General features: G+C 51.6%; 1 non-coding gene and 4 pseudogenes across 1 annotated transcript; all 5 read right to left on the reverse strand.

Annotated features, from left to right (window-relative positions):
* Positions 1-21,665: 21,665 nt before the first annotated feature.
* On the reverse strand, positions 21,666-21,818 carry LOC139000894 (5.8S ribosomal RNA). Its single transcript, XR_011469736.1, has one exon. It is a non-coding gene; the product is annotated as a 5.8S ribosomal RNA (ribosomal RNA).
* Positions 21,819-31,118: 9,300 nt separating this feature from the next.
* Positions 31,119-31,941, reverse strand: LOC139000879 (THO complex subunit 4 pseudogene; annotated as a pseudogene).
* A 1,530-nt stretch (positions 31,942-33,471) lies between these two features.
* Positions 33,472-35,220, reverse strand: LOC139000880 (general transcription factor IIE subunit 2 pseudogene; annotated as a pseudogene).
* Positions 35,221-58,826: 23,606 nt separating this feature from the next.
* On the reverse strand, positions 58,827-58,979 carry LOC139000895 (5.8S ribosomal RNA; annotated as a pseudogene).
* An 8,553-nt stretch (positions 58,980-67,532) lies between these two features.
* LOC139000881 (E3 ubiquitin-protein ligase RBBP6 pseudogene) overlaps positions 67,533-71,417 on the reverse strand; it is a 4,940-nt pseudogene continuing 1,055 nt past the window's right edge.

Consider the following 71,417-nt stretch of genomic DNA (forward strand, 5'->3'; position numbering starts at 1 on the left):
CGCCCAGGCCTCACAACCACACTGCACTTCAGCATTTCACCCGCCAACCAATTCTACGGAGGACCCCTGGGGTTCCGGGGCCAGTAATGTCAACACCCATCACAGATGGGCAGAGGCCAGAACGAGAGGCCATGAGGAGGAAGGCTCAACGAGAGCGTGACAACGCTGCCAGATTGGGGAGAAGTCGTCAGCACTTCACTGAGAGGGAAAAAGACATGGCGATTGCTCGGTACTATGGCTATGCAATGTAGGAGATGATGGGAGTGCTGGCGCCCCTTTCTTTCGGCACCGGCTGTTTTTCCATAGACAGGGAGCTCCACAGATAGATAATAGTTTGGCACATAGACATGACTTTCAGAATCTTGATAGATTTTATCACTCAACAAAACTGAACAAATGTGGGAAATGGGTCGTCCGACCTGGGTATAGGGGCAAAAGACCAATGGAACGGTCTAGCAGCTGGTTCCCTCCGCAGATTCCCTGGGGATAGCTGGCGCTCTCGCAGACGCACAAAAGACGCCCTTTTATCCATCCGGTAAAGCGAATCATTAGAGGTCTTGGGGCAGAAAGGACCTCAACCTCGTCTCCAACTTTCTTTCAGTGGGTCAGAAGCCCGGCTCGCTGGCGTGGAGCCGGGCGTGGAATGCGAGTGTCTAGCGGTCCACTTTTGGTAAGCAGAACTGGCGCTGCGGGGTGAACCCAACGCCTGCTGAAGGCGCCCCTTGCCGACGCTCATCAGACCCCAGAAAAGGTGTTGGTTGATAGCGACAGCAGGACGGGGGTCATGGAAGTCAGAATCCGCTAAGGAGTGTGCAACAACTCACCTGCGGAATCAACTAGCCCTGGAAACGGATGGCGCGGTGCCGCGGGCCCATACCCGGCTGTAATTCTTCCAAGGAGAACCTGGAAGGCCAAAGTGGAGAAGGCTTCCATGAGAACAGCAGTTGAACCTGGGTCAGTGGGTCCCGAGAGATGGGCGAGCGCCGTTCCCAGGGTACGGCAATGGCCTCCGTTGCCCTCAGCCGATCCGAAGGGAGTCGGGTTCAGATCCCCGAATCCAGAGTGGCGGAGACGGGCACCGCGAGGCGTCCAGCGGGGTAACGCGACCGACCTGGGAGAAGCAGGCCGAGGACCCAGGGAGAGTTTTTTTTTTTTTTTTTTTTTTTTTTTTTTTTTTTTTTTTTGTGAAGGGCAGGGCGCCAAGGAATGGGTTCGCCCCGAGAGAGGGTCCGGTGCCTTGGAAAGCATTGCGGTTCCGGCGACGTCCGGTGAGCGCCCGCTGGCCCTTGGACAAAAATACCCAGGGAGAGTGTGTGAATCTCGCGCCGGACCATACCCATATCCTCCGGGGGTGGGGTGGTGTGGGGAGGGGTGGGATGGGGGTTCCAGGCGGCGCCACGTGGTGGAGGCGAGGCCTTGATGGCACAGCGTGCCCCCGGGAAACGGGAGGGGTCTCCAGCGGGGCCCTAGGGCAAGGACACTGGCGTGGGGTGCGTGGGGAGAGTGGGAGGACTGGGTGCGTGGCTGGGGGTGAGGGGGAGAGTCGCCCAGATGGCCGAAGAGCCTGTCCCGCCCTCTGCTGGCCGAGAAGCGCCAATGCAAGCCACCCTCCTGCAGCCAGAGCCAGGTGCCTCAACTTGACCAGAGCAGGGAAGGACAAGCAGGGGCCACGCTGTCTGCAAGAAGGCAGGGCCTAAAGGGTGCTCATGGATGCCGACGGACCATTCAGATCAAGAAGTGTCCGCGGGTGACTGCGGATTTACACACACCGACGCGCACACGTGATCTGGCGCGCGCCCGCGCGCGCGCGCGCGCGCACACACACACACACACACACACACACACACAAACACACACCAACAACAACACAAAGATATTAATCCATCTTTGTGTAGTAAAATGTATACTTGTACAATGTTATGTAGTTGTATTTTGTGCTGATAAAACGGGGAAGTTAAAACGCTGGATTTCGGGTGGCGGGGAGAGGGTAATAGAGAGGGGTTAACCTTTGGGGTTTCAAAGTGGCGGTTAAGTGGTTTGGCTCCATGGTCAGAGCATCAGCCTGCGGCCTAACAGTCCCAGGTTCGATTCCGGTCAAGGGCATATCCCTCTGTTGTGGGCATATGCCCAGTAGAAGGGCTGGGTGCAGGAGGCAGCTGATTGAGATTTCTCTATCTTTGAGGTTTTTAATTCTCTATCCTTCTCCCTTCCACTCTTTAAAAAACAATCAATAAAAGATATTTAAAAACAAAATGGAGGCTGCCAAGTGACTGGAGCCAAAATGGCGGGAAGTATGCCAGGGTCACCCACATCACGGGCCAGTGCATGAACACTAAGTTAGAGATCCACCTCGTGCGCGCCGCATCCACCTGCCAGATGGCGGGCTCTTCCGCACCTTCAAAGAGCTCTCCCGTGTGGTCCAGGACATTGACAAGCAAGTGATGCGGGAGCAGCAGCAGCACCAAGAACATGGGACTGAGGAAAGCCAGGGCCACGGCTGGCATATTGGGTTGACTAGGGCAGGGGCCTGGGCCAAAGGGCTAAAATACAAAGCCATACACATTTTACTCACATCCACCTCAGCCTCTGCCTCCCATGACCTGCAAGGGCCGCTACGTTCGGTGTGCTTGCGTCTCCGGTCTTCCCCTCCCCGCTCCCTCACACCACTCCCCCTCCCTTCCAATGCAAATGGGACCGAGGTTTGCAAGGTTTCATTGCCGAGAGATAGAATCGATTGCAATGAATGAAGAGAATTGAGCACACAAAGCAGAAAAAACAAAGCAAAACAACACCAACCAACCAACAAACAAACAAGAAATAGCATAAAGTAAAATAAAAACCCCCGAGCACACTTCACGGGTCTCGGGGCGGAGGAGCCTGCCCAAGAGGCGGCGCCGGTCAAGCACCCCAGGCATCGATCTCAGCCAGGTTCAGGAGAACCTTTCCTTGAGATGCGCCAACCTGCCCCACCCTACAGTCGGCGCCGCCCAAACGGTGAGGCGTCATTCCTCGGAGCGGCTGATTGGTGGGTCTGTCTCTCTGGCTCCTCCCACTTTTACACGCTGGGGCTATAAAAGAAAACAGGGTTCCTCTTGGCAGAGCTTTGTCAGCCCTAGGCTTGTGGTCGCGGTCGTCGTCGTCGTCGTCGTCGTCGCCGTCGTCGTCGTCGTCGTCCATCCTCGTTCTCCCAGGGAGCTTTCAGGGAGAGATCTCGCGGAGACCCGGCTTGGACCCCACCGGAGGCAGAAGAGAAGCTGGCCCTTCCCAAGATCATGAAGAGAAAGAAACGGCCTCCCGAGCCCCCGCAGGAGGCCTTCAAAAGGCCTCGCAGCGGCCTGCGTGCGCACTTGGCGGAGGGTCTGCAAGAGTTCTATGCACTGGGCAAGAGGAGCGGAGAGCAACCTGACCCGTCTTCCTCGCGGGCCCTGGCAAGCTCAAGCAACCCCAAAGGCCCCCAGGCACGCCCCGTTTTCAAACCATGGCTGGATACGCGCCCCCGCCCCCGTGAGGGCCAAGGTCCAGTGAAAAGTCAAGTCACACCCCCAAAACCAGATGGAAGTTCATGCCAAGGGCCTCCACCTCCATCCCAGGACAAGCTGCCTTCTCCCGGGAAGGTCAAGTTGGTGCCATCGGGTGTTCCACCCATGGACCGCAAGCCGCCGCCGGCTCGACGCCGGCCTCGCAGGCCACAGTCTCAGGCATCAGGTCGGGCTGCCGAAGCCACTGCAACCCTGCCAACCGCCGTATGTTTGGCAGGTCCTGGCAGCTCAGCTCAGCCAATGTCCACCAACTCAGCCGGACCAGGTTTCAACAACCCTGCCCGGCCCAGTGTCCCTCGGCCTCCTGCGTCTAGGCCTGAGGCGCACACAACACCATCCTGTGCTTCCCGGAAGCGGGAGCCTGTTCACTCTGCTGTGAGCCAGCCCCGGGCCCCGCCCAGGCCTCACAACCACACTGCACTTCAGCATTTCACCCGCCAACCAATTCTACGGAGGACCCCTGGGGTTCCGGGGCCAGTAATGTCAACACCCATCACAGATGGGCAGAGGCCAGAACGAGAGGCCATGAGGAGGAAGGCTCAACGAGAGCGTGACAACGCTGCCAGATTGGGGAGAAGTCGTCAGCACTTCACTGAGAGGGAAAAAGACATGGCGATTGCTCGGTACTATGGCTATGCAATGTAGGAGATGATGGGAGTGCTGGCGCCCCTTTCTTTCGGCACCGGCTGTTTTTCCATAGACAGGGAGCTCCACAGATAGATAATAGTTTGGCACATAGACATGACTTTCAGAATCTTGATAGATTTTATCACTCAACAAAACTGAACAAATGTGGGAAATGGGTCGTCCGACCTGGGTATAGGGGCAAAAGACCAATGGAACGGTCTAGCAGCTGGTTCCCTCCGCAGATTCCCTGGGGATAGCTGGCGCTCTCGCAGACGCACAAAAGACGCCCTTTTATCCATCCGGTAAAGCGAATCATTAGAGGTCTTGGGGCAGAAAGGACCTCAACCTCGTCTCCAACTTTCTTTCAGTGGGTCAGAAGCCCGGCTCGCTGGCGTGGAGCCGGGCGTGGAATGCGAGTGTCTAGCGGTCCACTTTTGGTAAGCAGAACTGGCGCTGCGGGGTGAACCCAACGCCTGCTGAAGGCGCCCCTTGCCGACGCTCATCAGACCCCAGAAAAGGTGTTGGTTGATAGCGACAGCAGGACGGGGGTCATGGAAGTCAGAATCCGCTAAGGAGTGTGCAACAACTCACCTGCGGAATCAACTAGCCCTGGAAACGGATGGCGCGGTGCCGCGGGCCCATACCCGGCTGTAGTTCTTCCAAGGAGAACCTGGAAGGCCAAAGTGGAGAAGGCTTCCATGAGAACAGCAGTTGAACCTGGGTCAGTGGGTCCCGAGAGATGGGCGAGCGCCGTTCCCAGGGTACGGCAATGGCCTCCGTTGCCCTCAGCCGATCTGAAGGGAGTCGGGTTCAGATCCCCGAATCCAGAGTGGCGGAGACGGGCACCGCGAGGCGTCCAGCGGGGTAACGCGACCGACCTGGGAGAAGCAGGCCGAGGACCCAGGGAGAGTTTTTTTTTTTTTTTTTTTTTTTTTTTTTTTTTTTTTTTTGTGAAGGGCAGGGCGCCAAGGAATGGGTTCGCCCCGAGAGAGGGTCCGGTGCCTTGGAAAGCATTGAGGTTCCGGCGACATCTGGTGAGCGCCTGCTGGCCCTTGGACAAAAAAACTCAGGGAGAGTGTGTGAATCTGGAGTGGGTGCCGTTCCCGAGTGGTACTTTTATGAGAATCCACGTGAGAGACGATGACCTGCGTGATGGAATGCCATGGGAAACCACACTGTGAGATCTCCTTGCTGGATTCAGCCTGCCATCTGACCTGCCTCTTCCGTGTCATGGTGTCTTCTCCCCTAACTGGACATGATTTCTGCTTCCTGGGAGCACGTTGGTCTCCACGACAGTTGATGGCCCTGACGTCCTCCAGGGATAACCCAACTGATTCCCTGGTTTACAAATTGGAGCTGGAGGCCCTCTGCTCCATGATGTCTAAAAGAAAAACAGGGTTTGTATCGAATAAAAAAAAAGTGTCTAGAACTCTGTCTCCTGGCCCACCTTAGCAGAGCCATAGAATGATGTCCCCCCAAGTCTTTTCTGTGAGAGCCCTTCATAGTCCCGAATGAACTTGCCTGAGCAGGTCGGGTCATGCAGGGGCTTCTAGCACCTGAGGCAGAAGATCATGGCTTTGTCTTTAGCAGATCTTGTTGAAGAAAACATAGACGGAGGGAGCTGCCACGTTTCCAAGCAGCCATTGGGGAAAGGGCTGTGTGAACCTGAATGTATGTGTTCAAAACCGCATAAGGAAAACTAACACACCAACATTTTGTTTCTTTTGCAACAGATTTTCTTGTTCAAATATGGGCAAGCTTTGCTGTCCTGAAAGATGAATTTCTTACAAAATTCTGCATTCAAAGTTGCCAGATCACCCTAGCTTCCCGCAATGGATGTCACAGTTCTATAAACTACATTCATTTCCACAGACATTTCATTGATTGCTTCGCTGTGTGTTGAAGGGCTCTTTACACACACACACACACACACACACACAGCACACAGCACACATTCCCTCATATTTTCTAATAAAAAACCAACTAAGCATGTGTGTTTCCACTTGAGATTTCTATATCCTTGTTGTGGGATATTTTAGGTTGAGTAAGAAATAATTGATCACCGAATGCCTCGCCTTTGAGTCACAGTTGTTTGTACACCATGAATGGTTATGTACATGATTTTACCCTGCATCATTTCACTCAAGTGAATAATGTGTGAAGCAGCATTGGTCTCCCATGTTTCCCTCTCCTTTGTTGAGTTCCGTCATGTTTTCTAAGGGAATGACCATGACTGGAGGATTTTCCACATAGCTGACATGCCTACGGCTCTTCTCCCGTGTAGGAACTCTGGTGTCTGATGAGATTCGCATGTTGACTGAAGGCGTTCACACACTGACCACATTCACATGGATTCTCTCTGGTTTGTGTTATGTGATAACATGTCCTCAGCTCAGGCTCTTGACGGAAAGCCTTCCCACACATGGGGCATACATGTGGTTTCTGCCCAGTGTGCATTCTCTGGTACGTGTACAGGCCAGAGCTTTGACTAGTGACATTCATATCATTGCTTGCCCAGATGGGCTCAATCCTGCTTTCCTGGGGTAAGATCTCTGATTGAGAGCTCTGTCACATAGGGGACATTCATGTGGTTACTCTCCTGTGTGGATGGCCTCATGCCGTCGAAGGAAAGAAATCTGACGGAAGGCTTTCCCACACTCACCACCCTCATAAGGCTTCTCTCCATTGTGCCTTGCATTGTGGTTTCAAAGCCCAGATCGTGGCAGAATGCCTTTCCCTCGTCGTCGATGACATTCACATGGTTTCTCTCCAGGGTCTGTCATGTTCTGCCCTCTGAGGTTGAAAACATTCCTGAAGGGTATCCCACGGTCACACTGTGGTGTGCATGTCATTGTGTCTACTAAGGCATTCCTCTGGTCCAGGTGACTTTCCACACTGTTGGCTGACATCTGGTTTCTTTCTTTCGTGAACTGAGGAATGTGGAGACACGGCTGATCTATGAGTAAATTCATCACTCCTATCAGCCCTTGGCACCCTTCTTCTAGAAGCTGCGGAGAGCTCGCATATTCACAGCATGGTGGGGGCAGAGGTAGGATTCTGGACATGTTCTGAAGTCGTCCAGGTCAGGGAGGGCTCCTCTGATGGGGTTGGGGTGGGCATGGACGGAGGGATTCTGAGAGGGGCATGAGGCTGCCAAAGGAACACAAGGGAAGGGCACCTCTGGAGGGTGAATTCCTAAGGGCTTTTAGTGCCCCTGAGGGTGGGGATGACCTTGACTGTGAGAGAGGGATTAGGCAGGGACCTACAGGTGGAGCCCAAACTACAGTCATTTAAAGGAACATCAGACTCCCGTCTCCTCTCAGGGACCGGAGCTTTGTGGCACAACCATGATGCCAAACATGATCTGATATGATCAGAAATGACACCCAATCACAAGCACCGCCTATTGTGCAGAATTTTACTAGTACGGGATAAAAAGTATAAGTAGCGGAATTTAATAAATTATTTCATACAGCATAATACGTAAAATAAAATAAGTAAAATAACACCCACCACCACACCCCCGCCCCCCAACAAGACGTGAAGTGTCTTCCCGGTGTTCAATGATGCCGCGAGAAGGAGGTGAATCCTCCGTGTCCAGGTAATGCGATGGGTAAAGCAAGAGGCAGTCGGGAGTCTTAGATGTGCAGGCGCCGAAAGTTCGCCAGGTCCTACGGGCGCCAGAGCCCGCTGCCAGGAGGAGCATGGAGGCTGGGCTGGGTCCTTGGGAAGGTTGTGGGCAGCAGCTCTCCAGCGAGTCCCGCACCAGCAGCAGCTATTGCGCTGCCAGCGCTGTGAACCGGCAGCGAGGTCATGTGCGCCCTAATGAGCTCAGCCTGGACCACTGACGCAGCAGCCCAGGCCCGCCGCCACGCGCATGCGCAGTGGCCACCACAGCGTGTTGGCGGCAGGGGGGCGGGGTGCAGAGCCCTGGCCAACTCCCCAGGGTGGATGCTTACAGGTTCTCCAGCTCTGCAGGGAGCAACTGGCGGCGGAGACGCACTGACCTGCGCTCCTCGCACCGCGTGATCGCACGCTCTGGTCCCCTCTGGTCCCATGGCAACTGCAGGACTTGGCGGGGACACACTCCCGCGGAGATCCAGGAACTGGAAGAGGTCCAGGTCAGTCACAGAGTCGTATGCTGTCAGCCACCAAGGTGTACCAGGGCCTGGGGGAGGAGAAGGGCTCCTCTGGGGAGCAATGGGGTGAGAGCAGGTCTGTGGAATCAGGTTCTGGAGAGAAATGCCCGGCTTCCTCGGGGCCTTGAGGCGATTCTGTGGCCTCGGATGGAGCCAGAGCAGCAGCGGGAGCAGGTGCAGGGGGGCCCGTGCCCTGGACGCCTTGCGCAGCATCGCAGCAGGCTTGGCTGTAGCTGGAGGCGCTGGCATCTGCTGATGCGAAGACCTGCAAGGGTCTGTGCAGAGGGAGGCTTCTGAAAGCCGGCCCCCGTGGTGCACGGGGGCAGCGGGGAGCACAGGGCTGGTGGGGAGCACAGGGCCAGCGAGGAGCCCAAAGTCGGCAGGGAGCACTGGGACCGCCAGGAGCACAGGACCGGCTGGGAACACACGACCCCCGGCAGCACAGGACCAGGGCCTATGGGGAGCACAGAGCCGGCTGGGAACACAGGACCAGCGGGGAGCCCAGGGCCTGCGGGGAGCACGGAGCCGTCTGGGAACACAGCGCCTGTGGGGAACACAGGGCCTGTGGGGAACCCAGGGCCTGCGGGGAGCACAGAGTCGGCTGGGAACACAGGACCAGCCGGTAGCACAGGACCAGGGCCTATGGGGAGCACAGAGCTGGCTCGAACAAAGGAGACAATGGCAGCAAAGGACTGGCAGGGTACACAGGGCCAGCGGGCAGCCCAGGGCATGCGGGGAACACTGGCTCCTCAGGGCGCACAGTAATGGGGGACAGCACAGGGCTGGCAGGGAGCCAATGGTCCTCCTGTGACACAGGGCCTGCAGGCGAGGGCACAGGCACGGGCTGAGGGGTGCAGGCTGCCAGTTCCTGGGGCGCAGCCTGGGCTCCCTGGCCTTGCTGCCTGCGTAGTCGCTGCAACCTTTGCTCTTTGGCCCTGAGGTTCTTGAGCCACACCCTCATTTGGTCCTCCTGCAGGTTCAGCCTAGCTGCCAGGGTCTCGCGTTCATCATAGGTCCTGTAGGGTTTCCCCTTAAAGAATTCCTCCAGGACCCGCAGATATTGTGCGCTGAACACCTCGGGAGGCCGCCGCCGCCGCCCCCACAGCCGCGTCCTCATCCTAGGAGGGCCAGGGGACAACCGGGAGCCGGTGTGAAACACGGGATCTGGCATCCTGGAGGCTCCTGGGCCCTCTTCGCTTGAGGCTCTTGCCAACACCCCTGCGAGTGCCGCCTTAAATAGCTGGTAGGCACTCGACACCCAGCGTTCCCTACCAATTGGGCTGGAGGCAGCGCTGCTCTCAGGCCCTGCCCCTTGTGCAGGTGTGTGTGTGCGTGCGTGCGTGGGTAATTTTTCGCTAGCTAGTGCTTAGGGGTGGGTTGGGGAGGGGCTGGGGTGGCCGGGGCCCTCGGGGAGGTGCAATCATTGATTAGTCCTTTGACCCAGCAGCTGTCCGCGCCTGTCCTAAGGCCTGGATGACATAGTTGGCCAGATAGCCATGGCCCTGCACTCAAGAGGACGCGGGAGTGTGCTGTTCCCGAGGGGGCTTTCATTGGAATCCACGTGAGAGATGATGACCTGCGTGATGGAATGCCAAGGGAAACCACACTGTGAGATCTCCTTGCTAGATTCAGCTCACCATCTGAACTGGCTCTTCCCGAGTCACGGTGTCTTCTCCCCGAACTGGACATGATTTCTGTTTCCTGGGAGCACGTTGGTCTCCACGACGGTTGACGGCCCTGACATCCACAAGGGATAACCCAACTGATTCCTTGGTTTGTAAATTGGGACTGGAGGCCCCATGCTCCATGATGTCTAAAAGAAAAACAGGGTTTGTAACAAACCAAAAAAAAAGTGTCTAGAACTCTGTCTCCTGGCCCACCTTAGCAGAATCACAGAATGATGTCCCACTGAGATTTTTCCGTGAGAGCCCTTCATATACCCAAATGAACTTGCCTGAGCAGGATCGTGTCATGCAGAGGCACCTATCACTGGAAGCAGAAGATCTTGGCTGTGTTTTTAGCAGATCGTGTTGAAGAAAACATAGACGGAGGGAGCTGCCACGTTTCAAAGCAGCCATTGGGGAAAGGACTGTGTGAACCTGAATGTATGTGTTCAAAACTGCATAGGGAAAACTAACACACCAACACTTTGCTTCTTTCGCAACAGATTTTCTTGTTCAAATATGGGCAAGCATTGCTGTCCTGAAAGATGAATTTCTTACAAAATTCTACATTCAAAGTTGCCAGATCACCCTAGCTTCCCACAATGGATGTCACAGTTCTATAAACAACTTTCATTTCCACAGACATTTCATTACTTGCTGAGCTGTGTGTTGAATGGCTCTTTACACACACACACAAACACACACACACACACACACACACACACACACACACCACAGCACACATGCCCTCATATTTTCTAATAAATGGAACTAAACATGTGTGTTTCCACTTGGGATTGCTGTATCCTTGGTGTGGGATATTTTATGTTAAGTAAGAAATAATTGATCAGCAAATGCCTCAACTTTGAGACACAGTGGTTTGTACACTGTGAATGGTCATGGACATGACCAGTGTTGTTTGATGAATAAAAGGTTTCACCTGATTTTACCCTGCATCATTTCACTGGAATGAATAATGTTTAAAGCAGCGTTGGTCTCCCATGATTCCCTCTCCTTTGTTGAGTTCCGTCATAACAAACAAACGAAAATCTTAAAAATAACCCTCCTTATAAAAACCTACTTTAAAAAAAATAAACAAAAAAAAAAAAAAATAAAACCCTTAGACATGACATCAATCCAGCCTTTCAATGAACAGAAGCTTAGGCCAGCCAAGTGGCCTGGCATGGACTTGGTCTCTAGGTATGGGATTGACCAGCCATCCAGAGAGAGAGCTGGGTGGGGCGTGTGTCCACCAGATGACCCAGCTCAGGCTGGGCCGTCCCGCCCTGCGCTGGTCGAGAAGCGCCAATGCAAGACGCCCTCCTGCAGCCAGAGCCCTGTGCCTGGACTTGACCTGAGCGGGGAAGGACAAGCAAGGGGCTCACTAATATACAAACCATACACATTTTAGACACATGAACTTCAGCCTCTGCCTCCCATGACTTCCAAGGTAGGCTTCATTCGGTGTGTCTGTGTCTCTGGTCTACCCCAGTCCACCACCCACCCACACCCACACCCCTCATTCTCCCAGCCCATTCCCTTCGAGGAATGAATGCCAGGCGCAGCCATGTTCAGCATAACCTTTCCTTTCGGTCCTTTGGGTGAATGCCACTTGAAGTGGTGTGCCCTGCGGAGCCTAGCTTGGTGCTTGTGCGCCCCCACCTGAAACTTGACTCCCAACAGGTGACGCTTTCACTCCTGGGGGCGGCTGATTGGTGGAGCGGACAGAAGGCTGGTTTGGCTCCATCCACCACGCTCTGGAGCTATAAAAGAAAGCAGGGTCTACTCTGCCCAGCTTCTCAGCCCTAGGTTTGTTGTCTTGGTCATCAACCATGTTCGCTGGCGTGGTGCCGGGCTTGGAATGCGAGTGCCTAGCGGGCCACTTTTGGTAAGCAGAACTGGCGCTTCGGGGTCAACCCAACGCCTGCTGAAGGCGCCCCTTGCCGACGCTCATCAGACCCCAGAAAAGGTGTTGGTTGATAGCGACAGCAGGACGGGGGTCATGGAAGTCAGAATCCGCTAAGGAGTGTGTAACAACTCACCTGCGGAATCAACTAGCCCTGAAAACGCATGGCGCGGTGCCGCGGGCCCATACCCGGCTGTAGTTCTTCCAAGGAGAACTTGGAAGGCCAAAGTGGAGAAGGCTTCCATGAGAACAGCAGTTGAACCTGGGTCAGTCGGTCCCGAGAGATGGGCGAGCGCCATTCCCAGGGGACCGGCAATGGCCTCCGTTGCCCTCAGCTGATCTGAAGGGAGTCGGGTTCAGATTCCCGAATCCAGAGTGGCAGAGAGGGGAACCGCTAGGCGTCCAGTGGGGTAACGCCACCGACCCGGGAGAAGCCTGCTGAGGCCCCAGGGAGAGTTCTTTTTTTTTTTTTGTGAAGGGCACGGAGCCAAGGAATGGGTTCACCCCGAGAGATGGTCCGGTGCCTTGGAAAGCATTGCGGTTCCGGCGACGTCTGGTGAGCGCCCGCTGGCCCTTGGACAAAGAAACCCAGGCCCAGGGAGAGTGTGTGAATCTCGCGCCGGACCATACCCATATCCTCCGGGGGTGGGGTGGTGTGGGGAGGGGTGAGATGGAGGTTTGAGGAGGCGCTGCATGGTGGAGGCTAGGCCTTGATGGCACAGCGTGCCCCCGGGAAACAGGAGGGGTCTCCCGCGAGGCCCTAGGGCAAGGACACTGGAGTGGGGGGCGTGGGGAGAGTGGGAGGACTGGGTGCGTGGCTGGGGGTGGGGGGGAGAGTCGCCCAGATGGCCGAAGAGCCTGTCCCACCCTCTGCTGGTTGAGAAGCGCCAATGTAAGGCACCCTCTTCAGCCAGAGCCAGGTGCCTCAAATTGACCAGAGAAGGGAAGGACAAGCAGGGGCCACGCTGGCTGAATGAAGGCAGGGCCTGAAGGGTTAACACACACAGAAGCGCCCAGGAGCTCAGGGACGCACACACATACACTCAAACACCACCAACAACACAAAGGTATTAATCCACCTCTGTATAGTAAAAAGTGTACTTGTATAATGTTTTGGACTTGGATTTTGTGCTATCCAAACAGGGAAGTTAAAATGCCGGATTTGTGGAGGGGGCAAGAGGATAAAAGAGAGGGATTGACATTTGCCCTTTCAAAATGGCGGCTGCCGAGCTAACTGATTTTGCTCATTGGACAGAGCATCGGCCTTCGGACTAAAGGGTCCCAGGCTCGATTCGGGTCAAGGGCATATACCTTGGTTGTAGGCACATCCCCACTAGGAGGTGTGCAGGAGGCAGCTGATTGAGGTTTATCTATCATTGAGTTTTCTAATTCTCTATCCCTCTCCCTTCCACTCTGATAAAAAATCAATGAAATATATTTAAAAAACAAAATGGCAGGAAGTATGCCAGGGTCACCCACATCACAGGACATTGCATGAACACAGAAGAGAAGCTAGCCCTAAGCAAGATCATGAGGAGAAAGACACGCCTTGTGGGACGGCATCGCCGTTTTTTCTAGGTGGAAGAGGTGATAATACATACTTAGACAGGCTCCGGTGGGCACAGGATGTGCCAAAGGAAACAAAGCAACGGAAAATCTCCTAGGGTTGCCTCACTCGGCACATTTCTTGTTAGCGGGACCTTGTTCTCCTGTGTGTGTGTGGGGGGGGGGGGGGACGACACAGGGGGTGGAGGGGGTTGGAGGCGGGAGGGATAGGTGTGTGGGTGTGGGTGTGAGTGTTGGAGTTTGTGTGTGTGCGCGAGCGTGTGCGTCTGTGCGTGTACATCCGCAGTCACGCACGCACACTCCTTGCTTTGAACGGTCCGTCGCCATCCATGAACACCCTTCAGCCCCTGCCTTCTCAGAGACAACGCCCCCTGCACGTCCTTCCCGCCTCGAGTCTAGCCAGAAATGGGGAAGTCCAGTCACCTGTCTGTTCTTGCCCCACAGGAGGTTGCAGGAGGGGGGCTTACATTGACGCTTCTCTACCAGCAGAGGGCTGGACGGGCTCTTCGGCCCCTGCCCCAGTCCACCCAAATTCTGTAATCCACAGCTAAAGATGACATCCTGGCCTGTCCATCTGATCGACACCCCGCCCACGCCCAACCCCCCCAGCCCTCACCCCCCGCCCTCCCCCACCCCGCTCACTCAGTGGATGGATGGTCAGGCCCACTCCCAGAGACCAAGTACAGGCCTGGCCACCTGGGCTTGCCAAAGCCTCAGAAATTGGAAAGGCGGGATCAACCTTTTTTTTCTGAAGAGGGTATTTTGTTGTTGTTTTATCGGAGGGAACGAGTTATTTTGTTTGTTTGTTTGTTTGTCTGTCTGTTTTTCCCACACCTTTTCGGGTGATTATGGCCAAGGTGAAAACAGCAACTGGTAAAATGAATCCTGAAAATGACTCGGTACAAAACAGGTCTTTTTCAGAGTTATTGAATAAAATAAAAGTTAATGAAAAATCTTTCTAGGAGTTTTCAATCCTATTTCCAAATAGAAGAAACAACTCCATCATTGGCCCCTGGTCCCTGGCCATCCTCGCTTACACTGACTTGCTGGTGCTTTAGCTTGTGTCCATCATTGCATCGTCATCGTCCAGCAGGGCGTCCATCTCATTGGCGTCCTTCTGGCCGTCCAAGTCCTCGGTGTCCCTCATCTCGCTATCAGTGTCCAGGTGGGAGTCGAACTCCTCGGTGTCCCTCATGGAGCTGTAAGTGTCCTTCTGGGCATCCAATTTTTTGGTGTCCCTCATCACATTGTAAGCGCCCAGATGGGTGTTCATCCTTTTGGTGTCCCTCATCGAGTTGTAAGCGCCCTTATGGGTGTCCAACTGCTGGGTGCCCCTCATCCCTCTGTAAGCGTCCTGCTTGGCGACCAACTGCTTGGGGCCCATCATGGAGTTGTAAGCGTCCAGCTGGGCGTCCAACTCCCCCACCCAGGTTTGTTGATTTGAATGGCGGCCCATGCGACTGCCTGGACACCGGTTGCCTCCGTGGGCACGGCCCTGAGTGCCACCGCTGCTGAAGCCTCCAGATCCTCGGTCTGTATTCACCCAGCGTCTGTTGACACTGGGTACTGTCCTGGGCTGCGTGTTTATCTGCGAGGTGAGGATCTGGATGTGGAGGGCATGGCCATGCAAAGGGATGCCGTTGTACTGTTTTCTGGCTGCCAGGGCGTCTGCCTTCTGCTCAAAGTGCACATGGGCTGTTCCCAGGCTGAGGCCACAGCGGTCGTAATGGGCAGCGGCCTTCTTCAGAGGCCCGAACTCCGCAAACAGCTGCTGGATGTCCGCGTCAGACACTCTGAAGTCCAGGTTGGACAACAGCAGCTTCCCCCCGGTCATCAGGCTGGCGCCCCTGCCGAAGGCCCTGGGGAAGCGGTCATGTTGCCATTCGTCAGGAAGCTGTCTCAGCTTGTTATAGGGCGCCGGCTGGTTCCTGCCTCGGCCAAGGGCCCCCCTGTTCCGGAACTGCCAGCTCTCGGGGGCAGCAGCCTGCGCTTCGCCACCATGGCGGCCTTTCTTAGAGCCGGCCCTGCCTCGGTCCCAGCCTCGGTTCCCGCACCCGCCCAGGCCCCCGCAGCAGTGATTTACTGTGCTCGTTTTGTTAGATTGTTACATAAAGAAAAAACTCTACATTTTTCCACAGTTCTTTGCTATCATCGAGTTTTCTCTGACATAGTATTCACTCACAGTGGCAAGCTGTACTGAAAAGGAAGCGCGTTGATATGGGAGGTTTCTTTGCTCTGTGTTAGAGACTGTGACTAGGTGGCACAGTGATAGAGCCACATACGAAAAGGATTGTGGAAACCACCCAGGATTCCTGACTATACTGCGGGCAACTGGATTTGATCAGGGAAATCAAGCTGATCAACTAGACTATGAAACTTTCCGACATGTGGTACATAAATGGCACTACAATCTAACCAAGGCATCGGTACATTGCCTTGAAACAGGTGAATATATTCACATAAGGAATATCTTGATTGTGCTAACAAAAATACTTCCTTGCTACCCAAAAGTTTTAAATCTGGGTCAGTCTTTGGAAAAAAGAGTGCATAAAATCTGCAAAGAAGAAAAAGGGAAAAGGCGTTGTCTACATGCATTAGCTACCGGCTACTCTGGGCAGTTGAAATGTAGGAAGTTATACATGATACCTGAAAATGAGTTTCATTGCACGGACCCCACTCCGAATAACGCAGTACACAATGGTCCTGTTGGCGGGTCTTCTTCATCTTCTAGAGGAAGTGCATCTAAATCTCATGAAAGCAGTGCTGATGAGAATGATAAATCAATGGAGACGACTCCTTCACCACTAATCAAGAGTAAGGAGAGAGAAACAGGCAGAAAGGATTGGACACATCAAGGGAAAGAAGATCAAGAGAAAGAGAGAAAAATTATGAAAAGGACAGAAAAGGTCAGAAACAGCATCACTCAAACAATGACCAGGAAGTGCTACCAGACCTAAGGAAGAGGCGAAGGAAAGGAGAAAACGGTACGATGGCGGTTTAAAAACACAAAACTGAAAATCCATGTGATAATCCTTCTCCAAATGAGAAAAACAAGGAGGGGGGGTGTTGGGGAGGAGGAGTCAAAATTCTTCAGGCAATGAAAAAGGCAGCGATTCATTTAAATCTGAAAAGATGGATTAAAATCTCCCCCAGTGGCAAAAAAGGGTATATACAGACCCCTAAGTTGAAGGTCCCCTGGAGGAGGATTCCAAAGCTCCATGCATCACTCTTGGAACAGTATCTCCCATTCTTAAGAGCGTCGGGTGTTGCCCATTTCAGGGGAATCTGCTTGAAGTCAGAAGATGACTGCAACCCACCATCCTCTAGAGAAGTCATTTCAAAGTCGCCAGTTTTCAGGATATTCTTTTCACCTCTAGTCAGTTCCTTGCCGCATGGTTCTTGTGTATACAATTTTCATTTGAAATGCGACACCCGGAGGCAGCATCTGATGAAAATGGCATCCCTTTTTTTCTCAGAAAAGAGAGAAAACTGCCTCCGGGGACTAGTTCCTTCATGATCTGAATAGACTGCGTTGATGTGCAAACTCCTAAACCTTGGACGATATTGGGATGACTGATTGTATTCCATGAGGATTTTGGCTTCTTGTAAAAAAAAAAATTAACTTTAGTCCCTACTGGGAGCCTATCCACTTTGGCTGCTTGACGCAGTCACAGCATGGAAGAAACATCTGCACAGCTTACGTTTTTCAAGGGACCTGGTGTGTAGGACATATGTCCGCTCCCCCTCTTAAGCGCTATGTGTTTTAACCAGGACCATCTCCCCGAGAAACGGACATTTCCCCAGCTTAGGGGTTAACAGGACGACAGAAGGAAATCAATCAGTCAATCCCCCTATTGTTATAGAAATACCATGTACTACTTATGAAAAACTTGGACAAAGGCTGTTGGCAATAAATGTGGGACTTGTTGGGCCCACATCCTCAGGGGTCTGCCCACCAGAGAAAGCACCAGAACATATGCCCCTGGAGACCCACTGACACAGGAAAGTCCCAGGGAAGGCAAGCAGCAAGGCTGGGAGGGCATGACCTTGACTGGGCAGGATAAACTCCTTCAGTCCCTTCAGTCACTTCTTTGTAGCTTATCAGTAGAGCAGTAGACAAGTGACCTTGGAATAGCCCTTATCATGGGACACAAGAGGTTAACCTAGACAAGATCAAAATCAACAGAACTAGATAGAGACTAGAGACAGGATGATGGACATGAAACTAGGAACATTGGAAGCTTTCCTGAAACATACCATGACGTAATGGAACAATAAAAAGAGAACCCAACCATGATGGTCAACTGAATGCTGCCTCTGTGTCATTCATTCTTCGCCAACTCCGTCCACACCTCCATGGGAACCCCTGGACTTGCTGGAGCTGGACCCCAGCAACTTCCTGGGAAAGATCATTTGTACATGTGGTAACAGCCATAGCAGCTTGATCCTTTCATATGCCCTTAAATATGTCACCAGATTTTCCCTTTCTCAGTCATCCTCCTGTTGTCACATCTTCATGATTGAGAACACATTTCTTATTCCAGTTATGGATATACTGACCATGATAAATCCTACCCGTAACCCTCATTCTCACCCTCACCCTCACCCTCACCGTCACACTCAGCCTAAACACTCACCCTCGCCGTCACCTTAACACCCTAAACCTAAACTTAACAACCCCATCCCTAACCCTAACAACCCTAACACTCACTCTAACCCTAACCCAAACCTGACCCTGACCCTGACAATAAACCTAACACTAACCCTGAAACTGACACTTACCATGACACTTACGCTGACCCTGGATCTATACCTGACCCTGACCCTGACTCTGACCCTGATCCTGATCCCCACACTAACCCTGACACTGACCCTAAACCTAACCCTGATGGTGACCCTAAGCTGACCCTGACAATAAACCTAACACTAACCCTGACCCTGACCCTGACTCTAAACCTGACCTGACCCTGACACTCACTTTTACCATGACCCTGACCCTAGATCTGATCTCCTTGAGTCCAACACCTAGGTTTTCCAGGAAGACCCCGAGGGCGGACTGGAAGTTGAAGGGGAACTGGAACTATTTTTCTTGGGGGGTGGGGTGTGACTGAGGACCGACCGAGTGGACATACCCAGAATACCTTTTGTGGACCAGGGCCCTTGAAACCCCAGGGACTCTGAAAGCCTAAATGAGGTGAGTACTCCAGAGACAACAAGGGCGGATTCATTTTCTCTTTTTTTTTTTGTTTTTGGAATTGAATGTGTTGGGGGAGACATCCGTTAATAAAACTAAATGTAATGCAAAAGGATAAAATGGAAGGTGTCAATACATAAGAAGCTTTGTTTTGTGGATAAAACGGGTCCACATGCTAACCTGACCCACTCCCGGAAAGCCAGGCCTGGCCTTGCAAACTCAGACAACTAACGTGATCAACCAGGATGTTCTGAAATTAAAGACTTTTTAAAGTACAAAGCAGGGTATAGTGAGTGGGTAGTCACGCCCTAGGCTGGGTGTCTTCCCTGAGGGAGATCATCTTTGAACTTACTGGTATCTGAGACTATTGTTTTTCTATGCCTCTAGGATCACATGACTTTGGACTCATGAATGCCATAGTAACAAGTCACTTTCCTTTTTCCAATGCCCTCAGGGCACAGCCCAAGGTCCCAGGGTAGAGACCACAAATTCCCTCATTCCTAGTGTTGTATATATATATATATATTTTTTTTTAAAAAAAAAAAAGTAAGGGACACATGAATAAACAAGTGGAAAATCAATTTTCTCCCTCTCTCTCTCCCTCTCCCTCTCCCTCTCCCTCTCCCTTCCTCTTTCTTTGTAAACAGCAACAGCAAAATGGCCCTAACAGGTTTGGCTCAGTGCTTAGAGTGTCAGCCTGTGGACCGCGAAGCCTCCCGGGTTCGATTCGGGTCAAGGGCACATGCCTGGGTTGCGGGCTAGATCCCCAGTGTGGGTCTGCAGGATGCAGCTGACCGGTGATTCTCTCTGATCGTGGATGTTCTATCGCTCTCTCCCTCTCCCTTCCTCTCTGAAATCAATAAAGATATATTTTAAAACACACACAGACACACACACACACACACACACACCAAAAACACAAAGGGATTGATCCATCTCCGTATAGTAAAAAGTGTACTTGTACAATGTTTTGGACTTGCATTTTGTCCTATCCAAATGGGGAAGTTAACATGCCGGATTTGGGGTGGCAGGGAGAGTATAAAAGAGAGGGATTGACCTTTGCCATTTCAAAATGGCAGCTGCCGCCCTAACTGGTTAGGCTCCGTGGACAGAGCACCATCCTGCGGACTAAAGGGTCCCAGGTTCGATTCCGGTCAAGGGCATATACCTTGGTTGTGTGCACATCCCCAGTAGGAGGTGTGTGCGAGGCAGCTGATTGAGGTTTCTCTATCTCTGAGGTTTCTAATTTTCTATCCCTCTCCCTTCCACCCTGTTAAAAAATCAATCAATAATATTTAAGAAACAAAATGGTGGCTGCCAAGTTACTGGAGCCAAAAGAGCAGGAAGTATGCCACGGTCACCCACATCACGGGACAGTGCATGAATACTAAGGTAGAGATCCACCTCATGCACCAAATCCACCTTTCCAGATGGTGACATCGTCCGCAACTTCAACGAACTCTCCAGCGTGGTCCAATTGATTGACGAGCAGATGATCTGGGATCAGCAGCAGCAGCAGCAGCAAGAACACGGGACTGAGGAGAGCCAAAGCCATGGCTGGCAGGGCCCTGCCCAGCCCAGCGTCAAGGAGTCCAGGACTGCAGCTTCAGAGGAGTAGCCTGTTCCATTTGTTCTGCGTGTAGGCGTGGGCTCAAGAAATCAGTTAAAAAAAAAAAAAAACCTCCTTAAAAATGACATTGATACAGCAGCGCAGGGGAGTGGGCCTTCTGTGTGCCACATTTCCCGCGCCCGAACCTGCAGCATGTGTTTCTATAGCGTGGAAACTATTACTGTTAACTTACCTACCTTTGTCTTCACCAGGTGCCGCCCTGGAGTCTCCATCCTGTTCAATGAGAACCACTTTGTGTTCATCTGGCTGGAGGCAAAATACTTCATCCTGTTTGGCAGAGTCCAGAACACCTTCCAGAATGTGGAGGCACCATCCCTACAGGCCTTCCTGGAGATGCTCTTGAACAAACAGTCCGGACCTCCAGGGAGGAGCAGCTTGCATGCACTTTGAAGATTTGACCTTCTAACCTGGTTTTTTTTTTTAAAAAAAAAAAACAAACTCCTTAGAAATGACATTGATAAAATAGCGCTAGGGAGTGGGGCCCTTCTCTATGCCACATTTCCCGTGCCCCACAGCTGGGCGGGGATTCTGCGCTGTGCTCTTCCCAGTTCACTCACTGTTACTGAGGGAATCCTGGTTAGTTTTTTTTCCTCCGCTAATATGCTTAAATTCATCGTGTCGCCAGGTCTGATCTGAGGTGATGTCTAGGAAGGGGTGCACGCACACACACCATGGAGAGAGCGTCTTCCCCAGACGAGGCCGGTGAGAGGAACCCTTACCTGCACACATGGGGGACACCATGCACGATATGTCCCGCCTCTCCCTCTCTGCCTGCCTTACCCTGAGGACTGGGCGAGGCGAGGAGGGGGTCTTACAGACAGGAGCTCAAGCTGGCAGGAGAAGGGGTGGCCTTTTGCCAGTAGAGGGGGTGTGAGTTTGGTGGTGGTCTCTGGGTAGGGGGAGTGGATGCATGGGCCATGATGATGCCGTAGCCCCACAAAGCACACGAACCCACCCCAGACACACTCACACACACACACACACACACACAATGGGCCCGTCAACGCGTGATGCAGCGCAGCCACAGCCCAGGTTGTGGAGCGCTCGGTTGGGGAGGACACTGTGGAGTCCCGAGTGGCACCACCGGGGCACGTGTCCCCGTGGCGCAACCCCGCCCATGACTCGGCCTTGGCTCGAGCCACAACCCAGGCAGAGCCGGAGTGGGGAAGGGGACACTGTCACCACAATGGGCCCCACAACCACAACTCTCTCTTCCCGTTGGCCACGTGCAGCTCCAGGAAGCTCCTGAGAGAGAAAACCATCGCTTCAGGGCCTCTCCCTTCTCTCACGGGGGGCACAGACACCATCGTCTACACTTCCGGGGATGCAGGGCCCAAGGAACAGCCCTTCGAGGAAACCCCAGCAGTGCAAGACAACCCGGGACGCGTTTGATCGGCAAGCGATGCTCACACAGGCATAGCCCGGGTAGGAACCCTGGCCCGCAAGTGCGTTTGAAGTGTCGATGATCAATGTGTCCTGCAATTCACATTAATTCTCGCATCTAGCTGCGTTCTTCATCGATGCACGTCCCAAGTGATCCACCACTAAGAGTCTTAACGTTTTGGTTTTTGGTTTTCGCTCCCTGGCATGGCTCCCCCCCCCCCCCCCCCCCGCCGCCCATCCCACTGGTGGGGGGCGGGCGCGCCTCAGGCAGCCGTCTAAGAATGAGACAAACAAGATCAGACTCTGTAGGTAGGGAAGGAATGACCATGGGGTGGTCCGAAGCAACGGCCCCCAAGGGGACCGGGAGTAGGGGAGGGAAAAGGGGGGGAAAGGGCACAGGGACCTTTCCCCTGACCCTCCCCATGGGCCGAAAGCCCCTGACCCAAGGCGGACGGGCGACCCCCAGGGGTCTTTAAACCTCCGCACCTGGACGCGTTAGGTACCTGGAAAGGGGGGAGCGAACGGGGTGGGGAACCAAGTTCCAACGTGCGCCTCCACCCCGGATGCCTCGACCCCTCAACCCAACGGTTTCCGCAACCTGCACACAGGTGGGTACAGAGCCCAGACGGGGCCTGCCCATGACTTGGCCGCCCGCTGACCTGGCAACATGCATCATCCCCCCCAACGCCCCTTCAGCACCGACCAACCACCGTCGTTTCCACCACCTGGCTGACGCCAACCCGGGAAACCCCACGCGACACATGTCAACACGCGTCCCGGGGTCGAACCACCCTTCTCTCCCTCCACCACAGCGTCCTGTCCCCACAACCCCAGCCCAGGCCCCTCACCATCTTGGGGTGAGGGGCTGCGACAGGAAGTGGGGTGCAGGCTGGGGCACTGGGCGCGGCCTGTGGGGCGGGGGGAGGCAGGACACCCTAAACGCGCGTGCGCACACCAGACCGCACTGCGGGTGGTGGATGGCGGACGAGAGACACGGGGCAGATGGTTGTGCTCCTGACGGGAAAGACAGGATGACCCGCGCCCAGGGCAGGCGGCTGGAAGGGGCCACCGCGGCCCCGTTCCCGAGATGAGCCTGGGGGGGAACGCCCACAATGTGTGCCCTTGTCTTCTTGCGGCTGGGGGTGAGGGTGAAAATGAACCACAAGGTGGCAGGCATGGGCAACGGGGGCACCCCAAGGCCCCCTCCGAGTCCCTGCTCGCTCCTTCTCTCCAGACCTGTGGGAGCCAGGCAGCACCTGGCGCCGCCCTGAACCGGCCCGGGCCTCAAAAACCACAGGGGTTAAGCCAGAGGACAGCGACCCAACTGACCGAACACGTAAGGACTTAGGCTCAGTCGCCCCTTTCTCCGTTAATGATCCTTCCACAGGTTCACCTATGGAAACCTTGTTACGACTTTTACTTCCTCTAGAGAGTCAGGTTCCACCGCCTTCTCAGCACTCCACCAGGGCCGTGGGCCAACCCCGGCCGGGCCCATCCTAGGGCCTCACTAAACCATCCAATCGGTAGTGGCAACGGGCGGTGTGTACAAAGGGCAGGGACTTGATCAACGCAAGTTTATGACCCGCACTTACTGGGAATTCCTCGTTCATGGGGAATAATTGCAATCCCCGTTCCCCATCACAAATGGGGTTCAACAGGTTACCCGCGCCTGCCAGCATAGGGTAGGCACACACTGAGCCAGTCAGTGTAGAGCCGTGCAGCCGGGACATCTAAGGGCATCACAAACCGGTTATTGCTCAATCTCGGGTGGCTGAACGCCACTTGTCCCTCTAAGAAGTTGGGGGATGCTGACCGCTCGGGGGTCGCATAACTAGTTAGCATGCCAGAGTCTCGTTCGTTATCAGAATTAACCAGACAAATCGCTCCATCAACTAAGAACGACCATGCACCACCACCCACGGAATCGAGAAAGAGCTCTCAATCTGTTAATCCTGTCTGATTCCGGGCTGGGTGAGTTTCCCGTGTTGAGTCAAATTAAGCCGCAGGCTCCACTCCTGGTGGTGCCCTTCCGTCAATTCCTTTAAGTTTCAGCTTTGCAACCATACACCCCCCAGAACCCAAAGACTTTGGTTTCCCGGAAGCTGTCCGGAGGGTCATGGGAATAACGCCGCCACATCGCCAGTCGGCATCATTTATGGTCGGAACTACGACGGTATCTGATCATGTTCAACCTCTGACTTTAGTTCTTGATTAATGAAAACATTCTTGGCAAATGCTTTCGCTCTGGTCCATCTTTCACCAGTCCAATTTCACCTCCAGTGGCACAATACGAATGCCCCCGGCCGTCCCTCTTAATCATGGCCTCAGTTCCGAAAACCAACAAAATAGAACCGCGGTCCTATTCCATTATTCCTAGCTGCGGTATCCAGGCGGCTCGGGCCTGCTTTGAACACTCTAATTTTTTCCAAGTAAAAGCTTCAGGCCCCCCCCAGGACACTCAGCTAAGAGCATCCAGGGGGCTCCGAGAGGCAAAGGGGCGGGGACTGGCAGTGGCTCGCCTCGCGAAAGACCGCCCACCCCGCTCGCTCCCAAGATCCAACTACGAGATTTTAAACTGCAGCAACTTTAATATACGCTATTGGAGCTGGAATTACCGTGGCTGCTGGCACCAGACTTGCCCTCCATTGGATCCTCGTTAAAGGATTTAAAGTGGACTCATTCCAATTACAGGGCCTTGAAAGACTCCTGTATTGTTATTTTTCGTCACTACCTCCCCGGGTCGGGAGTGGGTAATTTGCGTGCCTGCTGCCTTCCATGGATGTGGTACCTGTTTCTCAGGGTCCCTCGACGTTCAAATGGGTGGTCGCTGCCACAGAGGCGGGGGCGTGCGATCGGCCCAAGGTTATCTAGAGTCACCAAAGCCGTCCGCACCCACCCCCACGGCCCGAGAGGGACAGAGGGGAGGCTGTCCGGGTTGGTTTTGATCTGATAACTGCACGCACCTCCTCCCTCGAGGGGGGTCAGCACCCATCGGCATGTATTAGCTCTAGAATTACCACAGTTATCCACGTAGGAGAGGAGCGAGCGACCAAAGGAACCATCACTGATTTAATGAGCCATTCGCAGTTTCACTGTACCGGCGTGCGTACTTAGACATGCATGGCTTAATCTTTGAGACAAGCATATGGTCCTGGCAGGGTCAACCAGGTAGGAGAGCGCGGGGAGCCAGAGGCCGTGCCCCCGCGGTGCGTTCTCCAGGCGCGGGCGGACGTGCCGAGCACTGGAGGAAGCGAGCAATAGCGAGTGAGCGGGCGAGGGCTTGCAGAGCCTTGGGCAACAAGGTGAGCGGCGGGGCCCGCTCCACACTGCACCAAACCCAGCAAGGGGCGGACTGCTACCAGCGGCGGTGAGGTGGAAGCACCGCCCGCACCCGTGGATGAGGGCGCAGCACATGCGGCAGCGCCATGGAGGGGCACGGGTGTGGGGCATCCCCCCGGGGGGCCCAATGGCGGCCGAGAGTGATGCTGGATATGGCACCCAGGCAGACAGCCTGACAGCCGGGACACGCACACACAGACAAGGGACATCCCAGGCCAGAGCCTGGGGGCCCCTTCCAGGGTGACGCGTGGACGGAGATCACGATAGCTGGTCGTGACTCGGTCGGCACTCGGGCATGCCCTTCTGAACTGGGCCGCGCAGCGGGAGACAGACCCTCGCGCGCCCACGCAACGATAATGCCACAACAGCGGGAGGAGGCGGGCACAGAGCGGAGCGGCGGCCGGCCCAGGAGGCGACACACGACTGCAGGCATGGCCCCGTAAGGGCATCGGCTAGGCAGATGGGACCGACAGATGGACACGGAGATGAGGCTACCACCCCCGGGCAGCGAGGCGCGGGGGGGGGGGGGGGGGGAGGTGCAGCAGTGACTGCACGAGTGGGCTGAGCTGGACTCAGGGCCACCCGGCGAGGTGACTTGAGGACACGGTTCGCTTGGCGAGAAAGAACGGAAGGAGAAAAAGGACAAGGCCGGGAAATGAGTCAGTTCGCCGCACCGGGACAAATGTGGGTATCAACGACGAGGCCCCTCCAGGTCCACGGGACATCCCACAGAGACCCAGGAAATGCTGACTGGCTTCCACCGGAAACAAACTTCAACCAACCTCACAGGTGGTTCCAGGCCCCGCCGCCCACCGGCTACGGCCACCACCGCCTGTGATGCTCAGCCGAGAGGACCTAGAGTCCCCTCTTTCTCCCAGGCATGCACAGCAGAGGACAGACATCAAGGCAAGGCACCGGACCTGGACACCGGGTAAACAAACACGGGGATCCCACCACCACAGACACACAGGGCGGCCCCGTGTCGCCCGGGACAATCCTCCCAAGCACACAACTTCGAAGCCTCCTCCCGCCGCAGCCAAGGCCCACCCCAACGAGGAAAGGCCATACAAGCGACCCTCAGCAACCACAGGGGAACCACTGCGGCTTCTCTCTAGCCGCCAATCCGTTTATCTGCCTGGTCCGACCCAGACAGGGACTCGCATCAAGGCGTGCGAGCAGGAACGCTTGGGACGGGGAAGTCCTCCTCGGCCCCCCAACCGCTTTGACACGCAACTGGAGAGAATCTGCCCCGGTGCAGGGGATGCGCATGCAGCAACGCGCGCGTGCACGCTCACGTAACGCAGCACTTCCGCGACAGATGCCAGCCCCGCCCGGCAGGACCCTCCCCAGACTCGAAGGTTGAAGTTGCGGGCCAAGGTAAGGCACAGCGGCGTCGCCACTAGGCCCCTCGAAGCCTGTGCGAGAGGAGCACAAGAGCCCAAACACAGAGGCTGCTAACACAACGCGCTTCCAGATTAGGGGTGTCAGCTGGGTGGTCCGGTACCCCAGGGCACCCTCTCGGATCGCTAGAGAAGGCTTTCTCACTGAGGACGCGTTGTCCCCCAACCCCAGCAGAAACACCCCATCGGGCCGGGGGAGCCACGTGGAGACACTTCCGAGGGAACAGGGGGGAAGGGGGAAGACCCGACTGGGACAGGGCCAAGCACACGATGGACACACAACAAGCGCTCGCAAGAGGGGCCGTGGAGTGAGAGAGCGCAGCAGTAGCGAGTCCGTACTGCCTCTGGGCTTCGTCCTCTTGCCTCACTGGGGGCCTCATCCACAGTTAACTAAAAGAGAGCCCGTGGTGTTGCGTCGGGAACACTGGCATGTTGTAAGAGAGAAAAAAAACACACTACAGTAACGGAAGAACAGGCGGCAGGACAAAATTAACTCTCACGGTCAGCCAGCGGCCGGCACCGCTGACTCGGCCCCATCGCATTCGCCAGCGCAGCACACGTTGCAGGGCCCGGTCCCCCTTCCGGGAGGGGGACGGACGTGCCTTCCCCTTATCCAGCCAGACTCCCCCGGGACTCCCCTCCAGAGCACCGCCGACAGCAGCAGCCTGGCTGTGGGCTCGAGGGGAGCGGGAAAGCACACCACCAGCTCAGCCTCGGGCACCTGCAGGACATCCAGGAGAGCTCCAGGGGCACCCACCAAGGGCCAAGGTGAAACAGCGACAACACGCCCAACGGGGAGGCGCATGCGGAGTGATGATGGACAGCCCCTCCCCGCTGCGGGGAGGGGCGCCTGCGGCAACGCAGGCCGGGAAAGGCGAGCGGAGGGTGTCCACTGCGTAAGAGAGACCACCAGCGTGACACCAAGGTCGGGCGGGTTCCTTACCCCTTCCCTTCCACGCACCGCCGACTATCAGGGAGGAGAGGAGAGGGGCCAGCGGGTAGAGCGAGAAGAGCAGTCCCATTCGCCAAGGAATGTCTGTCTCTTGGCTGGCGCAGCTTAGGCCCACCCGGGAGAGCGCTACGTCACCATATCAATCGATCTGCTACAAAAACGGGGCGGGGAGCGAGGCGGCCCCCCAGCGAGCATAAGGGAAACAGGGCGGAGAAAACCGTCCAGAAAACGAGACTGCACTTCAGCTTCGCCATGTAAAGCCCTCCATTCTCTTACCACGCGGAGGGGGAGAGCACAGTCCTCGGGGACAGGGTCTGAGACGTACAGCAGCAGCCAGTGCTCGCAGGCCCTATGCTTATGGCTTTCGCTCGTGCAGCATGGACGGGGTAGTCATGCTTCTGGTCGCTGCCGAGAAGCTCCCGGGCACACCCCCTGTTGTCCAATCACCCGAGGACAGCGTGTCCACACTCATCTCGTGGTACAAAATGCCAACTTTAGGCAAAACATGCATGGTGCCAGTGATGGGGGCCTCTGTCTTCAGATCACGCTGGACTCCCGGAAGCGAGTCACGGCCAACAGAGACCCCACGGGACACCATCACCACCAAAGAAGGGCGGGGGGGGGGGGGTGCAAAAGTAAGGGACGGAGCTATCTGGTTGACCCCCCAAAGCACGTAAATAGCGTGCCATGGACAGGTGGCAGCAAGAGAAGAGGGCCGGGCAGTCCACGGCCTCCCTCACCACTTTGCACGTGCGGGCAACGCCCTGTCAAACGTGCTTCCGAATCAGGACTTTGAAAAAATTCCGCAGGCGCCTAGAACCACTGTGTCGCCGGAAGGCCTGGACACAGAGTTGGCCCAAGCTCGCTCACAGAAAAATGAAGAACCATATCTGACGACAGGGACCACGTGTGCGCTCGTACCAACCTGCCTCGTCCTCCGCCATCCTCCACGCACTGCCCATACCGGCCCCCACCTACGGAGCTCTGCGACTCAGATAACGGCCACAAAGTAGAGCCCGGTGAGCGAGGCTCACTCGGCACACGCCTGCCCGGCGCAGCCCGGTCGACCACTTAATGACGCGCATGCTCCGGCCTCTAAAAGGGGATTTTGAAAAATTTCGTGGAAGGCGCCTCTGATGGACAGAGGGACGAACTCACAGGAGTGACGTGGACACACGGCCGGGGAAGTTAACATGCCGGATTTGGGGCAGCGGGGAGAGGATAAAAGAGAGGGATTGACCTTTGCCATTTCAAAATGGCGGCTGCCGCCCTAACTGGTTTGGCTCAGTGGACAGAGCATCGGCCTGCAGACTAAAGGGTACCAGGTTCGATTCTGGTCAAGGGCATATACCTTGGTTGAGGGCACATCCCCAGTAGGAGGTGTGCAGGAGGCAGCTGATTGAGGTTTCTCTATCTTTGAGGTTTCTAAATATCTATCCCTCTCCATTCCACTCTGTTAAAAAATCAAGGAAATATATTTAAAAAACAAAATGGCGGCTGCCAAGTGACTGGAGCCCAAAGAGCTGGAAGTATGCCACGGTCACCCACAACACGGGACAGTGCATGAACTCTAAGGTAGAGATCCACCTCATGCGCTGCATCCACCTGCCAGATGGCGAGATATTCTGCAACTTCAAAGAGCTCCCCCGTGTGGTCCAGGAGATTGACAGCAGGTGATCTGGGAGCAGCAAGAATGTGGGACCGAGGAAAGCCAGGGCCACCCCTGGCAGAAGTCTGGTTGACTGGGGCAGGGAGCGGCCTAGGTCCCAGCCTTGGTCCCTGCCCCTGCCTCTGCCCCCGCCACGGCCTTGGCCCCCACCTTGGCCGTCCCGCTCACTCCGGTCCAGCCTAATGATGTTGTCCAGTGACATGTGGATTTTGTTGGCCATGGCGGGCCCTGAATCAGCCTCGAATCGAGCCCGTGCGGAGGCACGCTGGTCCTGCACTTCCTGCACGGCGTTGGGGCTGTCCCATGTTGGGGTCCAGGCCCAGGGGTTTCCAAGTGTGTGGACGAGTTGGTGAAGAAGAAATGACACCGAGACAGCGTTCAGTGGATCAGCAGCCCAGCCAGGCTCTAGCCAGATGCTCTAGCGGCTTCTATGTTCCGGGACCGGGTCTTGGCCAGAACTCTCTCCTGAAAGCACCCTTGAAGAACGAGGACGACGACCACTACCACGACAAGCCTAGGGCTGAGAAGCTCTGCAAAGAAGGCCCTGCGTTCTTTAATAGCCCCAGTGCTGGTGGGAGGAGCCAAATCAGGCGCCCGCTCGACCAATCAGCTTCCCCCAGGACCAAAGTCACTGGTTGGGCCTCAAGTTGAGGGAAGGAGGCTTGCATTGGCGCTCCAGGATCAGGAGAGGGCGCCACTGGCCCGCCCAAGCGATTCACGGGGCTTGGGAAAGGACTTGGGGGACGGGGCAGGTGCCCAAGGAGGCCTGCAGGGCTCGGTCTCCACGTCTTGCCGGACAGCATAGCTGTTGTTTCTCGGTGGAAGAGGGGACAATACATACTTAGACAGGCTCCGGGAGGCCCAGTCTGGGCTAAAAGGAAACAAAGCCACGGAAAATCTCCTAGGCGTGCCTCACTCAGCAGATATCTTGTTAGCGGTACCTTGTGCTCGTGTGTGTGTGTGTGTGTGTGTGGCGGGGGGCGGGGGGGGTTGGAGGCGGGAGGGATAGGTGTGTGGGTGTGGGTGTGGGAGTTTGTGTGTGCGCGCACGAGCGTGTACGTCTGTGCATGTACATCCACAGTCACGCACGGACACTCCTTGCTTTGAACGGTCCGCCGCCATCCATGAACACCCTTCAGCCCCTGCCTTCTCAATGATAACGCCCCCTGCATGTCCTTCCCGCCTCGGGTCTAGCCAGAAATGGGGAAGTCCAGTCACCTGTCTGTGCTTTCCCCACAGGCGGTTGCAAGAGGGGGGCTTGCATTGACACTTCTGGACCAGCAGAGGGAAGGATGGGCTCTTCAGCCCCTGCCCCAGTCCACCCAAATTCTGTAATCCACAGCCAAAGATGATGTCCTGGCCTGTCCATCTGATCGACACCCCACCCACGCCCACCCCCCAACGCCCCACCCCCAACCCTCCCCCCACCCCGCTCAATCTGTGGATGGATGGTCCGGCCCCCACCCAGAGACCAAGTCCAGGCCTGGACACCTGGGCTTGCCAAAGCCTCAGAAATTGGAAAGGCGGGATCAACCTATTCTTCTGAGGAGGGCATTTTGTTGTTGTTTTATCTTAGGGAAGGAGTTATTTTGTTCGTTTGTTTGTTGTTTGTTTGTTTTTCCCACACCTTTTTGGGTGATTATGGCAAAGGTGAAAACAGCAACCGGTAAAATGAATCCCGAAAATGACCTCGGCACAAAACATCTTTTTCAGAGTTATTGAATAAAATAAAAGTTAATGAAAAATCTTTCTAGGAGTTTTGAATCCTATTTCCAAACAGAAGAAACATTTCCATCATTGGCCCCAGGTCCCTGGCCATCCTCGCGCACACTGACTTGCTGGTGCTTTAGCTGGTGTCCATCATCGCATCGTCATGGTCCAGCAGGGCGTCCAAGTCCTCGGCGTCCTTCATCGCGCTGTCAGCGTCCAGCTGGGAGTCCAACTTCTCGGTGTCCCTCATGGAGCTGTAAGCGTCCTTCTGGGAGTCCAACTTTTTGGTGTCCCTCATGGCATGGTAAGCGCCCAGGTGGGCGTTCATCCTTTTGGTGTCCCTCATCGAGTTGTAAGCGCCCTTTTGGGCGTCCAACTGCTGGGTGTCCCTCATCGCGCTCTAAGCGTCCAGCTGGGCGTCCAACTCCACCGCCGAGATGTGTGGCTTTGAATGGCACCCCGTGCGCCTGCCTGGACACCGCTTGCCTCCGTGGGCGCGGTCCTGAGTGGTGCCGCCGCCAAAGCCTCCAGATCCTCGGTTTGTAGTCACCCAGCCTCTGTTGACACTTGGTACCGGCCTGGGCTGCGTGTGCATCTGCGAGGTGAGGATCTGGATGTGGAGGGGACGGCCATCCAAAGGGATGCCATTGTACTGTTTCCTGGTTTCCAGGGCTTCTGCCTTCCTTTCAAAGTGCACGTGGGCTGTTCCCAGGCTGCGGCCAGAGAGGTCGTAATGGGCAGCGGCCTGCTTCAGAGGCCCGAACTCCGCAAAGAGCTGCTGGATGTCCGCTTCGGACGCTCCAAAATCCAGGTTGGACAACAGCAGCTTCCCCCAGATGGTCAGGCCGGTATCCGTGCCGAATGCCCTGCGGAAGCGGTCGTGTTGCCACTCGTGGGGAAGCTGTCTGGGCCTTCTGTAGGGTGCCGGTCGGTTCCTGCCTCGGCCAAGGGCCGCCCTGTTCCGGAACGACCCGCCGCCCCAGCTCTCCGGGGAGGCCTCCCTGGGAACTGGCCCTGCCTGGGTCCCGGCCGTGGTACCTGTCCCCGCCGTGGCCGTGGCCCTGGCCGTGGCCTCCCTGGGAGCCGGCCCGGCCTCGGTCTCAGCCTCGGTCCCTGCACCCGCCCCCGCCCCCGCCACGGCCGCGGCCCCCGCCTTGGCCGTCGCACTGGCTCCGGTCCAGCCTAATGATATCGTCCAGTGACATCTGGATTTTGTCGGCCATGGCGGGGCCCGAATCAGCCTCAGATGGAGCCCGTGCGGAAGGACGCCGGTCCTTCACTTCCCGCGTGGCGCCGGGGCTGTCCCAGATGTTGGGGTCCAGGCCCAGGGCTTCCCAAGGGTGTGGATGAGTCGGTGAAGAAGAAATGACACCGAGACAGCGTTCAGTAGATCAGCAGCCCAGCCAGGCTCTAGCCAGGTGCTCTAGCGGCTTCTATGTCCTGGCACCGGGTCTTGGTGAGACCTCTCTCCTGAAAGCTCCTCCCTTGGAGAACGAGGACGAAGATCACAACCACTATAAGCCTAGGGCTGAGAAGCTCTGCAAAGAAGGCCCTGCGTTCTTTAATAGCCCCAGAGCTGGTGGGAGGAGCCAAATCAGCCGCCTGCTTGACCAATCAGCCGCCCCCAGGACCAAAGTCACTGGTTGGGCCTCAAGTTGAGGGGAGGAGGCTTACATTGGCGTTCCAGAACCAGGAGAGGGCGCCACTGGCCCGCCCAAGCGATTCACAGGGCTTGGGAGAGTACTTGGGAGACGGGGCAGGTGTCCAAGGAGGCCCGCAGGGCTCCATCTCCACGCCTTGCGCGAGGGCATCGCCGTTTTTTCTCGGTGGAAGTGGGGACAATACATACTTAGACAGGCTCTGGTGGGCCCAGGACGGGCCAAAAGGAAACAAAGCCACGGGAAATCTCCTAGGCGTGCCTCACTCGGCAGATATCTTGTGCTCCCGTGTGTGTGTGTGTGTGTGTGTGTGTGTGTATGTGTGTGTTTGTGTGTGGCAGGGTGACCCGGGGGGCGGAGGGTTAGAGGCGGGAGGGATAAGTGTGTGGGTGTGGGTGTGGGAGTTTGTGTGTGTGCGCAAGTATGTGCGTCTGTGCGTGTATATCCACAGTCACGCATGGACAATCCTTGCTTTGAACAGTCGGTCGCCATCCATGAACACCCTTCAGCCCCTGCCTTTTCAATGACAACGCCCCCTGCATGTCTTTCCCACCTCGGGTCTAGCCAGAAATGGGGAAGTCTAGTCACCTGTCTGTGCTTTCCCCACAGGAGGTTGCAGGAGGGGGGCTTGCATTGATGCTTCTCGATCAGCAGAGGGCTGGACGGGATCTTTGGTGCAGGCCAAGGCCCCAGTCAACCCAATCTCTGTAATCCACAGCCAAAGACTATATCTGGCTCAAGCAATCTTGTGGGCCCTCCCCACCCCTCACCCCCACCCTGCTCACTCTCTGGATGGATGGATGGTCAGGCCCCCGCCCACAGACCAAGTCCGGGTGTGGCAATCTGGGCTTGCCAAAGCCTGAGAAAGTTGAAAGGCCGGATCAAGAGTTTTTCATGGAGGATTTTTTTATTTTTATTTTTTTTAAGGAGTATTTTTGTTTTTTTTTTTTCAATCTGGCATGACGTGGAAGGTGTCATTCCAGGCCCCCAAATCCAAGAATGTGGGGGGAGGAAGCTGACCTGAATCCAGTTCCTCAAGCTGATTTGCCTCCTCTGTTGGTGTGTGGTGACCCCTTCACACTACAAAACTGTTCACTATTTACTAGGAGCAATGTCAGAGTCATCCTTCAGCACTCCAGCCATGTGTTCGCTATGAGTCTTAAATCGTCGCTTTTTGTGTAGTGGACAGGCTTTTTCCTGCTCTGGATAGGGGCCTCTTTCTTTGGTCTGGATTCCTGCATGGAAGAAATACCCTGTCGCTTCAGATATTCTTCTGAATATCTCTGCTGCCTTCTCCAGTTTTCTCCTCACCCATTGAATCCACAGTGACACTCCTCCACAGTTTCTGAAACTCTTCGTCCACAGAAAATTGACAGCTTTTATCATTGAAGAAAAGAATTTTCTTCTATTCTGGATGATTTACAAAGAATATCTGGTCCCCTAAAGCCTTGACAGCTTTCTGGGAATTGGGCAGTTCTTCCTCTATGTCTTCTAGAAGAATTCCTCCTAAGCCTCGCTGGTCATGCTTATCTATGAGCAGATGCAGAGCCTTCTTATCTTCTACTCAATGGAATACTACCTTGCGTTGAAAAATAAAAAGAAGAAGAAGAAGAAGGAATTCTTGCCATTTGCAACAGCATGGGTGGAACTGGAGAGCATTATGCAAAGTGAAATTAGCCAGTCAGAGAAAAATGAATACCATGTGATCTCACTCATTTGTGGAATATAGAGAACAACATAGACTGATGAACAGGGACAGGTCCATAGACATCTGTACCACCACTCTGTGGTGGGGCCCGGCAACATGGCCACCACCAGGCAGTTCAGGGCTATCCCGGTATCTTTATATTTCTATCTACCTATCTACTTATCTGTCTATCTATCTATCCAAAATCATGTTCATGTTCAATTTGTAACAAGGAAATTGGGGCTCCGCACAACATGAGGAGCTGTATTAAAGGGTCACAGCATTAGGACGGTTGAGACCCCTGGTCTAAGGTTTATTTCTACCTCAATTTCTGGCCTCTACCCAGCCTGGCCCTGGCCCGGGCTTGGGCAGGGGGCAAACTACTGATGTGTTTCTCTCACATGGATTATGTCTCTTTCCCCCCCTCTTCCCCACTCTCTCTAAACATCAAGGGGAATATTTTATCAGGTGAGGATTAAAAATAAAATCGAACAAAGGTCGGTCACGAGGTCAGAAGGTCCAGTATTCAAAGTGTATGCAAGCTGCTCCTCCTGGGGGGTCTGGGCTGAATGTTTCAGAGCATCTCCAAGAAGGCCTGTGGGGATGGTGCCTCCACATGCTGGAAGGTGTTCTGGACTCTGTCTAACAGGATGAAGTATTTCATCTCCAGCCAGATGAACCAGAAGTAGTTCTCATCGAACAGGATGAAGACTCCCCAGTTCCCGTCCTCCCCTAAGGCGCTTTGGTGAATCCCTTCGGAGGTCTCTCTGGATCCACCAGATGCTGAACCTGTCCTTCTGAATCTGCATGAGGCGGCTGTGGGAAAAGCTGTACAAGTCGTCCATGTACTCCACCGTGGCTGATTTCCTCTGCATCAGGTGAATTCGAAACGAAGGCTCAAATTGCATTGGGCCATCCACATGGGTGTTAAGGCGAGGCCCATACATCCAACCAGTAATGCATAAGCCATCATGCACCACTACATTCAGCAGTCTTCTATAGCCATAGTCTAGCTGCCACAAACCCAAAAGGTTTCTGTATGGGAACATCTTGGCGTAGACTTCTCTATAAGACATATCACCGATCTTCTCCGGTTTCTGCAAGTTTCCGGGAATGCCAAAGTCCTGGTGACAGTGCTGTCTCCTCTTGGGAGCCATTATAAATCACATATACATCTCCAGCTTACAACAAGAGGTTTCTGGCTCCTCCAAGCCAACTCCCGGTTTGGCCTGGAGTTAAAAGTTAACCTTGCGATTTAGCCTGGAGTTAAAAGATAACATACCCTCACCCTAAGCACAAAGCAAGCTACATCTCCTCTGATAAGCTGCGACATTCCAAAGTCTGTTACATCCTTAACGACTTCCTTTGCCCACCCCCTTCCTCTAGAAACAGTATAAATACCACCTGCTGTAAAAATAAAACTGAGGCTTGATCAGAACTTTGTCTTGCTTCCATTTCTTCGAGTCTCCTATCCTCTCATTCCTTTGCAGGATTTGGTGTGGTGTACCCACGAAGCGTGCCCTGCAGGTCGGGGCATAACTGGCGCCCAAACGTGATCTCTGCTCTCCAATCCTCCTCAGGAATGTTCACTTTTTATGTCCGGCCGGACCTCCCTTTGGCGCCACTGGGATCGCCCTGTGAGTCAGCCTGCTTTTTTCCTGGTCGCCGCTCTGCTTACCCGCTTTGCGAGTCAGACCTGTTGCTTTGGTAAGTGAACGCATTTATTTTGGATAGGCATTCTCTTCCCTCATTGCCTCCATCCTTGTCTCCTGCCTCTAGTCCACTTTGAGCACTCTCTTGTTGTTTCGGGGAAGAGTGAAAGGTACCCGATTTCGGCAGAGAGAACTCCGAATCACTCAGGCTTGTCCCTTGGTTTCGTTCCACGTGGTTGACTCCTTCCAAAAACCCTGCGTTCACCTTGTCTTAGTGGTCTTTCTGAGAAAATGGGGACTCCAGCTGAGACTCTGAAGTAAGTGTTTTTGCCTACTTTAAAGCTTAAACCGTCCACCCAAAATTAGAAGTAATCCAGTAAGAACTTGTGTCACTGTTACTCTGGGAAAACTCCTTGCCTACTTAAAAACGCAAGTCGTCCACCTTGTGAGCACTCATGGGGTGCCTGACTCCCGACTGGTGAATGCCTGAGGGTCCTAGCAGGTTTCTTGCCTCACAAGGGTCCGAGTTGGCGGGTTATACCAACCGGCTGTTTACGTAGGAGGAGTGAGCTGCAAAAACAGCTCCGAGGAAGGCACTTGACAACAAGTTTCGATCTGGGGAGCTCTGATTCAGGGGCCCGAGTTGGCGGATCATACCAACAGGTTGCTTACGTAGGAAAACACACCTGTGGCATAAACAGGACTGAAGTAGTCTCAGCAGAGAATTTCAACATCCAGACCTATGACACGTGAACAGGGGCCTCTCTTTTGAGGTGATGGTTGGCATCTTCCTCGCTGGTTCGTCTCCTTGTCGACTCCTGGGCTGACCTGGTACGGGGTTTATACGTCCCGGAGGCTTACGTGGAAGAGGCTAAGACATGGGTCAGGCTCTGAGTTCTCATGAGCTGTTTCTTAAAGGACTCAGGGAGTCCCTCAAGGCGCGAAGATTTAGGGTTAAAAAGAAAGATTTAAAAGGCTTCTTGAAGGACTCAGGGAGTCCCTCAGAGCACGAAGATTTAGGGTTAAAAAGAAAGATTCAAAAGGCTTCTTGAAGGACTCAGGGAGTCCCTCAGAGCACGAAGATTTAGGGTTAAAAAGAAAGATTCAAAAGGCTTCTTGAAGGACTCAGGGAGTCCCTCAGAGCACGAAGATTTAGGGTTAAAAAGAAAGATTTAAAAGGCTTCTTGAAGGACTCAGGGAGTCCCTCAAGGCGCGAAGATTTAGGGTTAAAAAGAAAGATTTAAAAGGCTTCTTTACTTTTAAGAAATGAAACCCCGCTGCCGAATCTCTCTCTGGTTCGGAGAGATTCAGAGATGGCAGGAGAGGGCAGAGCTGTGGGCTCTCCTGCAATGAGATTACTTGGTGTTTTATTTAAAAATTACTGGAGAACATCTTATGACAACCAAACTTTGGCTAAGATTACCTTGGGTGTTAACCATGACTTTAGAAAGCGAAATAGGAAAAAATTTAAAAAGTCTTTTTCTATTAAGCATGACTTTGGGGAAAAATACGCCATCTGAGTCATTTGCTAACACTTCCCCCAAAGCAGGATATGTAGGGGAAAGGAAAAAGGAACACATGGCGATCCTACATGGACGCCTCCTCCCCAGTATTCAAATTTAAAATCTCCTTCTCGTAATTAACACTCCGGTGTGGGGTGAATTTCCCGCCAAAATATAAGATGGCGCGGGCAATTATTTAGGTTTCCCACGCAAAATCAGGGATTTTTATGATACCTATTACCCCAATGGGTATGAAACGGTTCGCATACGCAGGTAGGTATCTTTGTGAACGGCAAACAAACAAATATTTGGTAATACGCAGTTACAATCGGCCCGAGTTTACACGTTTCCCGCACTCCACCGCAAATCTATATGAACCGAGGTAAGACGGCTCCCGCGGAGTACGCGCAATTCACGCGAGCCGACTTAACTCGTTTCCCCCACTCCAAGTGTTAAAAAAGTTTTACAAAATTTAGAAAATGCGTCTGGGATTTCTGTTCACGTGTAAAGAGAAAAACTGGCTTGGAACTAAAAGCGCGCATCATCCAATTTTGGACATTTAGATAGAGTTTTGAGCTAAAAATCTCTTTACAAATGTACAGAATAAAACCCAAGACTGATTATTTCCTAAGAAAAATGGCATATTTGAGCCAGGGAAGAAATGCAGGCTGGTTCTAGCAATAAGATTGGTATATTTCCATAATAAAGAGTGATTTTTGAAATATTAATAAAGCCTGTTCCAAAGTTAATCTTAAAAGCCTCAAAGAAATTTAGTAAAATTGTCTGTTATAGAAAAGTTACCAAAATAACTGCCTTAAAATAATAATCTAGATTTGAATCTCAAGAATTATTGATCTATATTAATTATAAAAATCTAAGTAGCCCGGTAAAAAACCGGCCCTTTGTTAATTGAAAAGGCTGGCCAAAACATTTCTAATGAAAAAAGAGGATAAATTCTGTGATCCCAACAAAAATTTTAAATACAAAGATCAGTTTTAATTTAATTGATATCTCTTAATAATTATAAAAGGTATATAATCTTTAAATCATATATATATATATGTATATATTTGATGGTCTTTCAAGTTGGATTTCAAAACTATAACCAAGGAATGACTTTGGGACATTTCATGTGCCCTGAAATGTTTTCAAAAGTTTATTCTCTCTTCTTAAAGGATTTTTTAATAAAGCCAATTTAATATACTTGAAATCACATGGAAAGCTTTATCAAATATAAATTAATAAATGTATTTTAGGTTTTTGCCTCTGAGAAAGGGCAAAACAAGTAATTTTGTTTAATATTTCTTAAAATACAGCAGTGGAATTTTAAGATGTAATTTGAAATAACAAAAGCTCCTCGCCGCTGCATTTTAAATTAGGCTGGAGGTGGGGCAGCATTTGTCCCTTGTGAATCAAAAGTTTACTAAATACTAAATTTACTTGTTACATTTGTTGCTTGTGTGAGAAAGAAAGCTGTCTGGAAGGAAATAAAAAGGTTTCCTTCAGATGCCTAACTAAAATTAAAAATCAATATATTGGGCCTCAAAAGCTAAATTAAATAATTTGTGTTTTGTCTCCTTAAACAAAGTTTATGTAAATTTACCCAAAAACTAATACCAGAAATTTAATTAAGGTCATTTACTGTCCATAACTTAGGACAAGTAAAGTTAAAAGAATAAATGCTATTTCAAACTGACTTAAAATTGGCAAATTGGGTTAAATGGATATTCAGGGGAACTTAGTTGTCACCTATTAAAAGATAAACTTTTACAATTTTTATATAAGATCTCCATCATTATACCAAAAAATACTACGCAGGAACCAATTCCTGGAGCTTTAACTGTTTTTACTGATGGGTCATCAAATAAGGAAGCTGCTTATCATACTATAAATTCTGACAGAGTCAGGGAAACCCTAGTTCAGAACCAAATTGAAGAATTCATTAGAAACATGTATCCTCCCCTCCACTATCACCCTTTAGCCTTACCTAAATCACGAGGAGTAGATCTAGACACCCAAACCTCTGATATCTTAGAAGCCACACTTCGTGCTTTAAATGCCTCCAATCCATCCCTTGCAGAAAACTGTTGGCTATGCATGACCCTAGGTACACCTATGCCCCTTGTCATTCCAGATGACATCAGTAACATCACTTCTAATAATAATTGTACCCTCAGTTTGCCCTTTAGAACTCAACCTGTTGCATTCAACTTTTCCTCATGTCTACAAAAACTCCCCCAGAATAATAGTTATGATCTAGATGTAGGCTTCGTTAGCTTTGTTAACTGCTCTCCCGTTCACAATCACAGTTCCTCCCTTTGCCCCGCTCCTGGACGAGTGTTTGTATGTGGAGGTAATATGGCCTATACAGCTCTACCTTTAAACTGGACAGGATTATGTGTTCAGGCTAGTATTCTCCCTGACATTGATATTATTCCAGGGGGAGAACCTGTCCCCCTACCCAGCCTTGATTACATTGCTGGACGCAGTAAGCGGGCTGTCCAATTTATTCCTTTACTTATAGGACTGGGAGTCTCTGGAGCTGTGGCCACTGGCACAGCTGGATTAGGAACCGCATTACATACCTATAATAAATTATCTAATCAGTTAATTGATGTTCAGGCTCTTTCAGGTACTATCAATGATCTCCAAGACCAAATTGACTCCCTAGCAGAAGTAGTTTTACAAAATAGAAGAGGATTAGATTTACTTATAGCAGAGCAGGGAGGAATATGTTTAGCCCTACAGGAACGCTGCTGTTTTTATGCCAACAAATCTGATATCGTCTGAAGACAAGATAAGAAAACTCCAGGAAGACCTGGTGAAAAGGCGAAGAGAGCTGTTCGAAAACCCCCTTTGGAGCGGACTCAATGGCCTACTCCCCTACCTGCTTCCTGCACTTGGCCCCCTTGTCAGCTTACTGTTAATTTTAACCTTTGGTCCATGGGCTTTTAAGAAACTGACAAGTTTTGTCAAACAGCAAATTGATAGCATCCTGGCCAAACCCATTCAGGTTCACTACCACCGTTTAACTACTATAGACCGAGAACGTGATTATGATTGCCAGAGCTCCCTCCCCACAGGGACAGCATAAAGCCAGAGGAATGCTTACCTACACTCTATATAGAGGTATGGTATGGGTACCGTCTGGGTGCAGGGCAAAGCACTGCAAGTGAAGGTCAAAACAGAAAATCAAAATTTTCTCGACCGCCTCTGGATTTCTCTGTGAGCACACCTGGTTTGCATAGAGGTTGGTATCCATACATATATAATTGTTGGCTCTGCCTCTCCTCCCCAAAAGATACCAAGAGCCACCAGAGGTGAGATCTGCCGATCTCATGGGAGGAACCAGGTCACTACTCCCCCAGTCGGTTAATGCCCACCCTTAACTAAATGGTAAGGGAGGAATTGTTGGGAGCCATTATAAATCACATATACATCTCCAGCTTACAACAAGAGGTTTCTGGCTCCTCCAAGCCAACTCCTGGTTTGGCCTGGAGTTAAAAGTTAACCTTGCGATTTAGCCTGGAGTTAAAAGATAACATACCCTCACCCTAAGCACAAAGCAAGCTACATCTCCTCTGATAAGCTGCGACATTCCAAAGTCTGTTACATCCTTAACGACTTCCTTTGCCCACCCCCTTCCTCTAGAAACAGTATAAATACCACCTGCTGTAAAAATAAAACTGAGGCTTGATCAGAACTTTGTCTTGCCTCCATTTCTTCGCGTCTCCTATCCTCTCATTCCTTTGCAGGATTTGGTGCGGTGTACCCACGAAGCGTGCCCTGCAGGTCGGGGCAGTCTCCAGATGCTGTTGGTGTGCAGGATGTCCTGGAACATCTTGGCGTAGACTTCTCTATAAGACATACCACCTGATTCATCAGGATGTGGTAATTCTCTACCAAACTTTTATTTGGGAAGGCATGAATGGGAAATAACCCAGAATCCTAGATGTTTAAGACTGGAAGGAACTCATCTAGGCTAACTCCCTCCCTTTATAGATAGAGAAACCAAGGCTCAGGGAGAGGAGAGGACATGATGAAACCCAGATTGCACAGCTTGTCTCTGAGGTAGGATAGAAGCTGAGTCACCTGCCTCCCATGCAAGGCCCATTCCTCCCCTGAGAGCCACCAGGAGCCAGGTGTGCACCTGTAGGCAACCCTGCAGCACACCCTGGGGTGCCCCCACAGGCACACCGCCTATCTGGCTTCTCCCCTTGCTTCCTCCTTGCACGTCTCTGCTGTGCTTAAAGTAACACACACAGAACTCCGGAGCTCTGAGACCCCTGTGAAAACGGGCAAGCCTGCTATTATTCTGTGAAATGGGATTATTTTCTGTCTTTTCTACTTAAGATCAATGAGCTGCTAGCCATCAAGGGATTATTTTGTTTTTGAAGAAAACTTGGAGTAGGGTTCTGAGAGAGTAGTTGCATCACAATTAATTCCTACTGATGTTAAACCCAAGAATTAGATCCCAGAATTTTATAAAGAGTGGCAATGCTTTTGCTCTTTCTACTTCTAAACATTTTTTAAAAAATAGCATACACACTTGCATGCAATGCAAATAACCATACACTTGTGACTCTGGTAGGAGACAGTAGAGTAGGGGTCATTATCCCCAACTTACAGAAGAGGAGCTTGGTTAAGGGAAGCTACCTGTCTGCCTAAAGTCAAACAGGTAATAAAATGCAATGCCAAAACAATGACCTTGTCTAAGGCTTTCTTCTTTCTTACTGTGCAATTTTGCTTTAGAATTTTCTGCTCAAATTTTTCACATCAACACCAAAGAGCAACCTTTTCTGTTACATTTGAGACATTTCAGACACTTGAGTCCCTTAAAAAGGATAACAGCTTGACCCTTTGACTCAGGCAGCAGCCCCACAGCAGGCACTTCTCTCTGCTGGACACTAAATGACACAGGTGGGTTATGGGGGTGGGGGGTGAACTTTGGGGGTGCAGAAATGAGATTAACCTTTATGATGCTTTCAATTCTTCATAATGCTCTGCATCCTTTCAAAAGCAATCTGAGGTAGTTCTTAGCTTTGACAATAATTCAATCAAAAGTAAAGCATTCATTTGTTCATTTCAAAAAATATTTACTCACTCACTGGTGCAGAGAAAAAGTCTCGAAAGGCTATATCATGAGTCTAGGTGTAATGATTATTAGCATTTTATGAATGCTAAAGTATCTTATCTTTTGTACAATGAATATACATAGCATTGGAAATAAGAAGACAAACAACAATGATCTCACTTACATGTAGAATTTATAAAGAGCTGAATTCATGATAACATGGAGCAGAATGGTGGTTGCCAGAGATTGGGCCTGGAGGAAATTGGGCAATGCTGGTCAAGAGGTACAAACTTCCAGTTACAAGATGAGTAAGGTCTGAGGTTTTAACGTACAGCATGGTGGCCACAGTTAACAATATTAAATTGTATACCTGAAAGTTGCTAAGACAGTGTATCTTAAGTGCTCCCACTACAACAAGAAAAAAAGTAGCTGTACATGTATCGACGCATCATGTGCACACATTAGACTTACACAACAGTTGCATGTCCATTACTAATATATATCTCAATAAAGTTGGCAGGTGGAGAGAGAGAGAAAAAAACAAACAATTATGATTATTTGATTTTTAAAACATTTTCTTCATTGTGAAAAAGTGGGGGAAGGGGTTACCTCTACAGGGGATTGAGAGCTCTATCACTGTGAACCAAGTAAATAGAAAATGCAAACAATACTCTAAGCCTCAGACCAGAAACTTTGCTTTGCTTCTCCACCTGACTACTCTCAGCCCCCAAGGATTTAAAACAATATGCCAGGACATCAATGTTCTACAAATATTTTTGAGGAAGAATATATATCTATATATCTATATATCTATATATCTATATATCTATATATCTATATATCTATATATCTATATATCTATATATCTATATATATCATATTCAACATATAAAATCAAATGAAAAATTGCATAAATCCTTAAATCATTTTCAAGCTCATTGGTATCAATCTGATACCCTTACCCTCACCCCCATCCCCACCCCCTGGGGCAATTGTCAGTCTTCCTGGCTCTCAGAGACTCTTCTATTCAAAAGTTTGGGAAGCCCTAAGGCAAAGATTACCATCTGATCGTCACCCAGGAGCCCCCTCGCTGCTTTGAAAGAGCAGCAACCTCATTAATAATATCACTTTTATGTTAGCTTTTTTTTAAGTCAAATTTTTCTTCATCTACTCTATCTTCTAAAATTCTTTACAAAACAGGTGGCAGCAAACATGTTGCCAGGGAAACCCAAAAGCCACAGGAGCATCCTTGGCTCTGCTTTCCTTGTTGGTGGGCCAGAGGAAGGGAGGGGTCACGGGGCCGGTGGAGAAAGAAGTGTCTGGCCTGGCGCCCTGGGCTCTGAGGGATACCTCTGGGCTGCCTCACATTTCTGCAGGACAGCAGATTGCTCTGCACAAGGTGCTAATTCAGCCATTCCATAGGTATTTACTGAGTGAAGCCTGAGAAAGTCCTCTTAGGGGACAGTGTGGATCATTCACAAGCCAATGAGCAGGGCTAACGGATCAGATGTGGACAATCCATCTTTCATTAGACCTCAAACCACCTCTAGGATACAGCAGCCAGGCCCCTGCGGCACCCACTCAGAGCAGCTGGGCCGGATCAGGCAGGGGCTGTGGAACAGGGGTGCTGTCTGGGAGAGGCTAAGGCAGTCCCGGATCCACACCAGAATCTTTGAAACCCTTGCACCTGACTTTGAGCTAACACCTCTAAATGCTTCCAACAGTGTCTAGTGTTATGCCCAGAGTTCGGGGTCCCCAAGAATCAACCACCAGGGAGCCTCCTCTGATGCAAAAGCAGAGAGTCTTTATTCAAACTAGTTTGCCACCCCACCCCATCAGCCACATTTGCGGATGCAGCGGCAAGCTGCCGAGAGAGCCCCGATTCCCAGGAGAACAAAGGTTATATAGGGCTAGTCATTTGGGTGGGCTTAGGTAAGTGACGTGGGTTACAGAGACTGGTCACTTTGGTCAGGGTCTTTCAGCAGGGTCTTACAGCACAGTGGTCAGGAAGTGACCAACACATTCTAAGGTTTGAGCCATCCCTCACTAGGTCCTGATTGGTCAACTGCAATGAATAGAGAACAATTTATGGTATAGCCTTGTTAGGACCTTGGCTGCATTCCTTAGCTTCATTGGTCCACTCAGGCAGTGGTTGGGGGAGTTAGGACATTTCTGGCATTCCTGTGGTTACTCCCTTGGGGGGGCGGGGTTGTCAGGCTAAAGATCCAGCTCTACAAGTATGGGGATAGTCAGTTCTGCTTTCTTCTTTCACGGGCACCTACTAAGAACTCAATCGTCAGTTTTGCTGGTACTATTCCAGCTTGCCCTTCCTCAAGGAGCATCAAAACAGTAGAAAGAACACAGGTGTTAGATTCAGAAAGACCGGATTTGAGTCCTAGATATGCCACTTACTAGCCATGTGACTAAGGGATGTGATCATTCCAAGCCTCGGTTTCACATTTGTAAAATGGGGTCAAGGGCAGTATCCCATCCTCACTCGAGGCTTTCAGAGAATTAAGGACACATTTTATGCAAAGAGAAGTGTCTGGCCCATAAGTGCTCCATAACAGATAGTCAGTATTGCTACTGGTTTGCTTCACCCCTTCCCCACACCTCTTGAAGGGTCCTGGAATCTGAATTCACATGGAAGTCACAGTAGAGCAGAAAAACTACAGGGGTGAGGGAATGAGGGGAGTGTGAGGGAGGGGGAGGGGAGATAGGAAAGGAAAGGCTGAAGAACTTCCAGCAAAGTTCCCAGTTCCTTTCAGCCACCTTCCTCTGGCTGCTCCATCCAACTGACAGCTGGGGCCACTATTCCCTAGTTAGGGAGGCTGCCAAGACAGGGACAGGAAGCTGGACAGCGGTTTGAATCCATCCAATCTTCCTGTGTTTGTCTGTCTGTCTGGACCCCACTGGGCTTCCTCTGCACGTCCCTACCAGGCTGAGGGGGCCAGAAGGCTGACAGTATGACTCACAGCTGTTCTTATCTGGGCTTCCATCCTCACCCAGAGCCCAAAGGCCTGGAGGGAGGCCGCTGGTCACCACCCAACATTCAATGAAAATGAGGACTTTTCACTAACCAGGGGATTTATAAAGGGAAGAGGGAGAAAAGGGAAGAGGGGGTTGGCAGGGTGGGTGCAGAGAGAGGCCCACTTCCTACACGCTGGAGGAGCCCATGACTTAGTGCTGGAGCAGTTGGCTTTCCACTTTAGAGAATGACAGCTAGCACTCCTGTCATTTATAACTCACCGTGGGACAGGTCTGCGTGTAGGAAGAGAATTCCAAAAACAAATCTGCTTATTTTCCAAGTACAAATCATCAGCCGCAAATCCCCTTCCCAACACCCCACCAGTGTGGCCAGTGGTCCTAGTGCGCTGCCTAAGTCACCTGAGCAATCTGGGGCCGTCCCTCTGTAGCCAGGTCCCGCCAGCAGCCAGCACCAACCGGGGCTCAGGCCGCAAAATCCCCAGGAAACCCCAGCGCCCAGCGGAGCCCCCGCCGACCCAGGCACCTTGGCTTCCTGGAGCCTCTGGCCCCCTGGGCAGTGGAACTGGCCCTTAAGTAGGTGGGGAATTGACCAAGGAAGCTTGCCGGCTGCCAAAATGCAGTTCACGTGTTAGAATTCATAAGACTAAAAAGCACCATTCAACCCCAACGCCTTCATTGAACCGAGAAGGAAACAGACCCAGAGAAGGAGCGAAAGTTGCCCAAGGTAACACAGTGAGTGGGCAAAAAAGTTCAGACTAGCACCCGGGAGGGCTCCGAGTGGCAGCCAGACAGGGAGCGAGTCCCGCTGCCTTCAGAATCCTCTAACCCGCGGCCGAAGCCAGGTGTGTAACCCTCAACCCCAGTTACCTTCTGCCAACCGGGGAGCAGGAGCCTCCTCTTCCCTGCCGGGCGCTGGCGGCTCTACCTGGCTCGCCAGGCCAGATGGGCTTCCAGGTGTAGCCCTACAACTGTCAGCGCAGGGCTGAGTGCTGGCCCCTCCCATGGGCGCTGTCACTGGCAGGGGTGGCGGGCGGTGCTGGGGCTCGCAGGAGCACCCGCCATGGAGCAGATCCTGCTCCCTCCGCTCTCGCCTCCCAAGGGCCCCAGCTCCCTTCCTGCCATTTGCCCACCTTTTCCAGCCTCTTATTAGTTTGCTGCTCCTTCTGAGCCCTCAGGGTCCTCCTTCCCGGCCTTCTCCAGGGCACATGAACCCGGAAAAAGCTTTTTTTTTTATTGCGCAGAGTGCAGCGCTGTTATCTTGTGACCACTGTGCGTTAAGGGACTTGGAGCAGGAGAGCGGGAAGCACTCCAGTTATTTGGGGTCAGCTACACAGCATGGACAACTGCGCTGAGTGGTGTGGAGCCTGTTGACCCCAACAAGATGCTTCACCTGCTCTGGGCACCAGTTTTCTCACGAGTAAATAGGTAACAAATAACTCCCAGGTTGTTGAGAGGATTCAATGAGGTGATGCTTTACGTTTCTAATAAACAGCGGGATCAATGGTGAGTGCAGTTGTAGGGCCTGAGCCCCCCCAAGGGGTGGGCAGTGAGGACTGGCAGGATGCTGGAAGGTGCTGGATGGTGTGAGGCATACCTATAAACGCAATGTGATATTACAGCCAACTTGAAAAAATTACTGATGATGTGGCAGACCAGGCAAACTTCTGAAATTGGTGAACCTTAAGGCCTTCTCCCATCTTCCCAGTTGGTGCTGTCTATCCAACTAAAGGTGGCCCAGGTCAGCATTGGATTCTTCCAAAGATCTTCCTTCTCCCAGACTTACAAATGCGACATCCCAAGGGCCTCTTTCAGTACTGGGGGCAGGACTGCTAACCTGCTTAGGAATCCATGCACTGTGTTAACATGGGTACTCTAGCTTTCACCCAAACTTGTGGAGTCTGCTGTGTCCCCGTGCTGGGTGAGCACTCAGCATGTAGAAGGGGATCGAGCCGCTTTTCTTGCCTTTGGTGATATAAATTTGCAAATAATTTATACTTATGTTAATGACTGCTTTGAAACTACAAAGTGTTTAATAGTCACACTGGATGAATAGGACAAGAAAAGCTTAATTAAGGTGTGGCCAAGGTAAGTCTTGAGGGGGGGGCTATAACTTAGGTGGGATGGAAGCAGGAGAGAGCAGTGGGTACAGACAGGCAGGGAAGGCATGGAAAGATGCCTGTCATATATAGTGGCTGTGTGACAGGCAGGCAGAGATGAAGCTAAGGTGATACATACAGACGGGGTGGTGTGCCTGCGGGAAGCAGCTGTATCCTGTTGGTGATGGCTACTGGTGAGAGAGTTTAAGCAGAGGAGTGACATGGCCTCATTTGCTTTGGTATCTCACTTTCAGTGTTGATAGCACCTTCCTTTGTTATCTCCTGTGCTATACCAGCACGGCCAAGGGTGATCCCGAATGGGGGGGTGGTGAAAGTATTGAGAAAAGACAGATAAGAGAATGATAGCTGGGTCTCGGTGGGTCGCTGCCTCCCTGGTGAGGAGACAACGACCATGCCCACAAGCCCGGTCTTTATTTTATAGCAGATGCCATGAGGTAAATTAGGGGCATGATCAAGCTGTTTACAGCATTCTCCTGAGTTTCAACCATACTCAACTATATGCACATGAACTCTAGCACAAGGCACATGGGGCCACGTGTTCGCACTATAGGTTCAATCTGACAACCACAGCTGTTGGCTATGATTTTGCTGGGAGGGCCCTGCCCTCCAGCTGGGACTTGCACGTGGCAATGAGAGGACCCTGTCCTTTCATTAGTCTGAGGCTTGAACATGGCCAAAACACTGTAGCCGCGCCCCACATATCCCCCTTTACTTTTGTTTTTAAACATGCCCATTTACACTATCCAAAAACTCTAAACAAATTATTCAGCATCATCAAAACATCAAAACAAACCCCTGGCTGTTAACAAAACCATAAACAGTAAAGTTAACAAGAGAACAAAATTCTGGCTACTAACAAAGCAATCCCAATGAAAATCAAACTACAAACATGTTAACTTTTTCAGGATATCTTACTCAAAGTCCTTAGATTTAGCTCCACAAGATTTTACGGAAAACTGACAGTTCAACAATGCTAACATAGCTTCCACTTGCTTTTCTAACATCTGCTTGGCCTCAGTTGCCATCTCGTTGAGCTGACTCCATGCTGATATAACTGTCACTAGCGTAGTAAGATGACGCTGATGCAAAGATGTCCTTGATGCAAAACCAGTCCCCTGGTCAGTCTGTTTGGATGGTTGACCTCGACACTGAGTCTGTACCAGTCCCAGTGAAATCATCCCTGTCCACGCAGGTGGAAGTCTGGTCCCTTCTCAGCCTCTTTCTTTATCTGCAGCTGCATGGAAAGGAGAAACCCTCAATCCTGCAGAGCTGGAGACTTCCCACTCTGAGTCTGGCATCTCACACAGACCCAAAGTCCCAGGGAGCTATCAGTTCACACATGCAAAGATAACCAAAGCCTAGAAACAATGCAGCTGCTGCAAGAGCTTGCAATCTAATTCTAAAACAAATTTACTTCCTTAAACAGCATCAACCACAGCCATCTTCTGCTTTACAGTAGCTTAAACAAAACCTAGGAGATTGCCACTTTATTTTGTATTTCCTAATTATTTTCTTACCGCTTATTTTCTACCACTTATTTCTCTATTTCTACTTTCTTTCTATTGTTACTTTATTTCTACCACTTTTTTTTTCTTACTTATTTCTCTACCTCTAACTATGAGCTACAGTGAGGCCTTGACTTACCAGTGTCCCGACTAAGGAGTTCTTTGAGATACCAGATGTCTCTCGCAGGTTTTTTTGCTTTGAGTTGACAGAGTAATTTGAGTTAATGAGCTCCTTAACGAGCATGGTCTCCCAAAAGAATTAAACTTGTAAGTCAAGGCCCCACTTATAGGTCGGCTTGGCTGCCCCTGCCTAAACCTTCCTGCGTTGCAACCCTCCGCTGGTTTCTACATTCCTACAACTTATTTCCTACTCTCTATTTCTATGGCTTATTTTCAACTGCTTACTTTTCTGTTGATCTCATCATTTCTACAACTTATTTTTTAAACCAATAAATATAGCAAAACCAAACTTAGTCCTCGGTTTTGGCTGCACAAGATTTTATAGAAGACTGGCAGCTAACCAATGCTAACATAGCCATAAACATGGCTGAAGGAGTAGCTTCCACTCCTTGTTTTTCTGCTATTTGCTGGGCTTCAGTTTTAGCTTCTTCAACTGACCCCATGTTGGCACCTCAGCCCCTAGTGTAGCCTTTGTTTTCTTTTTATTCCTCTTTGCTGTCATCGGGGCAACTCTCAGTCCCTTGAACGGAGGGACAAGGAGCTTCTCTGAGTCCATTGTGGTGCCGCACGTACCATTCTGGCACCCAAATTGGCTGCACTGCTCCTTCTGGAAAGACACAAACACAACCTCTTCCCCACATCATTACTGGATCTGGTCCTAAGCATCGTCCAGTTTGTAAGTCTTTCCACCAGGCTAACCTGGAGGAGGCTATTGTGCTGGAGGTCTGATTCCTTTCAGCTGCTGGACGACCTTCTGCATCAAAATTCAAAAAGATTAAGACATATATAGCATGACTGAGTTTATTTTGAGGTGACACATAACATCCGTCTCCTCCCCCCTTTATTTTTAGTAATTGCATTTTAAAAGTAGGATTGGCTCTTTCCACTACTGCTTGCCCTTGAGGGTCATAAGTAATACCAGTTTTATGACAAATTTGATACTGTTGACAAAACTGCTGAAAAGTGGAACTAGCTTATGCGGGTCCATTGTCTGTTTTCAGCTCTAAGGGAGAACATAGCACCACAAAGGCGGCTAAGCAATGATTTATTACATGCTTGGCACTTTCTCCTGTTTGGGGAGTCGCAAAAATAAAGCGAGATCAGGTACCTATGGTAACATGTGCCCATCTCTGTGTACCAAATTCTGGAGCATGGGTGACATTCATTTGCCAGATTTGATTAGGTTAAGACTCCTAGGATTAACCCCTAATGATTGTACAGGGCAATGATTTATACACTGATCACACTGCTTAAGAATTTGATGAGCTTGCTCCCGAGAAATACGGAATTGTTTACACAGGGCAGCATTTTGATGATGCAAAGCATGGGAGGGCTGTGCAAGAGAAAATGGCGTCTTCTCCTGCACCACAGCAAGGAGGCGATCAATAGCCTCATAGCCATAGCTAACGGACCAGGGAGACCTGAATGAGACCGAATATGGCCAATAAAGCAGGGAAATTGTCGTTCTCTAGTGACTTTTTGAAGGCTGAAAAATAAATTAAAAAGTCCTTCTGAATTAGTATGCCCTATATTAGCTGTCTCTATAATTTTGGCCATACTTACCACATAGGCACTATCACTATACCAGTTGATAGGCTCTGTAGCAAAATCTATCAAAGCATAGACAAGGGCTTGTATTTCTACCCATTGTGCTGAAACAGAAGGGGTTTGACAGACCTTGGCACCTCTGTTGCAGTAATATCCAGCTTTTAGAGAACTAGATCCATCTGTAAAAATGGTTAATGCTTGAGGTATAGGTTGTGATGTTATTATCATTGGGAAGATGAAGATAGTAACTGAAAAAAATTGTAAAATTTTATTTGCTGGATAGTGGCTATCAATCTGTCCACAGTAATTAGCAACTGAAACTTGCCAACTTGTTGACCATTGCCAGAGCCAGTCTTGCTGTATGGCTCAGGGTCTCAGCCCACCAACTGGCCCAATCCAAGACGGCCTCGAGCAATCAACTGCGACACTGAATCATGAAAGGGAGTGAATACCTTAGTTGGAGAATGAGCCAGGTGTAGCCATTCAATGACTCTAGCATCTTGCCAAATAACCCCAGTGGATGTATGTATAGTGGGAAAAATTAAAACTTGTAAAGGAAGGGAGTAATCAATTCTAGTAAGCTGTGCCGAATTTAAGGCACCCTCGACTTTATGTAGGGCTGTCCTGGCTTTCTCTGTCAAACAGCGTGGGGCTGTTGAGGATGGATCGCCCCTGAGTACATGAAATAAAGGGCATATGTCGGATGTAGTTGGTTTTAAAACAGGTCGAACCCAATTAATGTCTCCTAATAATTTTTGGAAGTCATTTAAGTAAAGTGTCAGTCCGAATTTGAGTTTTCTGAGGTCTTATTTTTTGTCCTTCAATAATGCTACCAAGGTAAAAAAAAAGGAAATGTTCTTTCAACCTTTTCAGGTGCTATGCATAATCCAGCACAGCACAAGGAATCCTGCAAATCTATATAAATGGTATTTAAGAGCATCTCATGTTTATGAGCTAAGAGAATATCATCCTTATAATGAATAATATAAGCCTCAGGATATTTTTCCCTTATAGAATGTATGGCAGCAGCCACAAAATCCTGACATAAGGTAGGTCTATTAGCATGCCTTGAGGCAATATTTTCCACTGATACCTTTTCATGGGTCCATTGAAATTTATTGTAGGAACATTAAATGCAAATTTTTTGCTATCCTCAGGGTGAAGAGGAATAGTAAAAAAAAAAACCCAAAAAACAGTCTTTTAGATCTAATACCAATAAATGATATTGCAATGGGATACCTGTGGGGGATATTAACCCTGACTGAAGGGATCCCATCATCTCCATGGTCTTATTAACTGCCCTCAGGTGTTGCAATAGTCTCCATTCACCAGACTTCTTCTTTATCACAAATATGGGTGTGTTCCATGGACTGTAAGTGGGTTCAATATGCCCTGCCTCAAGTTGTACTTGAACCAATTCTTGTGCAGCTTTTAATTTTTCTCCTAATAGGGGCCATTGATCAAACCAGATAGGGGTATCTGTAAGGAAGGTAATTTTAGCTGCTGTAAGCTGGATCAGAGAAATGATCAAGGCCCCTGTTGAAAATCCTGGTAACCCAATTCATGCCTCTCCCTTTTAACAGACATTGGGATAGACAAAAGCCTTTCTTGCTGCTTCTTTCCCTGCCTCTTTTGGGGGTGAAATTCTTGACCAGAAGTAGCAATAGAACTAGGACTTGTTTTTAAAACTTCCATTTGTTCTAACATCTCTCGACCCCATATATTGACAGGTAAATATTGCAATACATAAGGTTTAAAATAACCTGTATTTCCATCTGGATCTTCCCATCGAAGGAGTTGAGCACTCTGTAGAGATTGAGTAATATGCCCTACTCCGTGCAATTCAGAAGCTGCGGGATTTAAGGGCCAAGCCTGAGGACAGTGTCTAAAGGCAATGACTGATACATCAGCTCCGGTGTCTATAATCCCTTTAAAAGGCTTCCTATTAATTTTTAGTTCTAATTCAGGCCGACTTGCTTAACTATTCTTGCCCAGTATACAGCGTCATTGGATCCAAACCCCACTGCACCACGGGGTCGACCGGTTAAAGGCCGCCCTTCTACATAATACAGCAGAAGGAAAATTTGTGCCATTTTTGTTCCTGGTAATACCTGAATTACAGTATTGATTATTTGTGGTATTACTTTAGTTTCTTCAGTATAGTCCTGGTCTGTTACCCCAGGGAGAACTTGAAATCCTTTTAATGTTAAACTGCTTCTCCCTAAAATTAGTCCCATCTTGCCTGCAAGAAGGGGACCATGCACTCCCGTAGTAATGTCCTGAGGCCCCATTTCAGGTGTTAGTACACATCTGGAGGTAGGATAGAGGTCCATTCCTGAGCTTCCCAGGGTGGTAAGGTAAAGGTCTCCGATGGTTGGCTTTGGGACCAAGCCGCCTGGAAAGGCTGAAGTGGTGTCAAAGATATGACCCCTACTGTTGGGTGGGGCTGGGGCTGGCCCCTCTTGAAATTTCCCCGCCTATAGGGTATTGAATTATCATTAACATCAGTCCATGAGTAACATTCATTTACCCAATGCTTTCCTCTCCCGCATCTTGGACATAGTCCAGGCTGCCTATTTCCATTCTCCATAGCCTTCTGACCTCCATTTCTGACATTGCATTCGTTTTTTCTGTTTGTTTGTTTGTTTGTTTTTTACTGCATTTCTGTGAAATGTGTCCCCCACAACCCTCCCATAGCAATATCCCTGGAGGCATCTCCCTGCAGAAAGCAGATTAGCGACTGCCTGGGGCTAGGGCTGGAGGACAGGAAGGCAACAGTTAATGGGTATGAGTTTAAAGTCCTACAATTGACTCCTTTCTGAGGGGGCGTGGCTAGGCTGTGGAGGGCGTGGCTGGAATCTAGGGCGGAGCGAGCCAGCTTAAAACCCTGCGGAGGCTTAGTGGCCCAGGCTATGATGGCTGTTAAGCCTGGAGGCATGGAGGAATGCGCTTGCCTCTGCAGCTTGGGCTCTTCTCTGGGATTTCCCTGTGATCAGGAGTGCCAGGGCCCAGCCTAGATTCAGAGGCCAAGGGCAAGCGCTGTCTTCAGGAGTGCCAGAACCCAGCTGAGAAGGCAGAGGCCGATGGCAAGCAGGCCCCGGCAGAGAAGCACCTCGAGGTGGCTGCAGCCGCCCCCTTCTGTGCAGGAATGGAGGAATGGCGAGCCCCATGCCGCCCCCGCACTGCTCGCTGCAGGACCTGCCTGTGGAGATGCTGGTGGACATCTTCGCCTCGCTCCCCGGCACCGACCTGGCCAGCCTGGCCCAGGCCTGCACCAAATTCCGCCACATCCTGCGCACTGACAGCATCTGGAGACAGTGCTGCCGGGAGGAGTATGGCGTTTGTGAAAACTCGCAGAACCCGGCGATGATCTGTATGTCTTATTGAGAGGTCTACGCCAAGATCTTCCCATACAGACACATTTTGGGATTGACGCAGCTAGATCATTGCTATAGAACACTGCTGAGTGTAGTGGTGGATGGCTTATGCATTGCTGCTTGGACATGCAGGCCTTCCTTTAACACCCATGTGAATGACCCAGTGCAGTTTGAGCCCTGCTTTAGAATTCTCCTGATGGAGAGGAAATCAGCCTCGGTGGAGTCCTACATGGACAACCCCTACAGCTTTTTCCACAAACGCCACCTGCAGATTCAAAAGGACAGATTCAGCATCCAGTGTGTCAAGAGAGACCACCAAAAGGATTCACCATCGCAGCTTAGGGGAGAATGGGGGCGAATGCTGTTGGTGGAGGACTTTCTGCTTTATAACCGCCTGACCTACTGCCGAGTCTACCTCCCGCTGAGCCATGCGGAAGACCTCATTAGGCCAGGCCTCTTCCAATGCGTATACTATCACGAAAGCCTAAAGATTGTCATGCTCAGCTTCCATGGGAAGTATGCCAGGGTCACCCACATCACGGGACAGGCCATGAACACTAAGTTAGAGATCCCCCTCATGCGCCGCATCCACCAGCCAGATGGCGAGATCTTCCGCAACTTCAACGAGCTCTCCAGCGTGGTCCAGGAGATTGACGAGCAGATGATCCCGGAGCAGCAGCAGTAGCAGCAAGAAGACGGGACGGAGGAAAGCCCAGCGTCTGGGAGTCCAGGGCTGCAGCTTCGGAGGAGCAGCCTGTTTCTTTTGTTCTGCCTGAGGGCGTGGGCTCAAGAGACCAGAATTACCCCCGAACCTGCAGGATATGTTTCTATGGCGTGGAAGCTACTAATGTTACCTCAGCTACGTTCGTCTGCGCCACATGCCGTTCTGGAGTCTTCATCTTGTTCGATGAGAACCACTTTGGGTTCATCTGGATGGGGGCAAAATACTTCATGCTGTTTGGCAGAGTCCAGAACAACTTCCAGAATGTGGAGGCACCATCCCAGCCGGTCTTCTTGGAGATGCTGTTGCACATGAAGTCCAGGCCCCCTGGGAGGAACAGCTTGCATGCACTTTGAAGATTTGACCTTCTGACCTCGTTACAAAAACCAAAAACCCTCCTTTTAAAATAAAATAAAATAAAATAAAAACTCCTAAAAAATAAAAAAATAGCTCATTTAATTAAAAACTTCGTTTCAAAAATAAACTCATTTAAAAAAATTCAAAAACTCCTTAAAAATAACCCTCCTTAAAAACAAACAAACAAACAAACAAACAAAAAATCAACTCCTTACAAATGACATTGATCCAGCCTTTCAAGGTGCAGATGATTTGCAAGCCCATGTGACCCAGCCCAGACTTGGTCTCTGGGCAGGGGCCTGAGCATCCATCCAGAGAGGAAGGTGGGTGGGGGTTCGACCACAGGGCCCAACCCAAGACGGGCCGAAGAGCCCGTCTCGCCCTTTGCCGGTCGAGAAGCGCCACTGCAAGCCACTCTCTTGCAGCCACCTGGGGAAGGCAGAGCCGGGTGCCTGCACTTGACCCGACCAGGGAAGGACAAGCAGGGGCCGCGCTGTCTATGAGAAGGCAGGGGCTGAAGGGTGTACACACACAGACACGCACACCGAAAACCACACCCACACCCACACCCACACCTACTCACCAAACCCCCCTCCCCCACCTCCAAAACACACACACACACACACACACACACACACACACACACACAGGAGCACAAGTTCCACTATCAAGATTTGTAATGAGTGACCCTCGTCTAGAAGATTTACTGTGGCTTTTTTCCTTGTGGCTTGTCCCGGGCTCACCTGAGCCTGTCTAAATATGTATTGTCGCCTCTTCAACCCAGAAAACAGCGATGCCGCCCCAGGAGATGTGGAGATGGAGCCCTGCGGGCCTCCTTGGGCACCTGCCCCATCTGCCAAGTCCTCCCCAAGCTCAGGAATCACTTCGGCGGGCCAGCGGCACCCTCTACTGGTCCTGGAGCGCCAATGCAAGCCTCCTCCCCACCCCACACCCGCACCCCCTTGGGTAACCTCCTCTGGGGAAGGCAGAGCCTGTGTCCGGACCAAAGAGCCCTTCCCGCCCTGTGCTGGCCGAGAAGTGCCAATGCAATCCACCCTCCTGCAGCCAGAGCCAGGTGCCTGGACTTGACCTGAGCGGGGAAGGACAAGCAAGGGGCTCGCTAATATACAAAACCATACACATTTTATACACATCAACTTCAGCCTCTGCCTCCCATGACCTCCAAGGCTAGCTTCATTCAGTGTGTCTGCGTCTCTGGTCTACCCCCGGCCGCCACCCACCCACACACACACCCCACCCGCTCCCGGCCCATTCCCTTCAAGGAATGACTGCCAGGCACAGCCACGTTCAGCAGAACCTTTCCTTTCGGTCCTATGGGTGAATGCCACCTGAAGGGGCGTGTCCTGCGGGGCCTAGCTTGGGGCATGTGCGCCCCCACCTGAAACTTGACTCCCAACCGCTGATGCTTTCAGTCCTGGGGGCAGCTGATTGGTGGAGTGGGCGGGCGGCTGATTTGGCTCCTCCCACAACGCTCCGGGGCTATAAAGAAATGCAGGGTCTACTCTGCCAAGCTTCTCAGTCCTAGGCTTTTTGTCTTGGTCGTCGACCATGTTCACCGAGGAAGTTTTCAGGGGAGAGATCTCGCCAAGACCCGGTCCAGAATATCTTGAACACATGGTACTAAAATTAGCAAAGGAATCACCACCTCCTTCTGAAGACATAAAAACGGGTGAGGGTGAAGATAAGGAAAATCATGATGCTGTACCGAAAGGAAATGAAGGCCCTGGTGCTCGCCGAGACAAACCTGTGACGGGAAATATAGACATATTTGCCAACAAATTGGGTGAACAGTGGAACATTCTGGCTCCTTCCACATCATCCCATATATAAAAGCAGAAGAAAAAACAAAAACAAACAAAAAAACCCCACAGAAACAAAAAAAGCGTACAAAAAGAAAAAAACCCTCCTAAAAAAATCACCCCAAAAAACCAAAATAATAATAATAACAATAATAAACCAATAAAACAAACAAACAAACAGAAAAACCCCACAGGAAATCCTCCTTAGAAATGATATTCATCCAGCCTTTCAATGGGCAGAGGCTTCTGTAAGCCCATGTGGCCTAGCGCGGACATGGTCTCTGAGCCGAGCCGGACCATCCATCCTGAGAGGGAGTGGAGGTATGGATGGGAGGGGGGCGGGGGGTTGGAAGTGCAACAGATGGCCCAGCCTAGGCGGGGCCTGAGAGCCCGTCCCGCCCTCTGCTGGTTGAGAAGCGTCAATGCAAATGCCCCCTCCTGCAGCCTCCTCTGGAGAAGGCAGAGCCAGGTGACTGGACTTCCCCAGTTCTGGTTAGACCCTAGGCAGGAAGGACGTGCAGGGGGCTATGTCTTTGAGAAGGCAGGGGCTGAAGGGTGCTCATGGATGCTGACGGACCATTCAATGCCAGAAGTGTCCGTGCGTGACTGCAGATGTACACGCACAGACGCACTCCCGCGCGCCCACGCGCACACACACACACACACACTCCCAAACGCACACCCACACCCACACACCTAGTCCTCCTCCCCCCACCCCCCCCCACACACACGGGAGTACAAGGTCCGCTAACAAGATATCTGCTGAGTGACGCACGCCTAGGAGATTTACTGTGGCTTTATTCCTTGTGGATTGTCCCAGGCCCACCGGAGCCTGTCTAAATAGGTATTGTCCCCTCTTCAACCCAGAAAATGGCGATGCCTCTCCGCAAGGCCTGGAGATGGAGCTCTGTGGCCTTCTTGGGCACCTGCCCCATCTCCCAAGCCATCCCCAAGCCCCAGAATCGCTTCAGTGGGCCAGTGGCGCCCTCTACTGGTCCTGGAGCGCCAATGCAAGCCTCCTCCCCACCCCCCCACCCCCACCTCTTCCCTCAGCCTCCTCTGGAGAAGACAGAGCCAGGTGTCTGGACCTCCCAGGTGTGCATAGACCCCAGGGGTGGGGGAAGATCCAGCCGGGGGCGCTGTCTGCAAAAAGGCAGGTGTGTGGGTGTGTCTGTGGCAGGAGGGAGGACGGGGCGGGGGGAGAAGAGGGGTTCTCTCAGATGCCATCACACAATGGAAATCCAACAGTTTGCCTGAGTGGCCGTGGATATACACACATGGAGCACAATGTCGTGCACCGTGATTTCTGCCGAGTAACCCGCTTCTAGGAGATTCACTGTGGCTTTTTGCCGGGTGGCTCGGGCCTGTGGCTGAGATTTGACGCTCAGCTGAGATTCTGATCACACCTACAGTACAACTGACCTCCTTGGCTTCAATGGTTTTGAAAAACCGACGTCATAGGGCACATCTGAAGGAAGGCATCCTATTCATTTCCTAGAGTCGCCATGTCCCTTTGCCACCAAATAGGTGGGTTATAAGAACAGAGAGGAATCCCCTGAGAGTCCAGATGCCAGGAGTCACAAATCAAGTTGCTCGTGAGACCCCAGGGAGCGACCCCACGCATGACTCGGCCTTGGTTCGAGCCACAACCCAGGCAGGGCCGGAGCAGAGAAGGGGACACCGTCACCACAATGGGCCCCATGGCCACCTTCCTCTTTTCCCGTTGGCACCGTGGGGCGCGAGGAAGCTCCTGAGAGGGAAAACCGTGGCCTCGGGGCCTCGCCCGTCTCTCAAGGGGGGCACAGACACCGTTGTCTACATTTAGGGGGATGGAGGGCCCAGGAACGGGCCCTGCAAGGAAACCCCCAGCCGCGCACACACTCGGGGGCGCACGACACCCCGGGGCATGATTGATCGGCAAGGGATACTCATTCAGGCGTAGCCCCGGGAGGAACCCTGGCCCGAAAGTGCGTTCAAACTGTCGATGATCAATGTGTCCTGCAATTCACATGAATCCTCGAAGCTAGCTGCATTCTTCATCGACATACAAGCAAAGTGATCCATCACTAAGAGTCGTAACGTTTTGGTTTTTGGTTTTCGCTCCCTGGCATGGCAACTTTCTCTTCTCCCCCTCCACCCCCACATCCCACTGGTTGTGAGCGGGGGCGCCTCAGGCAGCCGTCTAAGCGCGAGACAAACAAGACCAGACTCTGCAGGTCGGGAAGGTATGACCTTGGGGTGGTCCGAAGCAATGGCCCCAAAGGGGCGTGCTCGGACGCCCCACAGACTCCCGGGGGTAGGGAAGGGAAAGGGGTAGAAAAGGGTGTGGGGACCTTCCTGCCTGGCCCTCCCCACGGGCCGGAAACCCGCAACCCAAGGAGGATGGGCGACCCCCAAGGGTCTTTAAACCTCCGCGCCGAGAAGCGATAGGTACCTGGAAAGGGGGAAGCAAAAGGTCAGAGCGGACGGGGTGGGGAACCGCGTTCCAACAGGCGCCTTCACCCCCGAGGCCTCGACCCCTCAACCCAATGGTTCCCACAACCTGCACAGGCGTAGGGCACAGAGTCCCCGGCGCTGCCTTCCCATGACGGGGCCTCCTGCTGACCCGGCAACGGGCACCATCCCCCCCCCCCCCCCACGCCCCTTCAGCGCCGACCAACCACCTTCATTTTCACCACCTGGCAGACTCTAAGCCTGGAAACCCCGCGCAACACACCTCAACAGGCGTCCTGGGGCCGTTCCCCCCTTCTCTCCCTCCACCACCGCGTCCCGTCCCTGCACCCGTGGCCCAGGCCCCTCACCACTTTGGGGCTAGGAGCTGCGACGGGAAGCAGGGTGCAGGCTGGGGCATGGGGCGAGGCTTGTGGGGAGAGGGGAGGCAGAACACTCGGAATGTGCGGGGCGGTGGACGGCGGAGGAGAGGCGCGGGGCAGATGGTTGTGCTCCTGACTGGAAGGACAGGATGACCCGTGTCCAGGGCAGGCGTGGGAAGGGGCCACCGCGGCCCAGTTCCCGAGACACAAGGTTTGGGGTGGGGGGGGGGGCGCCCACAACGCGTGCCCTTATCTTCTTGCGGCCGGGGGTGAGGGCAACAATGAACCACAAGGTGGCAGGTGTGGGCAACGGGGGCACCCCGAGGCCCCCTCCTAGTCCCCGCTTGCTCCTTCTCTAGCGAACAGTGGGGGCAAGGCGGCAGCAGTTGCCGCCCCAACCCGGACCACACCGCAAAAACCATGGGGGGTAAGCCAGAGGAAACTGACCCGACCAACCGAATGCAGAAGGACTTGGGCTCTGTCGCCCCTTTCCCGTTAATGATCCTTCCACAGGTTCACCTATGGAAACCTTGTTAGAATTTTACTTCCTCTAGATAGTTAAGTTCGACCGCCTTCTCAGCAATCCACCAGGGCCATGGGCCCACCCCGGCGGGGCTCATCCGAGGGCCTCACTAAACCATCCAATCGGTAGTAGCGACGGGTGGTGTGTACAAAGGGCAGGGACTTAATCAACCCAAGCTTATGACCCGCACTTACTGGGAATTCCTCATTCATGGGGAACAATTGCAATCCCCGATCCCCATCACGAATGGGGTTCAACAGGTTACCCGCGCCTGCGGTCATAGGGTAGGCGCACACTGAGCCAGTCAGTGTAGCGCTGTGCAGCCCTGGACATCTAAAGGCATCACAGACCTGTAATTGCTCAATCTCGGATGGCTGAACGCCACTTGTCCCTCTAAATTGGGCGACTCATCTAAGTTGGGGTTGAGTAACTAGTTAGCTAGCATGCCAGAGTCTCATTTGTTATCGGAATTAACCAGACAAATCGCTCCACCAACTAAGAACAGCCATGCACCACCACCCACAGAATCAAGAAAGAACTCTCAATCTGTCAATCCTGTCTGTGTCAGGGCCGGGTGAGGTTTCCCCAGGTTGAGTCAAATTAAGCCTCAGGCTACACTCCTGGTGGTGCCCTTCTGTCAATTCCTTTAAGTTTAAGCTTTGCAACCATACTCCCCCCGGAACCCAAAGACGTTGGTTTCCCAGAAGCTGCCCAGCGGGTCGCGGGAATAACCCAGTTGGCATCGTTTATGGTCGGAACTACAACGGTATCTGATCGTCTTCGCACCTCCATCTTTCGTTCTTGATTAATGAAAACATTCTTGGCAAATGCTTTCGCTCTGGTCCGACTTACACCAGTCCAAGAATTTCACCTCCAGTGGCACAATACGAATGCCCCTGGCCGTCCCTCTTAATCATGGCCTCACTTCCGAAAACCAACAAAATAGAACCTTGGTCCTATTCCATTATTCCTAGCTGTGGTATCAAGGCAGCTCGGGACTGCTTTGAACACTCTTTTTCAAAGTAAACGCTTCGGGCCCTGTGGGACACTCAGCTAAGAGCATCGAGGGGGTGCCGAGAGGCAAAAGGGCGGGGGGACGGGTGGTGTCTTGCCGGGCCATTCGAAAGTGAAAGACTTCCTCTAAGTCACACACCACCACCACCACCCACCCACCCACCCCACACTCACACACCCCGCAGGCCCAAGACGTCCCAGCTTCTGCCTCACTTTCTCCCTTTATCCCTTCCCGGAAGACATAACAAAAACATTCTATTAAATATTTTATTGATGTTTACAGAGAGGAAGGGAGAGGGATAGAGAGAAACATCCGCCAGAGAAACATCGATCAGCTAGCTGCACACCTCCTACTGGGGATGTGCCCGAAATCAAGGTACATGCCCTTGACCGGAATCAAACCTGGGGCACACACACACACACACACACACACACCCGCCCCTGCCCCTCTCCCCACCCCACCCCCCCAGTCCGAAGGCCAATGCTCCATTCACTGAGCCAAACCAGTTAGGGCACAAAAAATTTTTGCCGCCTGGGAGCTGAAACCTAAATGAGGCAGTACTCAAGGATCAGATCCTGGCATCTTCTCTCTCTCTCTCTCTCTCTCTCTCTCTCTCTCTCTCTCTCATTGAAATTATTGGGGAGACACCGGTTCATAAAACCATACGGGTTTTAAAATAAAATGAAAAATGAATAAATCAAATATGAATAAACAGGAATTTTTGTATGGAACTAAACAAAAAACAACAACAACAAAAACATTCAGGTATTCGAGTGGACAACTCAAGAAAATGTCATCTGAATACATACATACAGACATACATACCACATCCAGCGTGCAAGCGGGAAGCATCATCGGAGAGCATCCAGCCCATGGAGCCCAGTGCATCAAGTACCTCCTTCCTCATGGATTTTTTCTCCACATGCCCGCCCTCCTCTTTTCTTTCTTCTCTTTTGTGGCCCACAACCTCCACACCCTACCCAGCATCCATGACTTTCAGCACAGGTAGGAGTGAAAGGGTGAGGGCTATGCCCTCCATCTTACCCCATATCCTCCATGTTGGGGCAGTAGCCATGTGCTCAGACCCCTTCTTCCAGGAAGCCCAGGCCTCTGCTGGCCACGCCAGGAATTTATTTAAACTCACCAATGACAATTGAGGGATGTGCGGGCCATAAAAATTACCGCATCCTATGTAACTAGACCCAGCTTGCGCCTGGCCAATCTGCAGGGCCCACAGTCCCCTCACTCCACCCGCTATTAAAACCCTGTTTTTTTTTTCTCATGAAGGCTCTCCCCCTTCTTGTTACGTGGGAAGAAGCTGGGAGCCAGACCCGGGTCTGTAATAATAATAAAGGACTCTCTGCTTTTGCATCAGACTTGGCTGGCTCCCTGTTGGTCTGTTGGGGATCTTGAAATCTGGGCATAACATTTGGGGGCTCATCGCGATCCCCAACACCATCAAGGGACCCCCAGTCCAGAGGGCCTGACTGACAGTGGTAGGTGTCTGTGTCATTCTGTGTTTTGTATCTGTCCTGTGTGAGCTCACTTCTGAAATCTGCAATCGCCTGCAATAATCTAAGTAGACGCACAGGGGAATCAAGGGCGGGAGGATTTGGGGGACGCTTGGACCCTCCATCTGGAGGGGTGTAGTTTTGCTTCTGTGGAGTCGGGAAGGTCTGTAGGAACCCCCTCAATCTGAGACAGGCTGGTCGCTCCCGCTGGTTGGTGTGCAGCCACTGGTTGGCATGCAGCCATCGTTTTCGGTTTTTGCTTCCATGGAGTTGGAAGATTGTTTTGGTTTCACTTCCATGGAGTTGGAAGGCTGTATTTTCGGGCCCTCTTAGTTTTCTGTGTTTTTGTGTTTTTTTTCCCTGTGGGCTTACTGAACGGATGTTATGGGATAGAATTGGACTGCTCCTTTGGGTATTGTGATTGATCATTTCAAGGAGATTGGGGGAGGCTGTAGAGCTCCGTCAGGAGTTGGGAAGTTGTTATTGTTTAAACTCTGAATGAATGTCTGGTGAAAGTATGTGAGTGTGGAGGGAGGGGGCCTGCCTTCTCCCCTCCTTTGTGTGGCTCCAGGATTTAGGTAATGTGGGCATCTGAGTAATGATCTGTGAAAACAGGTCACCCCCTTCCCAAGTAAATGCTTCTGGGATTTCTGTGCACATGTAAGGAGAAAAGCTGGCTAAAACCTAACGTGTGCACCAATCGATTTTGGATAAAGTTTTGAGCTGGAATCTCCTTGCAGATGTGGAGGATACATCACAATACTAATCATTTAACCTTGGAAAAAATATATGCTAGCTAGTTCTAGCAGCAGGATTTGCATTTCCATAATAAAGAACAGTTTTTACAAGGGAAAAAATGGTCCTTTGTTAATTAAGAAAGCTTTTCTTAATGGAGGAAGGAGATAGTCCCTCCTGCCTGTAGCATCTGTAAAAACCAGGTAGGCCAGAACCTGCTTTGCAAGGCTCAAATTTGGTTTTCCAGAGCCGCTTGACAGTAATATTGAATGAGACATAGGTCAAGAATCCTGTCCTGTGATGTGGGAAAGAAAGGCCTCCACATCTGTTCCTGTCAGGCCCCCATCAGGGGACCTGGGGGTGGTGTACCTTTTATCTGCTCAAGAGCCCAAGACTGTAAAGATACTTGTTCACTGAAAAGGTGTAAGTGCAAATGTATATTTGATGTTTGTAAACATCTCTGTCTGTTTGTTTGCTGGGAACTTTGATTTGCTATGTGATATTCTGTGCTGGGTTGGGATTTTGGAATTCTGGGGTAAATTTAAAAGGTATTAGTGGCTTTCCTAGTCTAATTGGGACATCTTAGGGTGGGGCTCACAGTTCCTCAAGGCAAAGATTTAATGGGCCCTTCCCCCTGCCTGTGCTGAATTAGATAATACGGGCCAGTGTCATTTGGCTTGCTGATAAAAGTAACACAATGGACCCTGGAATCTGTAAAGATGTGTGGGAATGAAGCTGCTCAAATGTACTGAAAGGGTTTGGTACCTGTTGCTGCTAGCAAAGGAGGGGCTGATATCTCCTTCTAGGATCTCCCTTGAAAGAGGCCTGGTTGCTCCTCTGCCAAAAAGGGCCCAAGTAACGCAGGTAGTAACCAGGGCTATTGGGGCAAATTGGAAATTACATCGTGCTTATAGACCCCAGAGTTCAGGGCAGGTAGAAAGGAAGCATGGAAACTGGCCGGGATTTGGTGACTATCCTATCATATTTAGCAGGCCACCCCCTATCATTCCTAACCTTAAAGCTGACTTTCTTGCTGCAAGAACTATCTCATTCCTTGAGAGGGCTCCAGAAGGTGCACAAGGACACTCCGAAGTCCAGGTTGGACAACAGCAGCTTCCCCCAGGTCATCATGCCAGCTCCCATGCAGAAGGCCCTGCGGAAGTCGTCGTGTTGCCACTCCTCAGGAAGTGGACATGGCCTGCTGTAGGGCACCGGCCGGTTCCTGCCTCGGCCGAGGGCCGCCCTGTTCCGGAACGACCCGCCGCCGTGGCTCTCTGGTGCGGCGGCCTGCACTCTGCCACCTCGGCCTCCCTGGGAGCCAGCCCGGCCTCGGTCCCAGCCTCGGTCCCTGCCCCTGCCACTGCCCCCGCCATGGCTGCGGCACCAGCCATGGCCGCTCCGCTGGCTCCGCTCCAGCCTAATGATGTCGTCCAGTGACTTGTGGATTTTGTCGGCCATGGCGGCCCTGAATTAGCCTCGGATCAAGCCTGTGCGGAGGCACGCCGGTCCTTCACTTCCCGTGGGGAGCCGGAGCTGTTCCTGTACGGGCACCAGATGTTGGGGTCCAGGCCCAGGGGTTCCCAAGGGTGTGGACGAGTCAGTGAAGAAGAAATGACACCGAGACAGCGTTCAGTGGATCAGCAGCCCAGCCAGGCTCTAGCCAGGTGCTCTAGCGGCTTCTATATCCCGGGACCGGGTCTTGGCGAGATCTCTCCCCTGAAAGCTCCCTAGGAGAACGAGGACGACGACCACGACCACAAGTCTAGGGCTGAGAAGCTCTGCAAAGAAGGCCCTGCTTTCTTTTACAGCCACAGACCTGATGGGAGGAGCCCAATCAGCTGCCCGCTCGACCAATCAGCCGCCCCCAGGACTGAAGTCACCTGTTGGGCATCAAGTTTAGGGGAGGAGGATTGCATTGGCGCTCCAGGACCAGTAGAGGGCGCCACTGGCCCTCCCAAGCGATCCACGGGGCTTGGGGAGGACTTGGGAGACAGGGCAGGTGCCCAAGTAGGCCCGCAGTGCTCCGTCTCCATGCCTTGCGGGACGGCATCGCCGTTTTTTCTCGGTTGAAGATGGGACAATACATACTTAGACAAGCTCCGGTGGGCCCAGGACAGACTAAAAGGAAACAAATCCACGGAAAATCTCCTAGGCTTGCCTCACTCAGCAGATATCTTGTTAGCAGACCTTGTGCTCCCATGTGTGTGGCTGGGGGACGCGGGGATAAGGCGGCTTTGGGGGATAGGTGTGTGGGTGTGGGTGTGGGAATGTGTGTGCGCGAGTGCGTGCTTCTGTGCATGTACATCGGAAGTCACACACGGACACTCCTTGCTTTGAACGGTCCTTCGGCTTCCATGAATACCCTTCAGCGCCTGCCTTCTCAAAGACAACACCAGTGCATGTCCTTCAGGCCTCAGGTCTCGCCAGAAATGGGGAAATCCAGTCAACTGTCTGTGCTTTCCCAACAGGAGGTTGCAGGAGGGGGGCTTGCATTGATACTTCTAGACCAGCAGAGGGCGGGACAGGCTCTTTGTCCCAGACCCCTGCCCAGTCCACCCAAATTCTGTAATCCACAGCCAAAGATTACATCCTGGCCTGTCCATCTGGTCGACAGACGCCCACCCCACCCCCACACACCCCCACCCCACACACAGCCGGCTCACTCTGTGGATGGATGTTCAGGCCCCCTCCCAGAGACCAAGTCCAGGCCTGGCCATCTGGCCTTGCCAAAGCCTCAGAAATTTGAAAGGCTGGATCAACCTTTTTTCTAAGGAGGGTTTTCTGTTGTTGTTGTTTTATCAGAGGGAACGAGTTATTTTGTTTGTTTGTTTGTTTGTTTGTTTGTTTTTCCTACACCCGTTTCTGTAGATTATAGCCAAGGTGAAAAGAGCAACTAGTAAAATGAATCCCAAAAATGACTCTGTACAAAACAGGTCTTTTTCAGAATTATTTCATCAAATAAAAGTTAAGGAAAACTCTTTACAGGAGTTTTAATCCTATTTCAAAACTGAAGAAACAACTCCATCATTGGCCATAGGCCCCTGGTAATCCTCGCACACACTGACTTGCTGGTGCTTTAGCAGGTGTCCATCATCACATCGTAATCGTCCAGCAGGGGATCCATCTCCTCGTTGTCCCTCATGGAGCTGCAAGCGTTCTTCTGGACGTCCAGCTCTTTGGTTTCCCTCATCGAATTGTAAGCACCCTTCTGGGATCCAACTGCTTGGTGCCCCTCATCGGGTGTAAGAGTCCTACTTGGCATCCAAATGCTTGGTGCCCCTCATGGAGTTGTAAGCGTCCAGCCCAGGGTCACCCCGCCCCTTACCCCCTTCCCCCGCCCCATTCTCCCTCTCTGGATGGATGGGATGATCATGCCCCAGCCCAAAAGCTGGATGGATGTCATTTCGAAGGAGATTATTGGTTTGTTTGTTTGTTTTTAAGATTTTTTTTGAAGGAGGATTTTTTTAAGGAGATTTATTTTCTTTATTTTTTTATTTTTCAATTTTAAAATGAGTGTTTCTGGCTTTGGTTTTGGTTTTGGGTTTTTTTTAAAACCAGGTCAGAATGTCAAATCTTCAAAGTGCATGCAAGCTGTTCCTCCTAAGTGGCCCAGACTGAATATTCTAGAGCATCTCCAGGAAGGCCTGCAGGGACGGTGCCTCCACATTCTGGAAGGATTTCTGGACTCTGCCAAACAGGGTGAGGTTTTTCATCTCCAGCCAGATGAACCCGAGTGGTTCTCATCGACCAGGATGAAGACTCCAGGGCAGCACCTGGCGAAGACGAACATAGGGAAGTTAACATTAATGGTTTCTACTATTGCTATAGAAACACATCCTGTGGGTTCGGAGGTAATTCTTGTCTTCTGAGCCCACACCCACAGGCAGAACAAATGGAACCGGCTGTTCCTCCAAAATTGCAGCTCTGGACTCCCGGACGCTAGGCTGGGCAGGGTCCTGCCAGCCATGGCCCTGGCTTTCCTCAGTCCCGTGTTCTTGCTGCTGCTGCTCCCAGATCACCTGCTCGCCAATCTACTGGACCTCGCTGGAGAGCTCATTGAAGTTGCAGAAGATTTCACCATCTGGCAGTTGGATGCGGCGCATGAGGTGGATCTCTACCTTAGTGTTCATGGCCTGTCCTGTGATGTGGGTGACCCTGGCATACTTCCTGCCATGTTGGCCCCAGGAACTTGGGAGATGCCATTTTGTTTTTTAAATATATTTTATTGATTTTTGTTCAAAGTGGAAAAAAGAGGGGTAGAGAATTAGAAACCTCAAAGGTAGAGAAATCTCAATCAGCTGCCTCAAGCACATCTCTTACTGGGGATGTGCCCACAACCAAGGTATATGCCCTTGACCAGAATCGAACCTGTGAACCTTTAGTCCGCAGGATGGTGCTTGGTCCACTGAGCCAAAAAAGTTAGGGCAGCACCTGCCATTTTGAAACAGCAAAGGTCAATCCCTCTCTTTAACCCTCTCTCTTCCTCCCCACATCCCAGGTTTTAACTTCCCCGTTAGGATAGAACAAAATGCAAGTGCAAAACATTGTAGAAGTATACATTTTACTACACGGAGATGGATTAATTATCTTTGTGTCCTTGGTGTGTGTGTGTGTGTGTGTGTGTGTGTCTGTGTATGTTTTAAAATATATATTTATTGATTTCGGAGAGGAAGGGAGAGGGAGAGAGTGATAGTACATCCACAATGAGAGAGGATCACCGGTCAGCTGCCTCCTGCACACCACACACTGGGGATCTAGCCTGCAACCCAGGCATGTGTCCTTGACCAGAATCGAATCCAGGAGGCTTCGTGGTCCACAGGCTTACACTCCATCCACTGAGCCAAACCGGCAAGGGCCCTTTTGCTTTTGTTGTTTAAAAAGAGATTGCAAGGGAGAGGGAGAGAAAGAGGGAGAAGCAGAGGGAGAGGGAGAGAGAGAGGTAGAGGGAGAGGGAGAGAAAGAGGAAGAGGAAATTGATTTTCCAATTGTTTATTCATGTGTCCCTTGCTTTTTAAAAATAATACAAAACTAGCAACGAGGGAATTTGTGGTTTCTACACTGAGACCCTGGGCTGTACCCTGAGGGGACTGGAAAAAAGGAAAGTGACTTGTTACCATGGCATTCACGAGTCCAAAAACGTGTGATTCTAGAGGCATAGAAAGACAATAGGCACATATACCAGTAAGGTCAAAGATGATCTCTCTCAGGGAAGATACCCAGCCTAGGGCACGACTACACACACACTATACACTGCTTTCTACTTTTAAAAGTCTTTAATTTCAGAACATCCTGGGTGATCACTTTAGGGGTCTGAGTTTGCAAGCCCAGGCCAGGCCTCCTGCGAGTGGGTCAGGTCAGCTTGTGGCCCCTTTTTTTCCAGAATGCAAAGATTCTTCTGTATGTACACCTTCCATTTTATCTTATGACATTCCTTTCATTTTATTAACAGATGTCTCCCACAATACATTCAATTCCAAAATAAAACAGCAACAACAAAGAGAAAATGAATCCTCCATTGTTGTCCCTGGAGTACTCGCCTCCTTTAGGCTTTCAGAGTTCCCGGGTTTCAAAGGTCAATGTCCACAAATAGTGTTCTGGGTACATCCACTTGGTCCTCAGTCACACCCATTCACCACCCCCAGTACCCTCCCTAACTCACAAAAACACATAAAAAAAATCTCCAGTCCCCCTTTCACTGCCAGGCCGCCCATGGGCCTTCCGGGGAAAAACCCAGGTGGTGGATGCCAGGGCATAGAGGATAGGGGATAGGGGATAGTGGGTCAGGCCTAAGGTCAGATCTAGGGTCAGGGTCAGGGTAAACATAAGTGTCAGTGTCAGGTCAAGTTTAGGGTCAGGGTTATTGTTAGGTTTATTTTCAGGGTCAGATTAGGGTCACTGTCAGGGTTAGATTTAGGGTCAGAGTTAGGGTTAGGTTTAGGGTCAGTGTCAGGGTTATTGTGGGGATCAGGATGAGGGCCAAGGTCAGGGTCAGCATCAGGGTCAGGGTTAGATTCAGGGTCATCATAAGTGCCAGGGTAAGGGTCAGCATAGGGGTCATTTTCAGCATTAGTGATAGTGTTATTGTCAAGGTCAGGTCAAAGTCAGGTTTGGGTGAGGGTGAGGGAGAGGGTTTATAGGGTTAGGGATGGGGTTGTTAAGTTTAGGTTTAGGGGTTCTGCACGGAGCCCTGCAGAAGGCAAGGCTGGGCTTGCTCCAGCAGTCAACACCCAGTGGTGGGATAGGCCCAGCATCCCCGGAGGTGCAGCCCTGGAGTTGGAGAAGGGGTGCAGCTGGATTCCCACTCCCACCCAAACCAGAGGCCCTGGGAGGCATCTCATCACTGGACTTGTAGGTTCTCTTGATTTTCTAGAAGGTTCCAACAACTCTGGGTTTAGAAAGCCTTCACTTTCTTCCACCTTCAAAGTTCCGTATGTTTACTTCCAAGACCCTCTCCTGCAGCACCGTCCCTCTCCTTCTCTTTTGACTTTGTACTGTCCTTCCGATCGTGCCTGTCTCTTGTTGAAAGGTTTTCTGGATGGTTGCTACCACCTATGCTTCCACTTCTACGACTTTTCCCACCCGAATCATCTTCTCTGCGGCCCCTTGTAAGGGGAGAATTCGTGACATGAAGTGGTAGAAAGCCCTCTGGAGAAAAGTTCTCTCCATTTGCTGACGGTCGAGGCTGTGCTCCAGCAGCATAACCTTTGTAGCGTTTTTAGTACCACTCCCTGTATTTCCTCTCCCATTCTCGGTAATGCTCTTTTACAAATGGGTCTCTAAAGTCAACACTCCTCCCATCATAAGCTTTTCTGTCATAGGGTGGTGGAACGTCTCTGTATCTCTTAAAATATTCACGTTCTGTTTCCCCTTGTGGTACAGTGCGTTTATTTGGAAACTGTCCCCTAAATGCTTGAGGTGACCTTGATCGCAAAGGATGTCGCCTATATAGTGGTGACCTTGACCTAGATTGACCACGATATCCATGAGATCTAGATCTAGGCAGTAATTTTGACTCTTGCCTCTGCCTCTTCTGGGGCATGGCAGTGATTCGAATAGGAAGGAGAGTGTGAGTGGCTAGGTGATAGAGAATGAGAACATGAGCGCCCTGAACCACTTCTTGATTTAGCGTAAGCAGAAGGGCATATGGAGTATGAGGAACCACTATAGGAATATTTAGACTTAGACTCTTCTTGTAGCCATCACTGCTCTCTATGGAATTCTTCCCTGGACAGAAGTGGTGCTTGTGCTGTTGGGATGGTATGTGAGTGAGCAGTCTGCACTCCTGATGATAGCCAAGGTGTTGATAAATTGGCAGAAGGACTTCTGGAGTATGCGGAACCACTGTAGGGATATTGAGACTCTTCTTTTAGCCGTCGCTGCTCTCTGTAGAATTCTTCCCTGGACAGAAGTGGTGCTTTTGTTGTTGGGATGGTATCTGAGTGAGCAGTCTGTCCTCCTGATGATACCCAAAGTGTGGATAAGTTGGCTGGTGCTGCAGGGAACCCGGGGGGAGGGACGCTGTACTCAGCAGGTGGTGACGGGCCAAGAAAAGATGGGTTTCTGAGCACAGGGACCTGGTAAACTTTCTCCTCCACAGGGGCAGTCATTGCTATTGAAGAGGATCCCTTTGAATGTTCGAAGGCGAGGGCTGTGGCCGGCAATATTTTACGATCGGAATCCCGGAAAGGCCTATCTCGTTTTTCCGAGTGGACTGATATGGAGACCGTTTCAGTTACATCGGGTACAGGCACTGGGGTAGGTGAATTTCCAGGCGCAGCAGAGGCTAAGGAAGTCTGATTAGAAGTGAATGAAGGTATAGAGGGAACCGGGTGGCCTAATGAAGACGCCACTGGAATCATCAGAGGATCTTGCTGTCTTGATTTTGGAGATCTCATCAGAGGCTGTAGATTCCACTG

This window comes from Myotis yumanensis, unplaced genomic scaffold, assembly GCF_028538775.1.
Source record: "Myotis yumanensis isolate MYYU_CA2020_CCGP unplaced genomic scaffold, mMyoYum1.0.hap1 SCAF_40, whole genome shotgun sequence".
NCBI classification, from domain to species: domain Eukaryota; kingdom Metazoa; phylum Chordata; class Mammalia; order Chiroptera; family Vespertilionidae; genus Myotis; species Myotis yumanensis.